We start from the raw sequence: 60,948 nt of genomic DNA on the forward strand, positions 1-60,948 counted from the left end.
GCCCCACTTGACCACCAGCGTGTACTCCCCCTTGTCCTTGAGCAGGTAGGAGACACTGTAGAGCCGACTGCCCATGTGCTTCACCAGGATCTCTTCACAGGGCGTCCGGGGGCCATGTACCCCCACCAGCAGCATGTTGTTGCCTGGGGGAGGAAGGGGCCTCAGTCCCACACTCCAAGTCCTCTATTTTCAGCGGCAACGACGCTGAGCCCCCTCATGTCCTGTATCCTCCCGACCCCCCCACCTGTTCCAGTGTGACAGCCCTTCCTAAAGAACTGCCAGCACCCCTGCTCCCCAGGCCAGCATAAGAAACTCCAGCTTTTCCCAGGTACTTTACTGAAGGGTAGAGAAGAGGGCAGAGAGGCCCAAATGGGAGTGGGCTCTAGAAGTGACAGCCACACCCCCAAAAGCATTGCCACCCCCTCACCCTCCTTCTGCTTTCCAGGCACCCACCTGCTTTGCTGCAGTCCACTGTGAAGCTGCTCTTCTGGCCCATGTAGGCCTTGCTCAGCCCCAGGCCCTTAGCCAGCACTTTGCTGGCATCAGTGGGACCTGGGCCTGGGGGGGCATGCTGCGGGGCACTGGCAGTCTTGGTCAGGGAATCGACAAACACTGATGACGTCTCGTGGAGGCTGTGGTTGCTGACGAGACGGGGACCTGCGGGGCAGAGCAGGTGGGCTAAGACATGGCTGCAGTGCCCAGCTCGGGGTTGGGCACCAGTAGTCTGATGCAAGGCTCACCTGTGACTTTGGCCTTGAAGGGGCTGCCCCCAATGTGGTAGGGACCACCATACTTGATGGAAATGAGGTAGCTGCCAGGTGCCATAGGAGTGTAGGTGACGCGGTAACCTTCAGGGCACTCCTGGCAATCCATCTTCACCTTGGAGGGCCCGTCGATGGTTACAGACAGGGCACCAGCTCCCGCATTGCTTGTGTTCACAATAAACTCAGCTGGGCTCCCTGGGGGTACAGGAAGTGAAGCAGAGCTGGCCTGGCCCATTTCCCCAGCCCCCAACCCCACTTCTCACCCCCAAGCATATAGTTCTGTCACTTCTATGTGCCTCCGGTTGTCACTGAGAGCTTAGAGGAGGGGCCCTAGCTGCTATGTCCACATAGGGGAGGCTGTACCCATTGACCTACCTGTGACACCGCCTTCCAGGCCGGCTCCATAGGCAGACACCAGGCCTGGGTCCCCTCCATGCCCAGGCTCCCCAACTCGGATCTTGAAGGGGCTTCCAGGGATGTGGGTACCATTGAACTTGACATCAATCAGGTAGACGCCATTCTCCCGTGGGATAAAGCGCACAGCGTACTTATCTGGGGAGCAGAGGTGCATGCTGTGGACCTGGGTCCCCTCCTCCCAAACCGAGCAAGTGGCATGTGAGAGGAGCTTCCCTTGCCCACCAGCATGGGTCCAGCAGGTCCACACAGCCCACTCAGCTTCTTCCATGGACTGTGCTTAGCACCCACACCCCACAGCACAGACCTCCTAAAACCTGAGGGGTGAAGCTTTAAACAAACACCCAAGCAGCCGCTATCGGGGCTTATTTGGACTGAAATCTTTTACAAGCACAACACACGCCTCACTGCGTCTTTAGAGAGGTTACCGTTAACACCACATTCCCTGCATGGTCACGGTCTCAGAGGTAGGCAGGAACTTGCTGGAAGTCCCGCAGCTGGGAAGGGGCAGGACTAAACTGTGAGACTATTGAAAACTTCACCCAGCAGCTCCTCTCCCCCTCTCCCCCCCCCCCAGGCCTGTCTGTAAGTGCCATGCCCTGGCTAAAGGGCCAGGCAGCCAGCCCCTCGGCTGGCCTTGAGATCTCTTGCTCAGGATTGCACCGTATTGCCCACAGAAGGCTGTCTCCATCCCAGCAGTCATGGCTGCTGAGCCAGATCCCCAAGGGTGTGGGTCACGAGAAGTGGCAGGGTTGCTTGGATGAGGGAGCCCAGGTATGTGGGCCCTGTCTCGGCTGCTGACAGAATCTGTACCTTCCTTGCGTTCTCTTGGCCTGCTTCCAGCCAGCTGGGCAAGCCCACTGCTCGCAGCGGGGCCGAGGCAAATGGCTGGGAGGCAGGGTAGGGACAGGGCCTCACCTTGGTCGATCTCTGTGACATAGCACTCCTCCAGGGCTCCCGAGGGGCTGTGCACCTTGGCATCGATTGCCCCCTTGGCCCCATTCAGGCTGACTGCAAAAGAGGCTGGCTGGTTGACCTTTAGCCCTGACTCCTGGAAGCACAGCAGACATGGTTAGACAGGGCAGCTGGGGTGAGAAGGGCAGGCCCCAGAAGCACGAGGCCCACAGGTTTGCACTTACCCATCTGGCGTCCAATTTGGTTTAAAGAGGGAGAGCCATTGATTCTCAAGGGGAAGCAAGCCACAGGCACACGCCCCCACCCCCAGACCCATGCTCTGCAATCACACACCTGGGCAGCAGGAAGGGAGGGCGGCCCCGCCCATAGGCAGCACTCAGCCTTCTAGGCTGTCCCTCTTTAAACCTCAGCCCTGGTGCTCAAGGGGCACAGGCTTCTGTTCAAAGCCTTTAGACCTGAGACACGAGAAAAACTCCACGCGGCGGGCAGGGGTGCTTCCTGCCAACCCCAAGCGTGGGCTGCACCCGGTCAGAGCAGAGGCCCAGCACCCTAGGTGGGGTGGGTAGGTCACTCGTCACAGGGCTGAGAGGCCTGCTCTGTGCGGTGGCTCTGGTCTGGCCGGGCCCAGGAGCCCCAGGTGGGCGGTTTCTCTCGGTGCCTCACCTGAAGACTAGAAACAGTAAGGCGGCGGGCGTCGCCAGACGGAGAAGCCACAGGCACCACGAATGGGCTGTCAGGGATGTGCTCCTCGTTGAACTTGACTGAGACCTCGTAGTCACCTGGGCAGGGAGAGAGCACAGAAGGTACGTTGGGAGGCCCCTACTTGTCAGGGTTCTAGCCTCCCACCTCTTACAAACAGCCTGGGTGGCCCTGGGTTCTCAAGATGGAGGGTGGGAGCTGGGCAGGGCTATCTGCATAGACCCAAGCCAACACCTACATGGAGGGGTCACCTCCCGACCCCAGCCAGGCCCTTAGTACCTGGCTCCTGGACAACATAGGCCACGCCACAGGAGCCATCCTTGCGGTCCTCGAAGGTGATCTCAGCCTTGCTGGGGCCCTCAACAGCAATGGCCAGGCCCCCAGCACCAGCTTCCCTGGTCCAAATGCTGAACTCAGCTGTGGGAAAGCAGTGTGTCCTCATGGAGGGCTACAACCCCTGGCCTCGGCGCCCTCCAAGCACGGCTGATCTTCCCCCACCTCCCATCCAGCTCAGAGCAAGAGCCTGGCAGGAAACAGGCCTACCTGGTACTCCAGCTTCAGCCCTCTCCAGGCCAGGGCCCCCGGCACGGACCTTGTGGGCTCCTCCTTCCCCTAGGGGCCCTACAGTGAACTGGAAGGGGCTCCCAGGCACATGCTGGCCCTTGTACTTGACGCTGACCGTGTGCATGCCCATCTCGGCAGGCACAAAGCGGATGCAGTACGTATGGTTCTCCCCTTCCACAATTTCCGCTTCATGGGTCTTGCCTGATGGGCTGGTCACTTGAGCTGTCATGTCCTGGATACTAATTTCTGTAGGTAGGGGACAGCCTGGTGAGCAGGAGCTCCAGGACCCACCCTTCTGCTTGGGATCCCGGTAACCTTCCCTGGTTCCCTATAGCTCCTACCAGGGATCTTTAGGCTGAGGTCACAATGACTGCCAACATTAGCCACCGAAGGGGCCCGTCGCCTGCGTGTGATGCTCTCTTTCACTCGGCCCTCGCCTGTCACCTTCACAGAGAATGGACTGCCTGCAGGAAGAAAGCACAGCCCACAGCCCACACAGGTTACATTCCGGCCCTGGGGTGTGGCAAAAAGGGTGCTTTACCAAGGGAGAGGTGTGAGTGCTGCACTCACCAGGCACGTGTTGGTCAGCAAACTTGATGTTGATGATATAGTTTCCAGGCTCCGTGGGACAGTAGGTGACCCTGCATGTGCCATCCTCCAGGTCCTCTGTGTTGATGTCCACCTTGCTGGGACCCTCGATGGACAGGCTGAGCCCGCCATAGCCTGCGGGAGGGATACCCTGAGCCAGGGAGCGAAGCACAGTGGTCTCACCTTGGCTGGCATGCCACCACTGCTTACCTGCATCTCGAGTGTCAATGATAAACTCTGCGGGCTCAAAGGTGTGGCCTTCGTGGAGGCCCTGGCCTGAGACACGCACGCGGCTGGCATCCCCGATCTCTGACTGGCTGATCACCACCGGGATGGGGCTGCTGGCCACATGCTGGCCACCCTTCTTCACATGCACAAGGTGCTCCCCTGTCTCCTTGGGCACGAACGAGATCCCTGGGCACAGGGCAGGGCTGTCAGCCAGGGAAAGACATACCTCCCACCCGACCCTTCCTCCTATCCACAAGGCCCTGCCCCTCAGCCTCTTACCCACATGGCCATTGCGCAGCCGCTTCAACAGGCAGGGTTCCTCCCGGCCCGAGGGCGGGACGACAGTGGCCGTCAGTAGGCTCAGGTCCGTCTCAGAGATATTGATGGGGATGTCAGCAGCAGAGCCCACCTTCAGGTGGGACATGCGCATCGAGTCATCACCTGGCAGGGGACAGTCACAGTGTGTCCAGGCCCGGAAGGAGACTGCACCCACCCTTCCACGTGCCTTCTGCTGTCAGTCTTCCCGGTGGTACCCACCTGTGACCCTGGCTGTGAAGGGGCTGCCTGGGATGTGCTGCTCATTGTACTTCACTAGGATGCTGTAGTCTCCGGGCAGCACAGGCAGGTAGGAGACGCTACACGTGCCATCCTGGTTGTCAGTGCAGCTGATTTCTGCTTTGGAGGGGCCTTCGATGGCAAGGGACAAGCCCCCTGGGGAGAATCGTGGGTGAGGGTGGGAACTGTGCCCAGGGACACTGCACTGACGATGAAGAGCCCCAATGGGCAAGCAGGGGCTGGGGTGGCAGAGCAGGAAGCCCCATTTGGAGAGTCTCTCACAGCACACAGGCAGGTCAAGATTAGAGTGGCTACTCACCCTCTCCTGCATCCTTGGTGTTGACAGTGAAGACAGCAGGCTTGTTCACTACCCCGTGGGTGAGGCCAGGCCCGTAGGCAGTGACGTGGCCGCAATTGACGTAATCCACATAGAACTGCAGGGGGCTTCCTGAAGCAGGAAGAGAGGCCACGTGGGATGGGGACCTTGTGTTGCCCCCAAGTTCTCCCCTCAGCCCCAGGCCTCTATGAGGCAGGGGTGGCATGCTGGGGGGACATACCTGGGATGTGCATGTTATCGTAGCGGATGTCCATCTCGTGTAAGCCGGCTTCACTGGGTGCATAGCGCACAGTCACAGTGCCGTCCTTGTTGTCAGTGATGGCCGGCTGTGCCACCTTGCCTGAGGGCATCCGCACCTCCCCTGCAGGGAGCAGAGCCAGCGTCAGCACAACCCACTGTCAGACCCTGGCCCCTGCGGCTACCATGCTCCTTCCTGCCCCCACTCACCGGTGATCTCGCCCTTCTTGATGGTGAAGGGGATGACGAGGTCGAAGGGCCTCAGGCTGGTCACATCCAGCCCATTGACGCCCACCAGGGGTCTCTCTGGGGCCTGCAGCGGAGACAGAGGGCCCCAGTGAGGGGGCTGCAAGAGGGGAGAGAGTCCCAAACAGGAGGATCTGGGGTACCTCCTCACACGTGCCAGGATGGAGCCTGGGCCTTATGGGATACCCAGCTGGCCAGCCCCCAAATGTCCCCTAGGGCGGGGCAAGCTGAGGGGATGTGGGCCAGGCCATACCCAGGTCTGCTGGCCACCTTGGGCGTAGGTGTACGGTGGGGCCAGCTGCTGAGGCCGCAATGGGGGCTGTGCCGTGGGCTGGTCTCCAGCCAGAGCCTGCAGAGCAACACACAAGAGCTGAAGACTCTGTCATCACAGAGGAAGCCCAGGGGGACAGAACAGGCCCCACACCCAGACCCCTGACCCCTGGCCCCTCCTGACCGTCACTTGGAAGGGGCTGTTGGGCACATGCTCGCCGCCAAAGCGCACACAGATGACGTATTTGCCCGGCTGGGGGGCCGTGTAGAAGATGTCAAAGGTACCATCCTCATTCTCTACCACGTCCACGTCTACCTCGGAGCCATCCGGCGTGCACACAGTGCAGGTCACCTTCCCTTTGCCCGCTGCCTTGGTGTCCACCGTGATCACGGTCTCCTCCCCGATTTGGATGGTGGGGCCGATGCCAGCACCTGGTGGGGCAGGGCGGGTCCCCAAAGGGGGGCCAGTGTGTGAACTCGGTGCTCAGGCCACTCCCATCCGCCTGCTGCCCGCCCAGGCCTTTTACTGCCACCACCAAGCACAGCCAGGCCTCCCGCCCCCGCCCCCCAAGCTGGGATGGTGAGTAGTTTCTCAGAAGGCAGGAAAGGTTCCCCTGAGCCACCTCAAGCCAGGGAGTCAAGTCTTGGGGGTTGCCCCCACATGGGAAAGGCCTGACAGGTGGCACCCAGGTGTCTGGGACGAAGGAAGGGCCTGGAGGCCCATAAGGCCGCTGTTGCCCTCAGGGCACACGTGTTTGCTGCCATCTCCCCTGCCAACTCAGCCTCAGCCAGTGCCGTGGACCACGCTGACCAATGCTAGCACTCTGGCTGGGCCCACAGCTGCCTTCACCCCTGTGGCCTGGCCCTGGCCCCCAGTGCTGTGTGCAGACGCGGTGAGGCGGAGTCCTGCTGCAGTGTGGGGGTGGTGATACTTGCCTCCCGCCCCCCAGGCCTGAAAAAGTGAAACTGAAGTTTCCTGACAACTGAGAATGCTTGCTCAACCGGAGGCTTGTGGTGAGGGGCGGCGGGGCTCGGCCTGGAGCAGGCAGGGAGCTGGGAGCGGGGAAGCAGGGAGGCAGCGGGGTTAGCACCCTACCAGCACAGCGCACAGGCAGTGGCAGCACCCAGAGGGAAGGAGGACAGGACGCCCAAGCCACAGCCACCGCTGCTAGGATGCAAGGGCAGAGCAGCTGAGCAGCCTCCAGGGCCCCAGAGTGCCCAAGGAAAGGGGAGGGACAGTGACGTTACTGTAATCTGGGCTCAGCCGTGGAGGCTCAGGGGGTTATGGGCTGTGAGGCCTGGCAGCAAGAGGCAGGCTGGCCCCGCCAGGCAAGCCACCAAGAGCACAGAACTCACTCCAGGGCTGAGTTCAAGGGGCTTCCCCAGTCAGCCTGCCACTGAGCTCCGCTATGGCCGAGCGCCCCTGCTGCACTAGGCTCCATGCAGACCTTCCACAGCTCTCCTGAGCTCTAGACCTGGCCACCTGCTGCCCACCCTACCCTGGAAGGCCTCACCTCACACCCATCCACACCTGTCCTCCCCGGCTGGGAACCTAGACCCACCATCTAGCTAGTGGTCTGGGCCCCAACTTCACGGTTACCCCACTTTTCCCACCCAGCCCATCAGCAGGCCTTGGCTGCTCCACCCTCAAAATACACACTCACTGTGGCACCCCCTTGTCAAGCCATGTTACCACCAGCCTGGCTCAAGCCATCCCTCTGGCTGGTCTAAAAGTGACTTCAGCTTCCCAGCTGGGCTCTCTGTCTCTGTTCTGCACACAGCGGCCAGGTAAATGGAGGCCACTCCCTCCACCAAGGCTTGACCCTGCCTCTGGTCCCCAAGGCCCTGTCCCCCGCCTTAGGCGCACATGCCTGTCATCTCAGATCCCAAGTCCTGCTCTCCACAGCCATTGAGCCACTGCTGTGAAACCCTAGCTACCCCAACTCTTGCCCTGGCCGCCTCACCCAAGTTCTAGGCCTGTCGCCTCCAGAGCCTCCTAAGTACTTGTTGCCTCTTATTGGGATCCCTGGCTGGGGCTGGCTCTCCCCTCCCACACCTGAGTAGGAAAACCTCCATGCCTGCTTGGGGACCCTCTGAATAACGTCACTGCTGGGGGAATCGAGGGAGGGAAGGAGGCGGGGAGGGCAGGTGGGCCACTGAGTGCACTTTGGGGCTCTGAGGCTGGGCCAGGCCCCGCCATGCTGGCCGCCCAAGCAGTCAACGCTGGTGCTTCTGCACTACCAGCCAGCCCCACCCGCTCATGCAGGCTGCACCTCCCCCAGCCCGGGACGCAGAGGCCCCTGGGAGGTGGGGATAAGGGTCTGTGGATCCGGCTAGGGCCAGGGACTCCCACTGGTCAGGGGAGACCCTTTGTCCGCTCAGCCCATGCAGGAGCCCTTGACACAGAAGGAGGAAGCGAGAAGGAAGGGCCTGCTGCCCGCCTCCGGGGCTTCCCCGGGGTGCCAAGATCCCCAGACCCCAGAGCCCCCGGTGGGGTGCCTCTCAGGATGCACCTCACCCCAAAGCTCTCAGCTGCAACCCAACTTCTCAGATGGGGAAACGGAGGCCCAGAGAGGGGGAGGGCCGGAGCACTCATGCTCAGCTCCGGAGGCCTCCCTGGGCCCTAACCCTCCAGCCCCCCTCTGTCCCTGCCAAGAGCTGCAGCTGGAACTGTCCTGGGAATCAGCATGGAAGAGGAAAGGAAGCTGCCCTCTGGGCAGGAGGGGCATTGGGAGTGGCCCCAGCAAGCAGCTTACCTAGCCCGTGACCTCCGATTGACACTGAGGTGAGAGGGCAGAGAGCAAGGAGAAAGGTCAGGTGAGTCACTCAAGGGGGCGGCCCCCACTCCCACACGCTGCCCCAAGCAGCGAGCCCTTGCACACAGGCACACCCAAGCCCCGTGCTGAGCGCCGTGGCCGATGGCGGGCTGGCTCACCTGTGACTGTGCACTTGCTGGCATCCCCGGTGGGCACAGCACGGACGCGGTACGGGGAGAAGGGGATCTCATCACCACCATACTTGATAAGGATGGTGTAGCGGCCTGTCACATCTGGTACATAGGCCACCGTGTACGTGCCGTCATGGTTATCTTGGATATGCGTCTTCTTAGGCTTGCCCTCAGGGTCCTGTGGGCAGAGCACAGGGGAGGTGGTTGGCCCAAGTCTAGCCAGGCCCAAGATTACCTCGGGCCCTCTCCAAGGAGTGTCAAGCACTGCTGTTGCAGGGATAGCCTCCAAATCACTCGTCTGCCATGGCCCAAAACAGCTACCTGCATCCAGCATTGTCCTTTACTTCCCCATGAGCAAGGTCCAGAAAGGAAGTCCCCAAATGCCCAATGTTCCCTGTCCCCACATGACAAAAGATAGGGCCAGGGAGCTTGGCACCCATCCTGCTTTATCCCCATAAGTACCTCTCAGCTGCCATCCTCTGCCCCACGGCCTGCCCCAGCACTAGGACTACCCTGGAAGATCTCAGGCGCCTATACTTATACCTGGCCCACAAGAATGTTACAACTGGGCAAGCTGAGGAATGAAGGGTTTTCGTAATGTTCTCAAAGTCAGCAGTGAGTGAGTGCGTGCATGTGTGAGTAGGGAAGCCTGTGCCTGTCACCACCATCCTAGGGGCAGGAGACCTGCCCTTGCTGGGATGGCTCCCAAGCGAGACGTGTACTGCCCCAGCTGCATGAATCATATTGCACGGTGCTCTGGCCTGAGCCCCTCCCCTCCCTTCCCTTCCCTGTGCCTGGATCGGCAATTCAGCTGGGTCAGGTAGCCGCCGAGACAGCCAGCTTACCGTGATCTGGACAGCCAGCAGGCCCTCCCCTGCGTCCTTCGCATCAATGGTGAACTCCACAGGCAGGCTGGCGGGCACGCCAGTGGTGTTGAGCCCGGGGCCACTGGCCTTCACCTTGCTGGCATCATGTGTAGGCAGCACCTTGACCTTAAAGGGGCTGTTTGTTGGGCCAGAGTTTGTGAGTGGTTAGGAATGTTCTCGCTGCCCAGCCTGCCTCCCCGCTTCACCAGGCAATGGGCTGCATCTTACCTGCGGGGCACCTCCTCTTCCCCGTACAGCACAGAGATGCTGTAGGGCCCCTCACGGCTGGGCACATAGTTGACGGTCTGGGTGCCATCGGCATTGTCCACCACATCCACTGGCTCTACGAGGCCTGGCCCCAGTCCCAAAGACAGAGTCTCAGCCCGTCCCCTGGGCCCTCAGCCCCACCTCACTGGATGGTCAAGGCTCAGCTATGCACTCAGCCCCTACCCCAGGCCTCGACCTCATTTTTCTATTATCGGCCCATCCCCAGAAATGGCCCTGAGCCCTTGTGACACCAGACTCTCATCTGGGTGACATCTTGGACCCTGGTGCTATCTTCCTCTGCCACATCTGCTCAGTGTTGAAGTCCTGTCTGTTCTACATCCTTCTCTTCCCATCACTCGAGGCTCTTCCATCAATTGCCTGCACATCTGCTCCAACCTCTGAGTGCTCGGCCTCGACTTTCCTTCCCCAGCCCCTCAAAGAGGACCGTGCCTTCCCACCCCTCAGCCCCCAGGTATGTGGACACTCACCTTTGGGCCCCTGCACTTTGACCTGTAGCGGGGCCACACCAGCCTTGCTTGTGTCCACCTGGAAGGACTGAGGGAGGTTGGCGCGGACCATGCCTGGACTCAGGCCAGGGCCAGAGCACTTGACCTTGGACGCGTCCGTCACATCATGCACAGGAACCTTGAAAGGACTGCCTAGGTAGGGGGCAGAGGGATGGCAGCCGTGTGAAGCAGAGTAGAGGGCGAGTGGGTAGGCCCAGCCCGGCCCCAGCTGACCTGCCTCCTCACCTGGCACTTGGTGGCCGCCGTAGGTGACATTAAGGCTGTAGGTACCAGCCTCATAGGGGATGTACTCGACTGAGCAGCTGCCATCCTTGTTATCCATGCAGGACATCTTGGCCTCAGAGGGGCCCTCTACAGCCAGGCCGAGGCCCCCGGTGCCAGCTCCCCTGGTCCAAACAGCCAGCCAGTTATTCCCTGGGGTTCCAAGGCCATTGTGGCCCCTGCCTCCCCTCCCAGGAACTTGCTCACCTGGTCTCCACAGTAAACTTGTTGGGCTTGTTGGTGGTACCACTTTGGATGCCTGGCCCATGAACGCGCACTCGGGAGGGGTCACACCCCTCAGTCACAGGCACCTGGAAGGGGCTGCTGGGCACAGGGCTGCCGTCATAGGTCACATCCACAGAATGGAGTCCTGGACAAAGGCAGGCCAGGTAAGGAGGAGCCCAGTCTGCCCTGTCCCCGTCCCCCATCCCTTGGGAGCCCCATGACATACCTTCCTCATAAGGCGTGTACTCCACTTTGTACATGCCGTCACCGCAGTCCTGCACGAAGGTCTCCGTCAGGTTGCCTGAGGGATTGGCCACACGAGCCTTGACGTGTGGTCCTCCCGTTTTCGTCAGAGCCCGGGCATCCACGCTGAACTCAGTGGTGGCCTCTCGGAAGACACCTGCAGGGGGCAATGGGGAAGAGGCATGGGGCTCCAGGGGCTCTGGGGGCCCTGGGTATCCCCTGCCCTTGTCCCACAGTGGGAGTCTCACCTTGTCCTTCGATCCCAGGCCCATAGCACTGGACACCTGATGTGTCTACTGCAGGCTCCACCTGCAGTTTGCTGGGGAAGTTGGGCACAGGCTGGCCACCGTATTTGATGGTGACGGTGTAGGCCCCGGGGCAAAGGGGAATGTAGGTTATGGTATGTGTGCCATCGCCATGGTCCTGGATGTGCACCTCGGCTGGCAGCCCCGCCTCAGAGCGGATCTCGATGGTCAGCTCTGCGCTGCCTGCACTCGAGCAGTCCACATGGAACTGGCCTGCTTCACCAGCAGTGGCCCGCTCCAGACCAGGGCCCGAGCACTTGACCTTGGACGCATCAAAGCAGGGAACCACGTGGGCCTTGAATGGGGAGCCGGGAATGTGGGTGTCAGCGAAGAGAATGTTGATGTTGTAATCCCCAGGCTCAGTGGGCACGTAGGACACGGAGCATGTACCGTCCCCATTGTCCAGGCACTCCAGCTGGGCCTCACAGGGACCCTCCACTGTCAGGCCCAAGCCACCTGTGCCGGCACCCTTGGTGTCGATGGTGAAGCGGGCAGGGGAGCCTGCACTGCCCCCCTGCAGCCCTGGCCCAAATGCTTTCACCTGGGGAGAAGAGGCAGGTCAGGAGCTGAAGCCACACCACCTCCCTGACCTTTGACCCTAGACCCACAGCCTGACCTTCCATCTACCTCCTCTTATTCTGGCTTCCCTCCCCCACCAGATAGGGGGCACAAGCAGGCCTGGAGATGAGGTAGACCCCACACTTCAATTACCTTACTAGGCTTGGTGGGGGGTACTGCTTCCAGAGGAAAGGGGCTGCCGGGCACAGGCACACCATCATAGGTCACCTCAACCTCATAGGGCCCCTCTTCTCGGGGTACAAAGCGCACGACGCTGTTGTCAGCCCCCAGGCCCGGCTCCACCTTGCAGGGCACTGATGCACCTGACGGGCCCACGATCTTGGATGCCACTTTGCCTTGGCCACCAGCACCCTTCGACTTGACTGTGAACTCCTGGTCTTTGCCAACATCCACCTCTGTTGAGATCACAAAAGGAGGAAGAGAACTGTGACACCTAGCTGAGGTCACCCGTGGGGCATCCTCAGTGACCATGACAAGGGCCAAATACTTACTCTCTCCCAGGCCAGACACCTTGATCTTGCTGAGGTCCAGGCTTGGAGATACCCCCACAGAGAAGGGGCTCTTTGGGATGGGATCGCCTCCATAAGTGACGTTGACACCCACTGGGCCCTGGGAGTGGTGCACAAGGGCAGAGTCATGAGTCATGACCCTGGTCTCCCTGCCCTGCGGCTTCCCCACTTAGGCATCGGGCGTGGCAGTCAGAGAGACACTGGTTTTCCTGCCCCATCCCCAGCCTTCCATGCCCACTGTCTCCCAGATGGGAAATAAGAGTGGGTCGGAAGCCCCCTGAAGCGGCCCACGGCTTGAGGAGGCCGACGGGCTCGGTGGAAGCAGTGGAGGGACACAGCTGTGGGGGGGGCAATGTAACTACCTGCTGCACAGGAGTGTACTTGACTGTGTAGGTATTATCATGGTGGTCGACGATGTCCACATCACGCGCTGCATCCCCCTTGGCCAGTCCTGAGAACTGGACGTCCAGTTTGCCTTTGCCAGCAGCTTTGGCATTGACTGTGAAGTGGGTGGGTTTGCCAAGCTCCACACCTGAGGAAACATGGCGACCCTGTAAGGGCACTTTGCCCACCTGCCTTGAGATCCCCCCATCTGTCCACAGGATGGTCATCCTCACCGGTGCGGCTGAGGCCAGGGCCCTCGGCCTTCACCTTGCTGGCATCATGGGAGGGCTCCACCTTGACCCGGATGGGGCTGGTGGGTGTGGCCTGCAATGGGCGGGAGGAGAGGGACTAAGAGGAGAGCAGCACCCCAGTACCTAGCAGGGTTAGGGGCCGGGAGCGGCAGTACCCACCTGGTCAGCAAAGAGGACCATGATAGTGTAGCTGCCCGCCCCACGGGGTGTGTACTTGACTGTGAAGGTGTCGTTGTCATTTCGGATGATGTCAAAGTCAATGTCGGCCTCAGCAGGGCCCACCACGCCAGGGGCGCACTTGATACCGATGCTGACATCGCCTGGAGCAGGGGAGGGCATGGAGGCTGGGACCTCGTGTGGAAGTCTCACCCACTTGTCCACCCACCCAAGGTAGGGCCTTACCCTGGCCGGCCTCCGTACAGTCCACAGTGAAGTAGGTGGGCTCATGAGCCTTGAGTCCTGTCTTGGCCACTCCTGGGCCATACACCTTAACCTTGTTTGGGTGGCTGCCGGCTCCCACGTTCACCTGCACAGGAGAGGGGTAAGGGTAAGGGCATGACCAGCCTTGAGGAGAGGCAGAGGTCCCTTCACCCACTGCTGGCTGGTATGCAAAACGGTGTAAGCACCTTGGGAAGTGCTCTGGTTCCTCAAATGAGTAAACAGAAAGTGACCATATATGATGCTGCGATTCCGCTTAGGTATCTATCTACCTAGAGAAATGAAATCACTCGTCTGCACACTTGTACCCAATGTTCATAGTGGCACTATTCATAATGGCCAAAAGGTAAAAAAATATCCCAAAGGTCCATCAACAAATGACTAGATAAAGAATGCGTGGTCTATCCATATAACAGAGTATCATTGAGCCACGAAAAGGCAGTATGATTCATGCTACCATGTAGAAGAATCATAATGAAAACGTTACGTTGAGTGAAAGCAGCCAGACACAAAAGGCCAGATATTGCATGATTCCATCTCTAGCAAATGACTAGGACAGGCAAGCCCACAGCCAGGAAACAGATTAGTGGTTGCTTAGGGCTGGGGGAGGGGGATTTGAGGGGTAGAGGAGTTTCTATTTGGGATGATGAAAATGATATAATTTTCAATGGTGGTGACAGCTGCACAACTCTGAATGGACTCAAAATCACCAAGCTGTACCCTTGGAATGGATGAGCTGTGAGTCAAGTTTTATCTACTAGAGCTGGATAAAAACAGAAGAGGTGCCCAGGGAGACGAGCTAAAGGCCTATTCAAGGCCCGTAGAGAGCTGGCTCACCCGGAAGGGGCTGTTGGGGATGCTGACACCTCCCCAAGACACCATGGCTGTGTGCTTCACGGGTTTCCTGGGCACGTAGGAGCAGCTGTAAGTGCCATTGCCGTTGTCCTTGACTGTTGCCTCCACGGGGCAACCCTCGTTGTCCTGGAAAGCAAGCAGCCAACTAAACTGGTCAGTGCCTGGGCCTGGGTACCTGCCCACCCCACTCCCCGCCATAGGTGGGCATCCCACCTGCACTTGAACCCGGAGAGGGGCCTTCCCGCCGTGCTTGGCATCCACCGTGAACTCTGCTGGCTTGTTGACGGCTACACCCGTCTTCTCCAATCCAGGCCCACGTGCCTTCACCTGATGGGAGGCCATCCAGATGTCAGGGGACCAAGTGCAGGCCACCAAGGACGTAGAGTGGCAGGAACATACTACTGGGGATACCAGCCCAGCCCAGCTCCCAAGCAGAAGCAAAGCAGGGTCAAGAGCAAGGCCAGCAGCAGCACGTGCCCTTTACCCTGTCTGGGTGGAAGTCCTGCGGTGCCTCACGGATGTCAGCCATGAAGGGGCTGAGGCGGATATCCTCGCTATTACACAGCACGTGCACAGCATACTCGCCAGCCTCCTGAGGCCAGTAGCGCACGTCACAGGAGCCATCACCCTTGTCGTCACACTCAATCTTGGCCTGCGACGGGCCTTCCACTGAAAAGCCTGACAACAGCCAACAGCTCCATCAGTGCTCTGGAGCCTGGCAGTGGGGTGGCCCTTGCTACCACCTGCCCCCAGGTACCCACCCTGCAGCCGCCAACTTACCCAGTGTGCCTACGTCATCCCCAATGGCCTCCACCACGAAGTCCGCTGACTTGCCAACGACACCACCCTCCAGCCCAGGGCCCCAGGCCCGCACCTTCTGATTGCCACACTCGGTACCCACCTTCACCTCGAAGGGACTGCAGAGAAAGAGCCACACAGGAGAGTGCTAAGAGACGCTGCCCTAGTGGGGCACCACCCAGAGCCCAGCATGGGGGAGAAGTGTGCCACTTGGGCTCTGAGCGCTCTGCCCAGGCCTCACCTGCGCCCAATGTTCTGGCCGCCCCACGTGATGGTGACAGTGTATGTGCCAGGGACCATTGGGTAATACTCGAAGCCATAGACGCCATCTCCCAGGTCCTTCTGCTTCACACGCTCCTCGCCCTCTGCCAGAGAAAAAGGCGGGCCTCAGGCCTGTCCAGCAAGGCCCTGGGGCTACCACTGCCCACCCCAGCTGCAGGCCAACTTACTGGGACCCTTCACGGTGACCTTCAACTCCCCACTGCCTGCGCCCTTTGTGTACACCTTGAAGTCAGCAGTCTCCTTCACCCGCACGCCCTTAGGCTGCAGGCCCCGGCCAACGGCACGGCAGGCGCCTGGGTTACATGCTGCAGACAGAGAGCTGGCTAAGGTGCTGGGAGCTGGCACTGGGTGACCCCTCCCTTGCCTCCCACAGGGCAAGGTTTTCAGGACAGGGGCAGGGGTGCTCATGCTCAGACTTGACCCCAAAGGATAGTGATACAAGAAAGAACGGGAAGGGACCGTGACCCCAGGACCTGTGGCCAAGGACAGGATGTGGTAGCCTCCTCCCACCTGCTCCACACACCAGCCCCCCACCCCGGCCCAACCCTCCCCTCCCAGAGGAAGACAGATCCAAGTACCGTTGACCCCATGGGCAGAGCAGAGAGCAGCAGGTTTCTAGACAGCTGGAGCGAGCTCTTCCGAAGATGAAAGCGTGAAGAGAGAGAGAGATGGAGAGGGGCGAGAGGAGGAGGAAGGGCCCCCGCAGGGGAGCAAAGAGAGCGCACCCAGACAGTGGAAGCAGAGACCCAGGGTGGGAGGGGGCTGGAGTGGGACCCGCCTTGGCTGCCCCTCCCACGGGAGGCTCCAGCAGGGGGGTAGCCCGGACCAGCCTACCTTGCCCAACGGTGACAGTGAAGGGGCTTCGAGGGATGGGCACACCAGCAAAAGTGACGTGCACCGTGTGGACACCTTCCATGGTGGGCTGATAGCTGCAGCGATATGTGCTGTCACCCCGGGCCTCCAGCTGAGGCTCCACAGTGCCCTTCTGTCCTGCAGGGTCCTGGATCATGACCTCTACCTCACCTGTGCCAGCTCCTGCCGCAAAGTACAAGGGCTTAGCTCCTAGAACCTCCAGGTTGCTCCCAGGCCCCAGTGGTTCTCCCCTGAGACCTGCCTGACTCAGCAGCCTCCCCTCACCTGCCGTGAAGATCTCAAAGTAGGTGGTCTTGTTGGCAATGTTGCCGCTGGGCTCCAGGCCGGGGCCCTGGGCAGTCACTTTGCTGGCATCACCCTGGGACTTGTCCACATACACTTCAAAGGGGCTCTTGGCAATATGCTGGCCGGCAAAGAGCACGGTGACCTGTTTCCAGGAGGGACAGGTTATGAGGGGCAGGCCCTGTAGCCACTGCCCCTGCCACCTGACTCCCCACGGGCTGAGAGCTCACCTTGTGAGTCCCCGTCACCTCAGGGACATACCAAACAGAGAAGGTACGGTTCTTGTCGTTATTGGCGGTTACCTTTGCCTGTGTGGGAAGGAGCCCATGAGCCTTTGCTAAGAACATCTCCCCCAAATGGAGGCGCCATAGCGCCCCACCCTGCCCTGCCTGCCAGCGGCCCTACCTCCTCCTGGTGTCCAGCTGGGTCCTCCACATACACCAGCACCTCTCCCTGGCCGGCACTTCTGGTCTCCACAGTAAACTCTGCCCGCTTCTTCACCATATTGCCCGTGGGCTCAATGCCTGCCAGGGAAGAGTGAGGAAGCCACGGACCAGCTGTTAGGGCCGTTGCCTTATCCCTCCACCCCACCACCCTTCGGCAGCATTAACTTCTGCGGGCTCAGCACCCCTCCCTGCCATACCCTTCAGAATGCTCTAAACTGGGTGAGTCAGTTCAGCATGAACCCCAGTACACAGAGGCTGGCCTTGAGCCCCAGCTGCACTCTTGCTGTGAGACAGGCCCAGGCCTGTTTTCTGGAACGCTCACTTGGATTTGCCTGGGCCCTTGCTCCTGCGTGATACCCCGGCTGGGTTTTGTCTCCATTTACAGTAAAGTGGCTGGGTCCTCCCTCCTTGAACACGCTCCACTCTGGGCTGATGGCTAGTCACAAATAGCCGGTTTCTACCAGCCCTGACCCATTCCTATCTGACTCTCAGGAAGCATTTGATAACCCAGCCCCCACGTGTCTCAAGACTTCCCAGGACCTCCAAATTTAAAAAGGACACTGCCCCAGGGAAGTCAGTGCACAGGACAACCCCAGCCCAGCTCCCTCACCTGGCCCATAGGCTCGGGCTTTCTTTGGATTCAGTTTGGGCCGCAGGGGAGCCCCTGGCTTTAGCTTGGCCTTGGGGAACTGGGACAGGTAGGTCATGACGGAGTGTTCATCGACGTTGGGGTCCACGATCTCCTCAGGGGTGATCACCTGTGACAGGCAGAAGATAGGAGCCATTTGGCTTCCAAGCCTCAGGTTCCTCTCCCCATGGGGACTGTGGCCCCTGGACGGCCCTAGGCGTCCAGGCAGGGTCGTACCTGAGGGATACCCAGCCAGTCATCGGCCTGTTGCATGGCTTCCCGAGCATTATTCACAGGCTTGCTGGCGTCCCAGGAGTCCCAGTCAGGACACAGACCTGCGGTACAAAGAAGGCTGAGTCTGGGGGCTGCCAGACTACCTTGCAGGCCGTCCCCTCTGCCCCACCCAAAGATGGCCCTAGCCCCAGCCCCCACTCCCACACTCCCTCACCTGGGGCACAGCTATCAACAAGGGCGCCTAGGGCCCTGCCGCTCTGCCAGTCCCGACTGAAGTTGGTGATGGGCAGCTGTGGCAGCTTGTTCTGGATCCAGCCCAGGAGCCTCTGCTTGGGCGTCTGCTTCTTGGCTTCCTCGTCCTCCTCCTCATCCCACATGGGCATGGAGATGGAGTAGTGCAGGATCAGGGTCCAGATGAGGCCCAAGATCAGCTTCAGGTTTCCATCCACAATGGCCTTGCTGTCTGTGAGGTAAGGAGTGGTGGTGTCAGGCAGCAGGGGGCTGACCCAAGTGTCCCTGTGCACACACACATGTACGCACATGGGCCTGTTGGGGGCACACACACAGTGTGTCAGGTGGCTCCCAGGAAGTGGGCAGTGTGGCTGCACAGGGGACCCCAGGGAGGGAGGCCCCCTGCAGGGCGGGGTAGGTTGTGGATTCTTCTCAGGACCCCTGAAGGGGTGCAGGTGGTTTCAGAAGTGAAGGTGAATTTTGGGGGGAGATGGGACACCTAGAGACACAAAGTGACAATGCAGCGAAATGAGGGGGTGTCGCCAGAAGCCCTGGGGCCCCAGAGGAAGGACTGACGATAGCCAAAGGCTGCATACAGGGCCAGGAAGGCCTCTGGAGTGAGCAGAATGAATGCTTTGCAGCTACCCAAGCAGGGGCCCACCACCCAACTCCAGGGGTCTCCAGGGAATAGGCAGGAGGAACAGCCTGGCCCCTGGCAGGGGAAGGGAGGGGAAGCTGGGGCTGAGGAAGAGGAAGAGGAAGGTTGGTGTGTGGGGTAGTTGGGAAATACAACTGCTGCCCCAGGGTAGGTGGGTGGGTGGCATGAGCTAAGGGAAGTGGAGACATTGGGCAAGGACCCTTTGGGTGGAGGGTGTGAGCCCCACCCCATTCCCACTTCCTTACTGTCACCGCCACTCCCCTAAAGAGCCAAACTGGGAGTTGGGCAGTCCTGGTACAGGGGAGGGTCTGGGGGCCCAATGGAACTGCAGATTGGGCCACATGGTCCTGACTCACTAGGGCCCAGCAGGGATGGACTGCCAGCCAGGATGATGGGCAGGACACATTCTGGAGGGCCCCCTCACCCAACACAAGCAGGAGGGCAGAGCCGTGAGCCTGGCTCAGGCGCTCAGGGCCTAGCTCGAGAACTGGGATAGCAGAAGCCATGGGTGGGGTCCCCGAGTCCCGCTGCCTCAGCAGAGCCCAGCCAGCCACTGCCCGCCCTCCTTGCCACCTAACGGGCTGCTGGGCTAAGGGCGGGCGGCCACCAAGCTAACCACAGGGGAAGTGGTTAGGGCGGGGACCCTGCACCCCATCACCATGACAACCCCTCTGGGTTCTGGGCTCCACCCAAGGCCCTTCTGGGTCTCAGCCTCAAGGGATGGGGGGGCTGGGTTGGGGCTCTGCGAACAGGCAGGCTTTCTTAGAGCTCATTTTTGAAATCCCTACTGTCTCCACCCCACCTCCAAATCAAGAGAAAATACTTGTCTAGTGAGTCAACTTGGGGGTGGGGAAAAGGGGACGGATACCACCAAAAGGGCCATCAATGGCAGGAAGCCTCTGAATCTAGCGGGCAGCACCTCGAGTACCAGTTGAGCTACTCAAAGCAAAGTGGCCTCCCAGACTGCTGTTGGTCCTGGTCCCACACACTGCCTTGCACTGTCCCCAAATGATGGAAGGGTGAAGTGGGGGCTTCAGGTGAGGGGTGACTGGATAGTTCAGAGAAGACCAAGGGCTCAGGGCCAACCGGGGCTTCCCACCAGGCCACCATCCCGAGTCCTCAGTCTATCACAAGAGCCCTCAGGAGGGCTGAGGCCTGCTGTGACCCACAAGGGGACACACAGGGACAAGCTAATCAGCGCTGGTGGGTCAAGCTGGGCCCACCCCCTGGTCCATAGGAGGCAGGCCTAGGACCTCCCTCCCCACCCCCCTCACAAGAGGGCGGGAAGGACTGGGCTGGGTTGGGAGACTGCCTGGTTGGATGGCCCCGCCCCATCCCACCCCCTTTCCCCAGCCCCTGGGCCAGCCTGCCCCCTCCCTCCCTTAATCACTGCTGCTTTCCAACATTTTTTTGCCTTATATGGCAAAGCTCTGGGAACTAGGCCTGCTCCAGCCAGCTCACAAAAGAAGGGAGGAGGGAGGAGACCCCCCCCCAGACAGCTGGGGTGTGGCCCGCCTCCCCACATCCGGTTGCCCCCCCTCACCCAAGGCTCAGAGATGACTCAGCTTGGCTAGACTGAGGCTGGGACTGGGGGGTGGGCCTCAGCCTCCACAAGCATTCCAAAGAAAGAGGTGAGGCTCTTGAGACCTGCCCTCTGGAGTGGTTGGGGGCACCTGAATCTTGGTCTCTCACTTTCTCATGCCAGGGCCAGAGGGACAACTGGAAAGCCGCTCTCAATTCTGAGGAAAGCTCATGCACCTTCTTCTCTCCCTGTTGTACACTCTCCCCAAGGCACCCGTTTTGGTGCCTATCCCTGCGTGGGTTCCATCTTAAGAACCAGGGATGCTACAGTAGGCCCAGTCAATGCCAGCATCACCAACCCAGTGACACGGACACTGGGCTGGCAGTGAGCCCAGCACACGCTGGAATACCTCCCAACCAACTCCTGCATTCTAGATTTAGGAAAGCAAGTCCCACATGGAAGCAAGAGTTTGGCCCAAAATCAACAGTAACTTGGTGTCTTAGTAGACTACAAACCAGCTCCCTTCACTGGCTGACACTCAGACTCATCTCAGGTGGTGTTTTGCTAGCCATGCTCCTCTCTGGCCCTCTAAGTTCCCCAGGGGGAGATCTAAACTGGGGGTTGGAGCCATCTCCAATGGAAGGGGAGCATCTTCCAGAGCCCTTAAAAGCTTAAAGCCCTAAACAATGGGATCACAAGCTCCAGCTCCCTTGTTTAGGAACCACAGAGACGCCTGAAGGCCAGAAGGCTCTCTACAAACTTCTGTATGGGGTGGAGAATGCGGGCCTCCCACTCCACAGGGATGGGGCGCTGGGCGCAGGGCCAGAGCCTGGCCAGTGCCCACCCTTCAGGCCCTCTGCCACCGCGGGCAAAGCGGTGGGGGCGCGGCCTGCGGAGGATGTGAGCTCAGCCTGGGCTTGGGCCAGCCGTGTGGAGGGCGGGGGGCGCGTAGCGGTCCGTACACCCGCCTGGCCGCTCTGCCAGCGCGCCTTTGTTCTCGGGCCCGCGCGGAGCCAGGCGGCCTGGGGGACCCCGGGGCAGCGCTGGGGCTCAGGGGGGTGGCTGGGAGGGGTCTACCGGGGGAGATGGGGGGACGCGCGGAGCCCCCGCCCTCGCCCTCCCGGCGCCACGGGGCGGCACGCGCCCTCACCGATGGACACGAGCTTGATGCTCTCGCGGTCCAGGAACTCGAGCGCCACCGACACGTTCTCAAGCTGCATCTGGCGGAAGGTGGGCCTCTGGTTGTGCTTGCGGTGCATCTTCTTCTGGCTGAGCACCTCGAGGAGTGCAATAAGCCGCAGCCCGTCGCTCAGGTCCGTCTGCAGGTTGGCGATGCGTTTGCTCACGCATTTTAGGTGCTCGTTGCACCAGCGTGTAAATGTGTTCTGCTGGATCTTCTTCCACGGTGCATCCTCCGCCAGGTCCTTCTCCGTGGCCGGCATCTCGGCGTCTCGCGTGTCTGCGCCGCCACCCGGAGCCACGCCCGCCGCGCTCTGGCCCGCCCGGGAGTGGGAGCTACTCATTTTGAGGCGCGAGGAGCCGAGGGGCGGTGCTGCAGCCTAGGCGAGGGGACGGCCCTTTAATTAAAGTCGCAGGCACTTCGGAGCGCGTGGAGCGATGCAGACAGCCGAGGTTGAGCTGCGAAGGAAGCGAGCCCTTTAAATGCGGGCAGGGGCGGGGCTATGGTGGGGCGGGGTTGTGGGGTGGGGTTTCAGGGCGGGGGGGGGGGGCGCCCCGCCCCACCCGTTGGAATGCTCCCCAAAGCCCCCCTGCCCACTCGGTTTTGACCCGACCCCCGGGCTCTGGGGACAATCATTGGGCATTGAAGGGGTCAAGGACAAAACCAAGCCCCGCAGCCTCACGCCAGCGCTGCAGAAAATGCTGCAGCAAGGAAACGCTGAGCAGCATCTGGCGCTGGACCACTTGGTCTTCCAGTGAGCACGCCATACAAGGGACTTTCCTTCCCCAAGGCCCCTGCGTGGGGTGGCGTGGCTCACCCTCCCTGAGTCACGGGGGCTCCGCCCAGAACCCACAGGCCCCCGCCACTCCCGCTCCCCCTGGGCTCCAGCGCCTGGGGTTCCCCGGCCACACCCCAGCCGGCCGCCCCAGCAGCAGCGGGAAGGGGCCGGATCCTAAGGGCGAGCCCTTGGACAGTGCTGCTACGAGGTCTTTGAGCGCGTGCGCCACACTAGGGAAGCGGCCCCCCGCAGAGCCCGGACCCTAGGCCAACCTTCAGGCTGATCCCTAGACCTCCTGCCCCAGGACAGCCTTTCTGCTCTGCTTGGCCCTGGCCTGTGCACCTGCATCCTCCGGTCCCCACCGCTTCCCCTCCTCCCTGCTCCACCCAGGAGGAAATGGGGCACTGGGCCAGGCCGCCGCCAGCACTCCAGGAGCAAGCAGCCTTGGCAGGGGCTGGCCCGTGCCAATGGGCACTGGCAGAGAGCGCCCTGTGATGCATGCAGAGACAGCGAGTGTCCGCCTGGGGTTGCGGTCCACCTGGGACACTGGGGGTTTCCTCTCCTGTCTGAATGGCCCCTGAGCACAGCGTGACCCAGGAGATGGCCAGGCGTGGTCCCTTCCAGACCCAGAGTGGCCTGTTCGGGTGTTCCAGTAAGACTTGGCAGGCTCTGAGCCCCTGGGTCTGGGTGGGCTGCAGTGCCTTGGCAGTGCAGAGTACCTCCCCACCAGGACCGGAAGGCCAGAGGACCGAGGGGGTAAACCACAGAAGGCTGCCAAGGCCTGCTGAAAAACCTGGACTGTGTCCAGAGGGCAACAGGGAACTATTCGCTCAAAATTAATTTTCTGGTAGATAACTCTGGAGACAGTGGGGAGGCTGCTGTAGGGAAATGGAGACCAGCAAGAGGCCTGTTGGGGACACACTGACACCCTCCAATCAAGAGAAGCCAGCCTAACCACGGCTTCATCCCCAGAGTGGAATCACTCCTCCCAGTTCTGTGTACCTCCCCTTTCCAGGATGCTCCTTTCTTTAAGTCTCTGTCCCTCCTGCTTGATTCTTAGATTGAGCTGCAGACTAGTAGCAATTAAGTTATCATCTGCTAAAGACCAGTGGGACAGAAAGCCCTGGTTCAGCCAGCATGTCATGTCCAAATATGGCTGGTTGACTCGTGCATGACTCAGGGTCAGCATTACCCACGGTGGTCCCAGATAGCATCTCCCCTGCCCTCCAGCACACTCGCTTCAGGCTGCCTGTCACCCCACTGTTTTTTCCTCACCAATGGTGGTGGTAGGGACTCCAAATAACACTTTCCAATCTGAAGCCCACCTGTGTACTCTCCCTTCTCCTGACCACTTTCAACCATACCTGCACAAAACTCCGTACCACAGTGTCTAGGAACTGGGGAGGAGGTGGGAAGGAGAGCTGTGAAGGGGAAACCAGGATGGACCCCTCTCTGCCAGGCCCCATTCCAGATGGGCTGAGTTGTCCTTCTGCTCCCCCTGCCCAACTGGAAAGCATGTTCCCCAGGACAGCATTACATCAAGAATTGATTTTCTTTTTATAATACTAAGTGCCATCCCACTGGGTCATCGGTGTTCATTAATCTTCAGAGAGCAGGGAAACTGAGTCAGTAACTGACCAGTAGTCAACTCCAGCAGAAAGGGAGACAGAGCTGGGTGTCCTGGATTCCAGCCCTAGGCTTCCCCTATTTGGGGGAGACAAGTGATAGGGGTGTAGAGGGCTCTTGTCCCTAGGGGACATAGCATTACCACCAGATGGCGCCCCATCCCAAAGCCCCCAGATCAGGCAGTCTATCCTTGGAAGCTTAAATCCAGCTCTTTCATATTTTCCCTTATTTGGAGTAGATTCTTGGATGTTAAACATACCCCGCCCCCCACCCCACCACCGGCCCTCAGACCCCAGGCCAGACCCTCCCACAGGGGCACGTCAGCTGGTGAAGAAAGCCTCAAAATGGCACAGTGAGAAGAGACCTGGGCTGCCAAGGCAAGTCCAGGTGTGGCAGGTGAGGACACTCATTTCCTGAGCTCCCACCTTGACCATGCAGCCTGGAGCACATGCAGGTGGGCCGGCCAACGGACTTCGCCTACTTTTCCTGGAGCCGGGTAGCATGCGAATCTGGGCACATTGCAGCTCACATCCTGGCTGGTGGTGAACATCCAGCTCAGAGCCAACCTGGGACAGGGCCCAGGGCTCAGCCCAGGAATCTAGCCTGTCCAAGGAGACGCTGCTTCCTGTGCCTGGCCACAGCCCTGCCCTGGCCCCCATGGAGTAGAGCAGCCCCAGAACCAGCTCCCCTGTGCCCAAGGCAGCTGATGCCAAGGACTGGTGCCAGCGAAGAACCCAACACTGGCTGCAAAGTGTCCTTCCAGGTAGCCACTCACCCTCAGCTCATACTATATCCTGCTCCAAAGACAGTCCTTCCCAGTCAGTCAGTGGCCAGCTCATGAGCATCCATGCGAGCCCATATCCTGCCAAAAGCTCAGACACCCTCTCTCAGGAATCCCCCATGGCCTAGGGCTCCCACTCTCCTGGGTACAGACACAGCTTCACAGGTACACTAGGGAAGGGAACCCCTGGACACAGCACTTCCAGGAGCAGGAGGCTCCTCCACTGCGCTCACGCACCCCAGCTGCACCGGGCTTGGGCCTGCGTGCCCGCCGGCGCCTACATTCTCGGGACTTCTCCGCTCGCCTTCGCCACCCCCGCCCCGGGTCCGCGAGTAGCGTGGTGACCGTCTCGCGCGGACCCGGGCCACGGAGGCCTGCCTCACCTGCTGTCCCTGTGGGCGGCCCGCAACCGCAGGGTGGCGCCCCGCTCGCCTTTGCGCCCGCGCCCGGCGCCTCTGGGCTCCGCTGGCGTCCGCTGCGCGCCGCGCGCCTCCACGCGAATGGGCCGCCGCTGCCCGCCTTCTTGTTGGCCGCACCCCCGCCCCGCGCCCGCCCCGCGCCCGCCCCGCGCCCGCCCCGCGCCCTGCTGGGCGAAAAAGCCTTAATTGGTAAAATCGCCCAGTGGCCGGGGGGCGGGGGCGCGCCGTGAGCTCAGGAGCCCCGGCTGCTTGGTGACGCTCCCACCCTCCACCCCCCACCCCTGATGAGCTCACCACCCGGTGAAGGCTGCCGGGGTGATGGGGGGAGGTTCGCCTCAAGTGCCCGTGGGGTCTGCAAGGCTCACGTCTCAACCCAGCTGGAAAGGCCACCTCCTCCAGGGAGCCACCCACAGTCACTGCCCCTGCCTTTGCCCCAAGCCTGGGCTGGCCAGTCAAATCAGATTCTGCCCTCTGGGGTGGTGGGGACAACAGATCTTTGCAGGTGTGTTTCACTGAACACTTACCACCCGCAAGGCCCCAGTGGGGCAGGGAGCTGAGCCCACAGTGATGAACAAGCAGCCTGGCTGCCACTGATTTGGCCCCTGCCTGGTGCCAGGCCTGGGAGGGGGCAGCAGAACAGTGCTGAATTCCTAGGAGCACAATCAGATGCAGTCCCAAAGCCTGAGAGTATACAGTGAGGTGCAGCCAAAGAGCCAAGTGTTTGTGAGCTGGGTGGCACAGCCATGCCCTGGCACTGCCAGGTTCCCTCTTCCTCTTCTGCCCATTTCCTGGTAGCTTCAGATTCAGCTCAAATGTCACTTCCGAGGAAGGCCACATGAAGCATATGCATGCGCACACGCAAACACAAATAATTAAACATTTCACAAAACAAGACTCTCCCTTAGTACCTGCAAAGCTCTTTAATATTTTCCATTCTACTCTACTTCATTAAAAGAGAGGAAGGAAGGGAGAGGGCGAGAGAGGGAGGAAGGAAGGAAGGAAGGAAGGAAGGAAGGAAGGAAGGAAGGAAGGAAGGAAGGAAAGAAAAATGGAAGGAAGAAGCTTGGTCACACCTGCTAAAAGAATTTGGCGATCTACAGTTTAACAGTAACAGGAAGGCGCTGATCACCCTCCAAGCCTCCCTACATCCACTCCCGCCTTTACTAGTGGTAGCTCTGCTTTGACCTTTCCACCTTGACCCATGGTGGGATCTCCTAGCAGTGTCAGGATTTCCAACTTTCACTGCTCCCTCTGGTGGGACCCGCCCACCACAGCTGAAGAGGGTGGTGGGTTACCATCACTTGATAGAGGAGCGACCTGAGTTCAGGTCAATAAGGTGGCTGTGCTGGAGCTCATGGCCAAGGCCATCCTTTAAGGAGGGAAACTCCCCTACCACAGGCATTGCCAGGTGTACAAGAGCTGGGGGACACAAAGGAGGCAGGCCACGTGGCTGGACCTCAGGACCCCCCACCTCCATTTGAATCCTCTCTTCACACTACTGCCTCTCTCCCCCTCCGCACACACCCCTGAAATACACACAGCTCTTGGTCTCTCATTCTTCCAGGTATAGGAGAAACGAAGGTTTGTACAGCACCAACTGTTCCCTGGTGACGACCGTCATAAATGAACGACTTTTCCTCCTTGTGTTGGAGGTTTTGGAAAACCACTAGAATCAGCTCTATTGCTGCTGCCAAGGCAGCTGACTCTCCAACTGGCCGTGCCAATGGCTCCCAGATAAACCGATGGTTCTAGGGTTGGAACACGCGGCATTCTTTGAGAGACTTTAGGTCAGCTAACTATTCAGTGATTTATGTTGATTGTGACAATCATCCACACATACATTTTCACAATAATCATCATCTTATGACTTTTGTTACTACCTGAGCAATGTTTCAAAGCATTCACATACCAGGTAAAACCCAAAGGATCTCTAACATCCTTGAAGAGAAGTTTAGTACTAAAGTATAAGAAGATTCTGATCTTACAGAAAACATTAATAACTCAGTGAACAATCATGTTCTTGGACACGGATGCTGAGAAATATATTCAGGTTAATATTCTTTTTCCTTATAACTTTCAATCTGGCTGGGATTGCAAGTTATACAATACAGGGCTTAGAAGCCATCCCCCTCCGTCCTTAAAGGAGAAACTATCTTACTCTTGATTTGGACTTGGCGGCTTCCTAGCCCTTTCTACCCTGGCTGCAGTACCACAGAAACTCAGTTTCTTTAACTCTGCCCACTCTTCACAAGGAGACTCCCCTGGAGGCCTCAGATTTTCCCCAAAGCCCCTCTGAGGACTTGGAACCACTGCTGTGCCAGATTGTCCAGATTATTGACCTGAGGATCTGGTACTGGCTGAGGGAACAGTCCATGAATGAATTGCAGCACTCAGGGCCCTTGGACAAGTATCCTCCCTCTCTGGCCCCCCAATTCCTCCTCTTTGTGATGGGGGTGCTGCAGAGGGACTCTAAGCTCTGATGGTCAAGGGTTCATCTTGGTTCCTGGTGGTCTGGGATGGGTCTGTGCTGCAGTGGGGCTGGTCGTGGGTGCCAGGTAGCCATGGGGTGAACGCAGGGGACCATCACAGTTCAGCCTCCTGGTGCCATCCATGGTGGGACCTCATATTGGGACAACTGGGGTGGGACATAAAAAGCAGAGTGAGTGCCGAGGCAGGTGCCGGGGAGGGGGTGTTCCTTGGGGAGAAGGCAAACCTAGAATTCCTTGACCTCATAAGGAAACAGCTTAGATGCGTACAGGGAGGGGTGGCATGGGGGAGGACTGAGCCGCTGGGACATGGGCCAGCATTGCAGAAGAAGGCTTGGAGAGGTGCTGGGGAATCCGATCTTGCCAAAACTCAAAATTCCATGAGGCAGCCTCGAGTGGCCCAGACCCCAGTGCCATTTCCCTCCCTGCTCTGAAGCAATGCATGCACGTGTCTGTGACCTACACACTTCCTCCTCCTATTTCAGGGTACAGAGCAGACCTCACCTTTCCTCTAAAAACCCAGCCAACAGCAATCCTTCTGAGAGTCTTTGTGTGTTCCCAAACCAGGGCCCCACCTCCTCACCACTCCCTGGATGGCTGCCTCTTCTCTACCCCATAATCAAACCTCCATGGAGAACTGGTCTGTGACCCTCACCAGCTGGCTCAGCCAGCCTGGGTCTGAACCAGAGCCCTCCTTACTTCTGCTTTCCCTATCACGAGCTATCATCTATGAGACCAGGGATAGCACCTCATCTCCCCATTCTCCCAGTTCTGGGCCTGCCCAGGGAGGGGCATCTCAGCTGGCCACACACTCCATTGGCTATCTTTGTTTACAACATGTCACCTCCTTTCCAATCTCCACTGGACAGCTCTTTACTGACCAAGGCCCTTACCAACTCCTAGTGACCATCCAGGCTCTTCAGCAGGCCTTGGCAGCCTTCTGTGATTTGCCCCCCACAGTCCTCTGGCCCTCCGGTCCTGGTGGGGAGGTACTCTGCACTGCCAAGGCACTGCAGCCCATCCAGATCCAGGGGCTCAGAGCCTTCCAAGTCTTCCTGGAACCCCTGAGCAGGCCACTCTGGATCTGGAAGGGACCACGCCTGGCCATCTCCTGGGTCACGCTGTGCTCAGGGGCCATTCAGACAGGAGAAGAAACCCCCAGTGTCCCAGGTGGACCGCAACCCCAGGGGAACACTCGCTGTCTCTGCATGCATCACAGGGCGCTCTCTGCCAGTGTCCATTGGCACGGGCCGGCCCCTGCCAAGGCTGCTTGCTCCTGGAGTGCTGGCGGCGGCCTGGCCCAGTGCCCCATTTCCTCCTGGGTGGAGCAGGTGGGGGGGGGAAGCTGTGGGGACCGACAGTGCAGGTGCACAGGCCAGGGCCAAGCAGAGCAGAAAGGCCGTCCTGGGGCAGGAGGTCTGAGGGTCGGCCTCAGGGTTGTCATAGGTTCCGGGCTCTGCGGGGGCCGCTTCCCTAGTGTGGCGCACGCGCTCAAAGAGCTGGCAGCAGCGCCTGGCCAGGGACCCGCGCCGTCCAAGGGCTCGCCCTTAGGATCGGGCCCCTTCCCGCTGCTGCCGGGGCGGCCGGGGAACACCAAACGTTGGAGCCCTGGAGGTTGGGGGGTGGGGGCTGTACGGGCTTGAAGGGACCGGGCGGAGCCCACGTAACTTAAGGAGGGCGAGCCACTCCAAGCACAGCGGCCCCGCCCCGCTCCCACGTCCTGGCCGGTTCCTGCCAGTTCCACTCGCACAGTCGTGTCCCTCCTCGCTTCACGCCCGAACTCGCCAGCCGGTGACGTTTGGACTCGCCGGCCCCGCCCCGCTTCCCTGTCAACGCGAGTCTATGCTGTTTGCCCTCGCGTGCAGGCCCCGCCCCTCTCTCTCGCCTAGCCCAAACGCCACAGCCTGTGACGCATGGCTCGTCGACCCCGCCCCTTCCCCTGGCCGTGCAGCCCCGCCCGCTCCCACCATCCGACAGGTCAGCTCTGCTATGGCTCCCGCTCAAGCCCCGCCTCTCTTTCTCCACTAGCCAATCCTGCCTGTTTGTGACGTCTAGGCGCACCAGCCCCGCCCCGCCCACTCCCACGGCAGGACCGGTCTCCGCCGGCTGCTTCCCAGTGGCCTGGCTCCGCCCCGCCCTGCGCGCGCAGCCCGCAGAACCCGCGACTGTGACGCCAGCGTGACGCAGGCGTGACGCGAGTGCAGCCGCTCCCGAGGCTTTCGTGTTACGCCGGCCGCGCTCCGAGGCAGCTGGGCCTGTGTTGCTAGGCCGGGGTCGCCCCCAGGCCTTCGCCGTCCGCCATGGACGACTACGCGGTCCTGTCGGACGCTGAGTTGGCCGCCGTGCTGCGCCAGTACAACATCCCGCACGGGCCTGTCGTGGGTACGCGGTGGCGGGCGGGCCCCCTCCCCGCGCTAGGCCCTGCGCCCCCCCACCCCTCCCCAGACTCCCGCCCGCGCTTCGCGCCCCCTCCTGGGACTCCTTCCTCGGGCTCTCTGCCTGCGCCCCTTACCGCCCCGCACCCTGTGTCTGGCCAGGCTCCACTCGCAAGCTCTACGAAAAGAAAATCTTCGAGTACGAGACCCAGAGGCGGAGGCTCTCGCCCCCGAACTCGTCCTCATCCTCTTTCTCCTATCGGTTCTCCGGTGAGGCCCCCGCCTCAGAGCCCCACATGGCCACCTGTGGGGACAGGGTTTGGGCTGTGGGGAGGATGGGGTCTCGAGGGTGTGGCAGGGGCGCTCGTAGGGAGGGACATGGCGAAAAGGGAGAGTGGGGCAAATGGTTCTGCGTCCCCTCCTCCTCCAATTTAGACTCAGATTCAGCATCTGTGGACTCCGATATGTACGATCTGCCCAAGAAAGAGGATGCCTTACTTTACCAGAGCAAGGGTAAGGCAGCAGTGGGCCCTGACGTCATTCCACTTCCTCAGGGATCCTAGTGTCAGAGAGAACCTGAGACTTCAACCCCCACCGCCCCTCAGCAGCCCTGGAGGGGAGAAACAGTGTCACAGGCCCCAAATGGGATTCAAATTAGGGCCATTGGGCCAGGCAGGGGACACCGCTTCCCCCTCTGCTACCACTGTCCCCCCCTCCCAAGGCTATAATGATGACTACTATGAGGAGAGTTACTTGAGCACCAAGACTTACGGGGAGCCTGAGTTTATGGGCCCATCCAAGGGTTTCCGCCAGCACTCAGCATCACTTTCAGATTCGGACACCTTTCACCATCAGGTGAGTTAGCTGTGGGGCACCCTCTATTTGGGTACAACCTCGGGGGGCATAGCTGGGTTTGGATACATCAAGGAGGCCACTGGGTGCAAATGGTGGCTCTCAAGCCTCCAGGGAGAGGTGGGTCAGTAGACACCTGATTGTCAGGGCCCTCCTTTGGGGAGCTGTCAGAACTGTTTGACGAGAGCACATGGGACATGCTCTGTACCCTGATCTGGGATCTGGGTTTGAGCTCTTCCTGATAATCTTGGGGCAGAAAGTAGGGTGCAACCACCCAAGACAGTCACTGAGCAAGTGGCAAGGACCCACGGACATAAGGCCAGGAATTCCGAAGGGTTCTGGAAGGGGGCAGAGCCCTGGTCTTTCAGCAACGATCAGACGAGGCTGGCCAGGGAACTTTGGACTGAGGTATGACAGGGCCACCCTGACCCTGCCAGTCATGCTCCTCACCCTGATTCTTTAGGTGCGTGATGACAACCTTTTCTGTTCTGAAGAGGAGGGCAAAGACAGGTGAGTAGTGGAACGGGCCAGGGGTCGGGGCTGATTCTGGGCCCAAGCCCTCCTGGCCCATCTGCTCCCCTCTTTGCCTCAGGGAACGCCCCGTGTATGGCCGAGACGGCACCTACCAGAACATCGCACACTATCGCCCTGTTTCCAACATCTCCAGAAGCTCCCTAGGCTTGTCCTATTACCCCACATCCTCTTCCTCCTCTCTGGTGTCCTCTTCTTCTTCCTCCCCCTTGTGGCTCACCCGCCGTGCCATCCGTCCGGAAAAGCAGGCCCATGGGGCTGGCCTGGGCCAGGACCGTCAGGTCCCACTCTGGGGCCTGCTGCTCCTGTTCCTGTTCTTTGCTGCCTTCCTACTCTTCATGTATTACTTCATGCAGGCGGAGGATGGCAACCCCTTCTGGACCCAACCCTGAGGGTCTGGCTAGCTTTGGCCAGGTCCTCTCAGAAGTCCTGGTCAACTGCTTTAGGAGGGTTTGCTGGGGGAGGGGGGTTTTCTGTGTGTCCTAGCTTGGGGGTGCTGGGCCTGGCCTGGGGCAGTGCTTGCTCCCCCTGCCTTGTCCTGCCTTGTCCTGCCTTGTCCTGACAGGAAGGTAAGCCGGCTCAGGTCCTCTGCAGCATGGTGGGCCTGGGCGGACCTTCCTCTGGAGCCTCCTGGGCCTGCTTGCCTCTGACCCTTAGGACCCAGGAGAGCAAGACCCTGCTCCTGGAGAGAACATAGTTGTTGTCATCGCATGCCTCCTGTTTGTTGTCACCTTGTTGGGATTAACCAAAGGCCACCCTCACTTTGTTTTCGTGGACACAATAAAAAGACCATTTGTTTTTAATGCGTGGACTCTTCCTGCTGGGGGAAAGGGTTGGGCTCTGCCCTGGGTCGCTAGGCTCACCACCTGGCTTAGTTGGTTCTCCCTTTTTGCTTTGGGCTTGGAATCAGGATCACATGTCACCCACAGACCTGTTTGGGATTTGCTTGTGGGGTCCACTCCCGGACTCATTACTCAGACCTCATAACTAGTTATGAAAATAACTATCAGCATGGGGTCTGGAAAGCCCACTTGGAAATGCAGGTGAGGGTACACGCACAGTGCTGGCTTGGGACGTTTTAAGCATAGAGAGCTGATGCTAAACCCGGTGTCGAAGGGCTGCATGTGTTCGGTGGGCCATTTCTCCTGGAAGCTGCTTGTTTAATGCTATGGGGAAAAGCTCCCAGTATTCTGAAATGCCCTATCACGCTGGGTAACCCAATCCCTCAGCTGACTACTCTCACTCATCTCCAGGTTTCCCACTGTGTGTATTGTGTAATCGTCACATTTTACACAGATTTTAAAGTGGATGCTAAGGAAACCCAAAGTAGAATGGCATGTAAGGCAGTGCATCCTGTTGGTATGCTGCCAGAGGGTGGTGGGAAAGCTTGGAATCGCTGGCATCTGCTCCACGCAGGCAGGTGGGAAGCAGAGGTGAGGCCAGGGCTTCCCAGACAGGTGGGGTCCTGGCATCAATTCCTCTCACCTCTGACTGGTGGTAGGACTCAGCCAGCCCAGGCCTCTCACCTGGTACAGTGCCCAGGCAGCGCCAGCACGTGCACGCACGGCTTCCTGAGCCTTCAGGACTCTCCACTGTACATGACCACACAGCAAGCTCAGGTTAGGGCAGGGACTGGGACCCACCTACCCCACAGCTCCCGGGATTTCTTTTTGCTGCATCCTGGTCTCTCCCCACGTTTTTTGTGTATTTTCCTAAAAGTAACACAGGCTATTTGTGCATTTAAAATACACAAAAGAATGAAAAAAATGAATTGCGTCTATTTTTCTCACCACTTCCACAGCCTTAGCCTCTTCTTTGCTGTAAGCCTCTCCCACCTGGCTCCACCCGCAGTGCACAGCCACCTGTGGCGTGGACGCCCCAGGCCCCAGGCCTCTGCCCCTCACCCTCCCAGTGCAAGGGCTGGGACGTGGATGCGCCACGGTTGGTGGTAGCAGGGCCAGAGGATGCTGCTCCGTGAGCGACAATAGAGCCTGATGAACAGATCACTGAGCCTGTATGTGGGGAGGGGCAGGTCTCCAGTGCACCAGGACCCTGGAGGGTCAGTGACACAGCTTGTTTCAGCAACCGGTCCCAAATCAAATATGTTAGGAGGGACCCCCCCACACACAAGCACTACCTGGGGCTGCTGTTGGGGGAGACAGCTGGAGCCCACTGAACCCCACGTGGGGCCTGGGGAAGTGGCAAGGTTAACATGCCCAACATGAAGTAGCTGAGGTGGAGAGAAAGGACAGCAAGAGAGGAAGGGGAGCTGGGCTTGGGGCATCCCAAGGAAGGGAAGAGAGATGACATGGCTTCTGGAAGGAACGGCCCTCTCTAAGTCACTGGTCTTCCATCTGTTGCAGGAAAGGAGGCTAGGTAGGTGTGCTTGGCAATCACTGTTGTGTCTGGCATGAGAAAAGCGAGGAAAGAGGGGGTGCCCATGTGACACAGTCTCCCCCATTCCATTCATTTATTCCCCAAGGACAACCATGTCCATTCATCACTGCGTGCCAGACGGAGGATGCCTGGGGCTCCAAGCCGAGGGGATCTGAACCTGCTGCTCCAGGGATCTGAGACCCCTAGCTCCGAGTCTACATAGCTCCCAAGGGCTTGGGGCCACCCCCAAGATGCCCCCTCAGACTCTGTGGGACCCTGAGTGCTCGTGCATTCTTCCGGTGGTCCCAAGGGCTCTGCGCACCCCCAGAGTTCTGGAGCCCCATAAGGGCACCTGAGTGCTCCCAAGTGCTCTGGATGCCCCAGTCCAAAGGCTTTTGAGGGCTCCATGTGCCTCCAACTGAAACCCAGGCTTTTAGGTATCCACCTAGTGTTTTCCAGGGCTCGGGGACTACCTCTTTAAGAGCTTGAAGCACCCCCTTCCAAAGCCCCCTGGGACTCTGGGGTCTCCCCGTATAGCAACAGAGGGCTCCAGGACTCTCACTCCTCAGGACTCGGGTCCATCATGTCCTACCCCCTTTCCTTCCCTACGGGCTCCTCTCCAGCAATGCTGGGGACACAGCAAGGGCCCCAGGCTCCTCTATCACTGGGGGAGCCACCTGAGCTGGGCCCTGCTGGGGAATGTGACAGAGCAGAGTAGGCAGCATGGGTGGCAGTGGGGGAAGGCAGCTGAACTACGTCCCTGAGGGTGACAAGGGAGGAGTGCCCTGTGAGTGTAGCAAACACTAGACACCAGGTGCCATGCTCCTCACCCCAGCCCTCGACCACGAACTGCCTACGGTTCCAGGGGAAGCAGCAGACAGCACTAAGAAGGCCCAGAGGTATCCCTGCCTTGACACCCCATGCTGTGCCACAGCCAGCTGCTCAAGCTAGAGAGGGTTCATACAGGGCCAGCTGGGTCCCCACACCCAGCAGGCATCACCCAAGAGAACAGCTGAAGAGGTGCACATCCTGTGACTCCATGAGGATGGACCAGATGGGGACCCAAGGGCATTAAAGGACTGGAAAGTGGACCGGACCCTCACTGCTCCTGCACCTGAGGCTGGACTGCTGCCCAGGGCTCTGGGTGGCCAGTCTTGGGAGATACCTCACCCCAGAGGAGGCAGGACACAGCTGAAGAAAGTCAGGTCCCCTGCCTGGCCCACCACTTCTCTCCTACTGTGTCATCACATGCCGGGAGTGGAGGGAGGCACATGCACTCTGGAGGCTTCCAGAAGCTGCCCAGCGGGAGAGGGGGCAGGAGGAGGTGGAGACAAGCCCAGACAGGTCCGGCCCTGGGAGCCACCCCCTTCTCCCCTCGGCCCACTGGGCACCCAGGACTCTACACGCACAGGGCACCCCGCCCTCCCGAATCACCGGGGGCCTCCTGCGTCCACTGTGGGCTGCCCCTCCAAGAGGAGACTGTCCTGCCTCTCTCCCCCAAGGCCCTGCCTGGTGGGGCCTGCAAGGAGGCAGCCCCCGAGCTGAGCCAAGCTAACCAGGAGTCCCTGCGCCTCCGCCAACACCACATATGCCCAGGCACGACGCGACACGTGGGGCAGCAATGGTGGAAGATGTCAAGCTGAGGGGAACGGCCTCTGGGTCGCTCCCTGGACAGAGGTTACTGGACAGGCGGGAGAAGGAGGGGGTGAGACGGGGGTGCCGTCCCTGTGAGGGGCTCCATGGAGGACCTGCAGTGGCACCAGGAAGACGAGCACCCAGCTGGCCCCCATCCTGCTGGGGACAAATGGCCTGGGAGCCGGCCTCCCCACTGAGCAAATCCCAAAGGACACCCGAGGAGGACACGGGGAGGTGCAAGGCGTGGGCCATCCGCTGGCCTCACACACAGGGTGCTGAGGGCTGGCCACCCGCCCAGAGCCAGCAGGGTGGTTGCCCAGGTCACCAGGCGCACTCCACCACACCGAGCCCTGCTCGCCATTAGGTCCAGGAGCAGAGGAGGGGTCCCAGGCACATGACCTCCCCAAGCTGGCCCCGTCTCACCTACTAAGCCGGGGAGGGATTGTCTGGTCAACCCCGTTGGGCACAACCCACCCATCCTGCAGGTCCTGTGTGGTCTGAGTCCAGGCAGGGCAGGGGGAGGGCAGGGGGAGGCAGGGGAAGGGCCGAGCTGACCACTGCTACCCCACACTGAGTCTCCACCCCTGCCCAGCACACGGGTGCACGTGACTCTCCCTGCTGCCTTTCCCCCAGGAGGCTGGGAGAAACCCAGGGGGAGAAAGGGGGGCGGCTCCTCAGGGTAGGGTTGCACCACCCCACCCCACCGCAGACAGTGAGGAAGTCCCATCACATCAACCACGAGAACTTTAGTCTGTCTGGAGACCCTTGGGGTTTCCACAGGGTTCCCCAGCACGAGCAGACTCACTCCACTACAGGGCTTGGGGAAGGGGTGCTTAGGCCCCGCTCCCGGGGAGCCCGATGGAGCCAAGGGCTGAGGAGGGGGCAGCCACTAGCTCAGGGTCAGTGAGCATGAGGGGTGAGGGTGTCGGCATTGGGGACCGAATGTGCACTTGGCGCTCTGCGACTCACGATAGTCGCATCCCACCTCAGGGCCCCGGGCCCAAAGAGCTGGGGACAGGTCCTCAGAGGCCAGGGACAGTACTGGACACCAGCCTCCTCGTCCAGCCCAAGGCATCCCCAGGGAGGGCGTTCCCTGGAAGGACACTGTGACACTCGGAGGTCAGGCTGGCTTCAGCCACTTCCGGGACCCGCTATGGGTGTCACGGCAGGTCCCATGAGACCAGGGAGGCCACAGCCAGGGCGGCAGGGCTGAGGAAACCCAAGAGCAGTGGGTGGGGTAGAGGTTGCCCTTGGGTCAGCACAAGTGCTGAAGACAAGCCGGGCAGACACATCCCATGCTCACTGGGAAAACAGCCAGGTCCTCGGGCAGAGAGGGGGAAGGCCAAGGACGGGCACTGAGAGTGGGTGGGACAGGGTCTGGCGGGTGCTGTGACTGTGCCCATCCTGGAGCAGGCCCCTGAGAGCACATGCCCAGGCGGGGCAACTGGCAGCTGGGTGAGGATGGACACAGTGGCCGTGCAGCCCTCTACACACTTTGTGACCAGGTGGCCCCGAGGGAAGACTGCAAGGTAAGCGGGCCCTCCTCACGGTGCCTCCCACCCAGCGTCGAGGGACGGGAAGGGGTTCAGCCTAGGCACAGGCCAGGGGTACCAGGACAGTGACGACGGTGGTCAGTAGCTCAGCAGTGTGGGGCTGCACTGGGCCCACGCGTCTCCAGAGGAGCCCCAGGACCATGGGGCCCGACACCCTGGCTGAGGCGTGTTCCCGGGAACCATGACCGGGATCCCGGAGGCCAGGCCAGCAAGCACCACCTCAGTCTCTGCTTCTGCTCCTGGCAAGCAGAACCCAGCTTCCCAGAAACTCGCTGTCCTTGGGTTCAAGAAGCGCACGCAGCCTCACACGGTACCAGGAGCCGTCCCCAAGGGCCTCAGTGTTGCCCGGCAGCGAGAGCCAACAGGAAAAGCACTCACCGCCCACAGAACCTGTGTGACGAATTGAGCGGCACCCAGCTTGGCATTGGGAAACCACCTCTGAGCCCCAGCCAGGAAGGATGGGGCGGGCATGTCTCCAGGGAAACCACATGCCAAGGGCCTCCTTCAGCCTCAGTGGGAGCTCCTTATCCCCAGGCTGCCCCCCCCCCGCCCCCTCAGCCACCAGAGCCCAGCCCAGGGCTACCTGATACCCTCGCTGAAGAAAAGGGGCTTGTCGGCCTGCACCTGCAGTGTGACCCACCGCAGGGGAGGGCAGGGCGGAGAGGAGGGACCTTGCCTGTGTGCTGAGGGAGGCCAGCCCTGCCCCTGGGGAAGGAGAGCAAATGGGGGGCAGCACTGAGCCCCTGGCAGGGGACATTGGCTGTCGGGGAGCGACCTGCAGCCCAGGCCTGGGTGAGGCCCGACAGGGCGCTGGCAAGGGCTGCTGTGATGAGAAGGAACTTGCTGTCCGCTGTGCCCTGGGCTGCACGACGAGCTGACACCGCCACCAGGGCTGCGAACGCCCTTGCAAAGGGCAGAGAGCACACACCCTGGGCTCTGTGGGTCACACCTGCCTGGTCGCGCATTCTTCTTTCTTCCTCTGGCTTTTGTGTTTTGTCTACAACCCTATGAAGACAAAGAGCCGCTCTCTGCCCTTACAAACACAGGGCTGCCCGTCTTGCTCCCAGGGCCAGACTTGCCACTGCCACTCAGACAAAGGACACGGGGCCTGTCTTGGGGGGCATGTGCAGGACCCGGAGTCCTCGCTCTGGACACCGAAGCTCAGGGCAAGGTCAGTCCTCCGAGCCTTCTCGCTCACCACGAATCAAACACCCTACATGCTGGTGGGTGGTGTTGTCCCCTCCAGCACTGTTCTGCGGTTGTCCTGTGTGTGTGAACCCCGAAATACGGCACAGGTGAGGGAGGGTCCCTGAGACATGAAGTGACCTAAAGTCTGTGGCTTGCATCTTGAGGCTGCTCTCCCTTCGTTCCTCTCTCTGCCCTGGCTCTGGGGAAGCCCGGCCCTGAGCAGCTCTATGACAAGCCCCGTGGGGAGGCACTGAGGCCCCTGCCACAGCCACGCGGACGGTCTTGGGAGCAGAGCCTCTCCCCACAGGCAGACCAGATGGCTGCAGCCCAGCTGATGCCCTGTCTGCAGCCTGTGACACCCTGAGCCAGAACTCCCACACCGCGCCCTCTACCATCCCGTCCTTCAGACACCGGGAGATCACAACTGTTAGTCGCGTTAAGGTGCTATGTTTGGGGCACTCTGTTACGCAGCAACGGGAAACCAATACACGGTTTTAAATGCTGAAGGCCACTCTAAAGGCCACTCTAAGTAAGTCTGAAACGAACAAACCGACGGGAAACCCCAGAAGCCATTAGGAAAAGCCTGGAACGTCTGATGACATGAAAACTAAACTCATCTGCCTGACCAAACACAAACCACAAAGTCAAGAGACAAGTGACAAAGTGGGGGAAAATTGTGGCAAGATGTGACTCAGGGCTCCTGTCCTTAACATATAGAGTGCTTGAACCAGTCCACAGGGAACAGCCCGCTGACCCGACAGGAAAAGGGGGCCGAGGAGAGGATCACAGAAAACGAAAGCCAAGGGCTACTCCACAGTCAGTTCCCACAGCCAGAACATGCTCAGTTGCCGGGGTCCCGGGGTCCCGGGGTCCCGGGGACAAATGGGGTCAGGGACGGGCTTTGCACTTGGCCTGACGCTGCAAGTAGACGACAGGTCACCATGGAGCCTAACACAGACCAACCACCGACCACTGCAAAGAGTGGCCAAAGCGGGCGGGTCGTGGTGCAGGGCAGAGAGCAGGTCTCCGCAGCGTCACTCAGGAGCTAGGAGATGCTCCTGGTGAGGAACGTTCAGCAGCCAAGGCAGAGGCTTCCTGCCAGCTGGAGGGCCTGCCACACCCACAGACCAGACAAGGGCAGTTCCCAGGCAGGCAACCTCCTTTCTGGTCTCTATGTGCCCCAAAATCCTTTTTATCAAGTCAAAGGGCCCACATTCCTTGCCCATCCCCGGGCTGGGCGTGCGGGTCTTTCCTCTGCCTCATCGGAGAGCTATTTCCACCCCCACTCCCAGGCACACATCTGATCTCCGCCCCTCTCTCCTACAAGTCCAGATGTTACCAGCTCCAGTCTGGGAACTGCTGAGCACCTGCAGAAACCCGACACCGGTCCCTGCCTGGGCTGGGACAGCGCCCTCCAGTGCACCCAGGCAGGAAATGGTGACTGCCGCTCAACAGGAAGCCCATGATCTCTGGAGGCTAGCACCCTCCTGGTATTTCTCAGACCTGCGGGGACCCTGTAAAGGAGTCAGCCCCAGGTTGGGCAGGGGGCGCGCACCTAGGAGCTTCAGGCCTCCAAAGCAGTGCTTCTCACAGTGGGGTCCCTGGACCAGCAGCATCAGCATCCCCAGGGAGGGAGATTGTTCAAGAGTCGCAAATTCTCAGGCCCCACCTCGGATCTGCAAGATCAGAGACTGGGGGTGGTGTGGGTGGGCCAGCACCCTGGGTTTGAACAAGCCCTCAAGTGTTCTCACCACCACCACCACCACCCCGCACCCTACAGTGTGAGAACCACAGGGATCTGTTGTTCCGGATCACACCCACTTCTAGAGAAGCCCTGAGCTTTCTCTGCAGGGCTCACCTTGACCTTCCCAGGTGAGAGGCTGGCCGGTACAGCTGATAGCCGCCACCTCGGGTGGTCCTGGAGAAAAACAGGCGCGGTGGAGCAGGATTCCCTCCCTGGTGGGTCACCCCCCGTCCAGTGACCCTGGGGAGACTTGGTTACTTCCTGCCGTCCCCACCTCCGGAATTGTGGACAGACGAGTCTGGGGGACAGCACATTCCGGAGTGACTGGCCTCTGCTCTGCCCACCTCGCCCTGGATACTACGCTCGTGTATTTGTGTGTATGTAAAATGCACGCTGCACAGAGAACCGTCCAGACACATTGAGGAGGTGCTGAAACACAGTGGCGCGGGAGGAGAAAGTGTGTGCATGTCCGCATTCTGCGCCCTGGGAGCTCAGAGCACGGCTTCTGAGGCCAGTACCAGGCGGGGCCGCAGACATGCGACCGCGCCCTTTACCATCTGGGTGGGGTCCCTGGCCTCCGTACCCCCTCACCAGGCCCCTTGGGACACCAATACACTGTCCCTGGTGGGGAAGTCCTGCCAAGAGTGGCGAGAGGCGCACCCGACAGAGTCCCCACAGTCTCCGGGAGCCTGGACTCGGTGGTGGCTTTTTCCCAGGGAGAGGGCGCAGATGCCCGCGTCTCAGGAACAGGGACCCGGTCTCCTCCTTGATCGCCCTCGCGCTCTTGCCCTCACCTCCTCGCTGCAAGCCCACGGAAGCTCCGCCCCACGGGACCGTGGCCACCGCCTTCCTGCCCACCGTTTCCGGGTGGCTCTGGCTATTACCAATCTCAGCTCTAGACGAGACCCGCCCTCAAAGCCGCCCGACGAAGCCCAGCCCCTCGGTGCTGACGGACACTTCTTCTGCCCAATCCAAACTAGCCGGTGTCCCGCGCGCCCCTCTCGGTCCTGCCTCCCTGAGTTCCTTTCCCAGCGGTCCCGTCCGTTTGACGGTGGACAGCGGGCTGCGGGCACAATAGAGGTTCCCGCGCGGAGTGTAGGACCTGCTCATGCAGAGCCGTGCTAGTCGTCCTGCCTGTACACGCTGAGCCCTGCTTGTAGGCTTTTGGTGTGAACTTGTATTTTGAAGTAATTAAGTCACATGCAGTTTCACTGAAACGTACAAGAAGCTGGGCCCCCTCGCGCAGCCCCCCTAACGTCAGCATCTTGTACATCTAGTGCAATCGCACAGCTGGAAATGGCGCTGGTGCCGTCCGAGAGCTGCTCCGGCTTTCATCTGTGTGTCTATAGGCGCGCACGCTTGGGCGTGTAACTGTGCACTTTCATCACGCGTATAGATTCAAGTGACCACCACTGCCGTCAATGTCCAGCCTGTTCCCTCACGAGAATCTCTCCCATTAAGTTTTCGTAGCCTCATCCCCTCCCCTCCTTCTGCCAACTCATGGCGACCATATTTTATTCTCATCCCCACATTTTTGTCATTTGAAGACGGTACCCAAATGGAACGATGCCGTATGCAACCTCGGGTGAGCTTTTTTCACTCACACGATGCCCTTGAGAGCCACCCAAGCTGTTGCCTGTATGGACAGTTAGTTCTTCCTTTATGTGGCTGGCTATAGTCCTTGGTGCGGATCAACCGGCGTTGGTTCAAGCAGTCACCCACTGAAGGATGCATTGCTTGTTCCCATTTTAGGCTTCCACAAATAAACCTGCTGTGAACATTCGTGCACAGGTTTTCTTGTCATCCCAACTTTCCATTTCTTTGGCATAAATGCCCAAGAGTGCAATGGCTGGGTCCCATGGAGGTGGATGTTTAGCTTTAAAAGAAACAGCCGTGTTGCCTTCCACAGCGGCTGTACCATTGTGCATTACCACCCTGCACACATTTAAAGCACGTAATTGAAATTTTACAAAGCAACATTATTCTAAGCAAGATTGTTAACAACTTTGGTTCTCTTCTAACCACATTTTTCTATGCAATCACCAACACAGTTATTCACACACTTTTAAAATCATACCCCTTACACATTTTGTGATTGTTTTACTTAGCCATACATCTTGGAGTTCCTTCCATGTCAGTACACAAATGTCTAGCTCACGTCTTCTCTGGCTGCTTGGTACTTGATAGAATTCATGTAGTATAATTTACATAATGAACACCCAATTGATGTACTTTCACATTTTCTTTTTTTGCTATTTAAATTAATACTGCAACTACCAGCTTTGAACATGTGTCAATCTCCATCTAGGATAATTATGTCTAGGCAGAATTGCCAGGTCAAAACCTATGGGCATTTAACATGTTAAGACACTGTACATGTCTCCCCAAAAGACCCTACTTGTCGCACACTAGGGCTCTTAGTCCTTTCTTACATACGATGCAAACATTTTCCCTCAGTCTGTCTCTTAAGAAACTAGGCTTGCTTGTTTGGGCTGTCAAGGAGTTATACTTTTTGGGCCTGCCTGGTGGCTCAGGCTGTTAGGGCTCCATGCTCCTAATGCCGAAGGCTGCCGGTTCGATTCCCACATGGGCCAGTGGGCTCTCAACCACAAGGTTGCCAGTTCGATTCCTTGACTCCCACAGGGGATGGTGGGCAGCGCCCCCTGCAACTAAAATTGAACATGGCACCTTGAGCTGAGCTGCCGCTGAGCTCCAGAATGGCTCAGTTGGTTGGAATGCGTCCTCTCAACCACAAGGTTGCCGGTTCGACTCCCGCAAGGGATGGTGGGCTTTGCCCCTGCAACTAGCAACGGCAACTGGACCTGGCCTTGAGCTGCGCCCTCCACAACTAAGATCGAAAGGACAACAACTTGAAGCTGAACGGCACCCTCCACAACTAAGATTGAAAAGACAACAACTTGTCTTGGAAAAAAGTCCTAGAAGTACACACTGTTCCCCAATAAAGTCCTGTTCCCCTTCCCCAACAACAACAACAAAATAAAATAAAAAAAAAAATAAAAAAAGAAGTTATACTTTTTGTATGACCAAATTTATTAAACTCTCAATTGGTGATTCTGGGATGATTCTAGAGGCCTCCTCCCTTGTGGGAGGAGAGTGAGAAGAGTCGGGTTGGAATTTCTGAGTCCTGGTTACCAATTGCTTGTTGACCCTGGCTGGTCCATCACTGTGGCCAGGGGCATTGGTGTCCCGACCCAGTGCTGCCTGGGCCTGGATTGGGGACGGTGGCTCTCAGACACCCAGTCCCTGCCCTCCAGAGATGGCAGTCTATGTTTAAATACACAGGTGGCCCGCAGGTAAGGGAGGGAAATCCCTGGGGCAACAGAGCAAATGAAATCAGAGGGGTGATGGGGGGGCATAGCTGGGGCCCAGTTAGGAGCTCAGAGTTAATGCGCCTCACAGGGTGAGAGACCAGAACTGAGCTTCCACATAAAACCAGTGCTCTTGGAGGGTCACGTCCCTGGTGAAAAGAAAGGACAGGGATATAAAAAGAAGTGGGTTCATCCCAGCCTGGGTCTGAGTGAAGGGGCCAAGAAACCCCCATCCCACAGCATCAATGAGCAGGGCCTGCTTTTACGCGGGCAGAGCGGCTTTGGCAAACACCTGGCTGAGAGAGGACCTGCCCCTCATCCTGGCAGAACAAACCCACCTTCCCTGGAAGGGGCCCCTCCCTCCAGGCTTCCCACCCTGGCCTTCCTGAGGCCGTGCTGACGATGGGTCAACGATCTCAAATTGAAAACACTGCCCACCTTCATGGAGACTCTGCATGGAGACTCCGTCAGAGAGGAGTGGTCCTGTCAGTGTTCCCAGGGCATAACTATCAGAGGCTACTTAACACGATTTTTGCTGATGCTGTCTGTGAGTGTGTGCTACTTGCTGGACTCATCCATCCCATCCTCATGGAAGCCCTAGGAGGTTGGTAGCAGTGTTATCCCCATTCTCCAGGGAGGAAACCACACAGAAGGATGGAGTAGCTGGTTCTGAATCACTAGCTAGCAAGTGACATGGGGATGATTGTTACTTCCTGCTGTCCCTACCTCCAGAAGCGTGGACAGACACCTGTAGCAGACAGCACATACCTGGGTGACTGGTCCCAGCCTTCCCCACCTCTCCGTGGACACTAAGGGTGCGTGCGCGTGCCGTGCGTGCGTGCGTGTGTGTGTAATCCATGCTTTACGGAGAATTGTGCAGATATACTCAGGAGGCGGTGGAACACACTGGGCCGGGCAAGGAGTGTGTGTTGGGGAGGGCACATTCTGGGCCCTAGGAGTGTGGAGCAAAGCGTCTTAGGCCAGGACAGTCGGGGCCCGCGACTGTTTAACAGCGCCCTGTGCCATTTCGGTGGGGTCGCAGCCCTCCTTCCCACTTTCTCCAGGTCACCATTGGGAACACAACTGTTTTTTTCTTCTCAGCTTGGTGCGGGTGGGTGTAGTGGGTCGAATGGTGCTTATGGGGTGTCCTGGGCCCTGGATCTCAGGGGGAGGCTTCTCCTCCATCTGTCTCCCACAGAAGGCCGCAGACCACCCCCGGCCGGCACAGGTCCCAGCTCAGGTCTCTGGGAAATGCAGAAGAGGAGCTTGCCTCACAGCAAAGCCAGCTGCGGGCTCTTTGGTTAGGACGGGGGATGGGGGCATGGTTTGCAGGGCTCCCGTTCTGGCCTCCCGATCGACAGAGGAACGCAGGCGGAGGCTCCAGCATGGCGCGTTCCCTCCGGGCCCTGGAGCCTAGAGGGAGGCACGGAGAGCGTGTTCCTGGCCCTGCGCCTCCTCCAGAACTCGCACACGGCCGCTGTGAGCCCTTGGGAGTACTTCCCTTCTTTCAATTCTGGGAACATACGTCTTTCATAGTTACAGCAAAGCCTCGGGCAGAATTCTACACCCAAGAGGGCTAGTCGGAAGCGCACTTCTCCTGTGAATGTGGCCAGACGCCATTTGCCAGCTGACTGCCGCTGTCGGGTGCTCAGCCTCTTCCCCGTTCTGCGCATGTGTGCAGCCACGCCCGCACGCAGGCGCAGAACGGCACTGTGTCTATGGTCTGGAAGTCTGGCAGAGCGTCTACCCGCCCTCGCCTCGACTCTATGGTTCCTACGCACGAAGATAGGCCGGCTATATAAGGCATACGCAGGCGTGGAAGCGCCTCTTTTTCTTTCGGTGCGGTGAGTAGTCATGTTTCCGGATTCGTCCGGTACCCTTGCCATTTCTCTCTCCTGGTTTGAAGCTTATCTTCGTCTTGTATTCCGACTTTGTCTGTTTCCTTGCAGCCACTGAAGATCCTGGTGTCGCCATGGGCCGCCGCCCCGCCCGATGGTAAGTGCCGAATCCATGCAATTTCGCATCTGGGAAAAGGGAGGGAGAACTACCTTTGTCCACTGAAAGCAACTGCGGGGTGGGGCCTTCCTAGTACGATTTTCCTGTTTTGGGATTAGACTCCACGTTTTCCCCATTACCTTCCGGGTTGTTTTAGGTCTTTGTTTATGTCGTGCGTTTCTTTCCCTTAAAACTTAATATTGCTCTTTGAGCGCTCCCATTGGTGCATTGACCCTGGACTGCATATGCTGCGCCACTTTCAGGGTGGAAGTGACATCCACCTTGCATTCCGCTCTCTGTCCTAGAAATTCGACGCCTTTTCAGGCTCACTGTCTTCTCCCGGCCTTTGTGTGCCATGTCTGTTATTTCCGGGCTACGTGCTGTGCCCGTAGGCTCAGATGTCTCGGGTGGCCTATAGGTGGCGCCGGGAGCCCTTCACGTGGCTAGGAGGCGAAATGCCACGTGCCCCCCAAAGTCTTTAGATGGACACTATGAACTGTGCCATTTGGCAAATTTGTAGTGCGCAGTACCTTGAAGTGAGAGATGTTTTTTAACTGGGAAAGTCTGTTTCAACGTGTTGGCTTTATAGGAAGTTGAAAACCCAGTAAGGCACCAAGGAAGGTTTTTGCCTTTGTTTCTAACATGGTTATCCTATAACTTTTGGCCACTTAGATCTGTTTTGCTTTAGAGCCAATTTACAGGAATGGAGGCAGCTTACAGATTGATGAGTTTGGTACCCCCCCTTCCTTTTCCCAGCTCTCCTTTGGTCTTACTTGGAGGGAGCGCTTAAAGTGCTTATTGTCAAGTTCACTTGTGAACCCCTGCAAACCTGGGTTTTTTCCCCCTTCTGCAGTTACCGTTATTGTAAGAACAAGCCGTATCCAAAGTCTCGCTTCTGTCGAGGTGTCCCTGGTGAGTAGTGAAAGAGCTCCCCAACTGCTTTGGCTGCACTGACTCAGTTGCCTGTGGCACCGCACACACAACTTACCCAAGCTTTTTTCAGATGCCAAGATCCGCATCTTTGACCTGGGGCGGAAGAAGGCAAAAGTGGATGAGTTCCCACTCTGTGGCCACATGGTGTCAGATGAATATGAACAGCTCTCTTCCGAAGGTGGGGTGCAGGGCTCCTTGTTAATGACACATATTTCTTTGTGCGCTTCCCCGGCTAAATCTAGTACTCCCTGTACTGGAATTACCAGTTCATTAATCATGAGTGTATTTATGAAACTCAACTCAGGCAATCCAGGTGTCTCCTGAGAGCCAGGGAGGGCCATGGTAAGTGCTTCTGTGCCGTCCTGTCTCACTCTGCTGCTTTTTGTCCCCCACCTAGCTCTGGAGGCTGCCCGTATTTGTGCCAACAAGTACATGGTGAAAAGCTGTGGCAAAGACGGCTTTCACATCCGAGTTCGGCTCCACCCCTTCCACGTCATCCGCATCAACAAGATGTTGTCCTGTGCTGGGGCTGACAGGTGAGCTGGGTCCTGGGGTTCAGGTATTTTCCAATAAGTTGAGAGAGTCTCTATGTTGGGCTCAGTTTTTGTATCAGGGCAAAGAGGTGGTGGCTCCACATAAAGACTTCGGCTACCCATAGCAAGCCAGGCCAGTGACTGGCAGGATTTTAGTGGACATTTCATCTTCCCACCACTGCATAGATGAACAGAACTGATTCCCAGAAACAAACACAAAAGGGCATTGTAACTAAATCTTAGCCTGTGGGTGGCAGGTGGCGAGAGGTCCTTCTGAGGAGTAGCTTTGATCCTGATGGCAGCCATCTGTCAGCAAGGAGGTTGCTGGGGCAGGGCAGTTGCACGTTGGAGGGCTTTTCAGATGAACCCAGTGTCCCCTTGCAAGGATCCTGGGTAGTCTAATCTCTTTTGGGGCTTGCAGCTAATTAAGCCGACCGTGCTCTTTTCCCCATGGGGGCCCGGTGTGCAATGGCTGCAAACAGCAGCAATCCTAGGTAGTGTAAGCAGCCTGTTGCTTGTATAGGTTGCTTTAAGGGACCTTGGAGACATCCTTTTCTGGTGGATACTCATGTCTGACCTCATGCTGTCCCCAATCTAGACTCCAGACAGGTATGCGGGGTGCCTTTGGAAAGCCCCAGGGCACAGTGGCCAGGGTCCACATTGGCCAAGTCATCATGTCCATCCGCACCAAGCTGCAGAACAAGGAGCATGTGATTGAGGCTCTACGCAGGGCCAAGTTCAAGTTTCCTGGCCGTCAGAAGGTAAGTTGTGCTGCAGCTTTGGTTCCTGCCTTTCCTTGCCCCCGTCATCATCTTGACTCAATTCTTTTCTTTCCACAGATCCACATCTCCAAGAAGTGGGGCTTTACTAAGTTTAATGCGGACGAGTTTGAAGACATGGTGGCTAAAAAGCGGCTCATCCCAGATGGCTGTGGGGTCAAATACATCCCTAATCGTGGCCCCCTGGACAAATGGCGGGCCCTACACTCATGAGTCTTGGCAGTGCCTCCTCTTTACACCCACCAATAAAAACTATTTCCTGTCTCTTTGCATCTGCATTTGTGGGGGGGGGGGCCCTCTAGGAACCCCAGAGTCACTGTCCTTTTCCAAAAAAGTCTGACAATTTAGGGCCAGTGAGCAAGCAAACCCAGAACGGCCTCCTAGTTGCCTGGTTAGGATGCTGACGTGGGCCTGTCTGGATCAGAGGCTGCAGGTTCAAAAGTCAAGGTCATGGTCAGTTTATAGAGTGCTGCCTTAATACAGTACCCTGCCCTGAGTGATGAAAAGGGATTTGTCCTAAGGCTACCCTTGGTCTGCTGTGGAAGCTTTCCCCATGGGTCCTACACCCGCAGCATCACTACAAATGGGGAGAGATGAACCCCCCCCATGGTCACAGCTGTTTTACCCAGCCCTTAGTAGACTGCATCATCCACTTAAACCCTCCGAAGTGACCCATGGAGCTTCGAGACCTTAGGGCAAATTGTAGCCTCTCTCGGTCTGAGTATTCTGGTGTGTTGACTGGCTGTCACCCCAGTTGTGTGCCTGGGGCTGCTCCCGCAAGAGCAGTGTTAGGTCGCAGGGATGTCTGGGGAAGCAGGAAGAGGACGCCCTGAGTGCCTTTAGGTGGGATGGCTTGAGGCTCTGCACCTGGGAGAAGAGTGCAGGATGCTCAGCCTTGACTGCACGCAGCACATCCTGGAGTCCCCACTGCCCTCAAGACACCTCTGGCTTTGTAATTAGCCACTTGTAAAGTTTAAAATTTATTTTTTATTTCAAGGAGATGGTTCTAAACCATAAATAAGACTAGCTGCACTTGAACCTGATGTCCCGCTGTGGTTACTGAGCTCTGTTCTCTGGAAAATGGAGCTGGGGAAGGAAGGGTCCCATGACAACACCCTCAACAGGGTCATGGTTAATGTCTGTCCTCTACCCCCTTGCCCTGTGCCTTCACCGCTGTTCTGGTTACATGATGGCTGCTTCGTCTATTTTTCTGGGCACCTGTAGCCTTGGTAACCAAGCCTCCCTGGGGGTGTGCCATGTGGATGCCTGTGTGGACTAATGGAAGGCACAGTGGTTGTGACCACAGGCACCAGGGCTGTATGTAGCTATTTTCAGTCATTGAGTTACAAATGAGCTTAAATGTGTTTCTGATTGTTCAGTAGTGTGTGTGTGTGTGTAACTTCATTTTTGTTATCTACTGGGCTTTTCACATTGATTCACAAGAATCCTGTGTACAATAAAGATGATCTCTTAACACATCTATGGACATGTAATGTCCCTCCAATCGAGCTTTTCGTTCTCAGCCTGCAGGCTGAGAAGTTTCCTACTCGAAATCTTTTCTACTGTTGTAATTCCCTTTTCTGAGCCCTGCAGTTTAGCCACGATCACCACCTCCAGAGACCCCTTCCCCTCTCCCAGCCCTGGAGCCTGCCCTGTCCTCTCTCCTAACACTACCTGCGAGAAGAGGGCCATGGCTCCAGCCTTAGGGCCCTTGCCTTCCTCTTCCGCATTCTGATGCCAGGCACAGGCCCAAGTAAAGAACACAAGCCGAAGCAAAGGCCGAGGGCTGCAGTCCAATAGGGGCAGGGTTGGGCTGGGCAGGGCAGGATGGGGCTGGGGGTGGGGGACGGATGGAATTGAAGCCCCTCAGGCTTGGCTTCCGCACCCAGGGGAGTATGGGCAGGGGAGGCCAGGGTTGGAGTCCTGAACGCAGGGTAGTCGTCACACCTGTGGGCACCAGGCACGGGTGGGGACTGGAGGTCGGGTTCAGGCCACCAGGCCCAGCTCAGGAGGCAGGAGTGGCAGCAGCAGCGACGGCAGCAACAGGGCGGCCAGGCTGAGGGGTTGGATCTTGTGTGCTGCGCGGCTCAGCTCCACCTCCACAGGGTAGTGGTCACTGATGTTGAGGGCCTGGGGGTGGGACACAACGTCAGTGTCGGGGCTCGGACTTCCCTGCAACCCCGTTCCTGCCTCACGCCTTTACCTCCTCCTCAGTGAGCCCGTAGATCCTGGGGAAGTTGAAGGTGGCTGCAGTGTGCAGCAGGCTCTGACAGCGTTCCCCGTGCAGCACTATTCGGTCATAGGCACAGTGGGTGCTGGCCCTCACCGTGGTGTCCTCCCCATCGGCAATCACCCAGTGGAAGCCTGCCTGAGTCCTCAGCTGCAGCTCACCCAGGCGCTTTTTGGTCAGCGAAGCGCAGTCAGCATTGAAGTCCCCAAGCAGGATCACGTCCTGGAGAGGGGGCCAGCTGTTGGGACTGACCAACCTGCCATGCGGTCCCCATCTCTCCTGTGTAATCTGCCCAGCCCTACCTTGCTCTGCCAGTGCTGGGAGACATTCAGAAACACGTCATACAGGGCGTTCAGCTCCTTCTCCACAGCCTTCGGAGTGGTGTGCAGAGGGACCAACACCAGTCTGGGAAGGACTGCACGTCCCCAGGGAGGGAGGGCTCCCACTTACTCCTGGCCCTTCTCCACCCAGCCTCCTCCGGGTGACCAAGCCCCCAGTAGAGCCAGCCAGACCCCCCAGCTCCCACATAGCAGGACCACACTTCTCCTACCCTTGCTGGGCAAAGTGAACTGGGCCACAAAGGGCTCCCGGGCAAAGAGGTCATCCTTGTCTTGGAACACGTAGAAATCCAGGACCTGCGTCTTGTGTGACCTGGGGGACCAAGGGATGGGAAGCAGTGGCCTCACATCACTGATTTTGGTTTGCAGGTGCCAACATCAGAGCTGGCACTCAGGAAGGGGGCCCTCCACCAGCAGCTGTTTTGTGTGGGCATAGCCTTCCTAGCCTTTTTTTCTAGAATGTTTTTTCATTGAGATAGGATACACATACTATAATATTCACCTGCTTAAATGCACACGTCAGTGGTGTTCGGTACATTCATAAAGTTGTACGACCGTCACCACAATCAATTCTAGAATATTCTTATCATCCCGAAAAGAAGCCTTGTACCCATTAGCAGTCACTTCCCATTCTCCTCCCCTCTCAACCCCTGGCAGCCACTGACCTATTTTCTGTCTCTGTAGATTTGCCTATTCTGGACATATCATGTGAATGTAATCAAATAATATGTGGTCTGTATTTGGCTTCTTTCCCTTAGCATAGATTTCCAAGGTTCACCCATGATGTAGCATGGGTCAGGATTGCATTCCTTCTTATGGCTGAATAACATTCCGTTGAATGGAGAGACCCCCTTTTATTTATCCATTTATCAGCTGATGGACACGGGTTGTTTCCACTTTGGGGTGGAACATTCCTGTGTGCACATGTTTCTGTTTCTCTGTTATTTTGGAGGAATTCTAGACATTATATAATTTCATCTGCATAGAGAAACAGGTCTCCGTCCTTACCATCCCCTTTGCCCTCTCGATTCTGACCCCAATGGGCTCCCTTCCAGGCTGTCCTCCCAGGGACTTAGTGCTGTCTCCAGAAACCATATCCACCCAAGGCCCATGACGGGCCCCCGTTGAGCTTCTTCCCAGAAGCTGCAGCCAGCCACTCCCAAAGAGGGGGCCAGACTTGCCCTGAGCCCTAGTGGCTTCCCCAGGAGAGAGGCAGAGGGGCTCCGCCTGTGTGTGTGGAGAAGGAAGGCCTCCTGCTATAGGGACATGCGAGCAGCAAAGCTGGCAAGGGTAGAGGAGAGGTGGATCTCAATAAAACCATTGAGAAAAAGTGCGATGAGAAGGTGAGGGCTGCCCCAGGAGGAAGGGGCCTGTAGCCCTCAGGAATTCCAAACCATCTCACAGTGGGTCAAGTGCCAAGTCCGCCCTGGCCACCATCCGTGCTTACCGGTAGATGTACACGTACTTCTCCATGTATGTGCTACGCCCCAGCAGAGGGCTGCTCAGGGAGCTGTAGGGCCCAGAGCCATCAAATCTGCCAGGAAAGGGGAGCCCAAGGTCAGGGGCCGTGAGGCTCGAAGGGCCCCCGATTAGACCCACAGAACCCGCCTCACCGATTGAGTTCTCGAACCAGGAGGGAGATGGCACTGTCAGAAGGGTCTACCACCTCCTGCAGCACCATGATGTCACAGCGAGCCAGGATCTGCGGGACACCAGGAAGGCTGGCCCCACTCAGTGCCAGCCACCCCAGGACGGGGGTAGAGTCCTTGAGGAACTGGCACTGACGTGGGCAAGGGTGTCATGGTGTGCTGGCTGCAGCCCACAGAGAGCAGTGGGACTAGAAAAGGCCTGGGAGAAGACTGTCATCTGAACCCCCAGTGCACCCATCTTACAGAGGAAGAGACTCAGGCTAACGACAGGCAAGGAACGTGCTCCATGTAGGGCACCCATGTCTCTTGATGTCTCCTTTTCTCTGGGACATGTCCCTGGTTAGGTAGGGCTGGGGGCTTTGGCTCCTGGTCCTCAGAGGCACAGCGACCCTACAGTGATGAACTTACCCGAACTAAGGTGTCCAATACATGCTCCCTAGCCACCTTGGCAAGCCTCAGCCGCTGGGCGTTGAAGGCGCAGATGCGGAAGGCCTCAGCCCCGCCAGCCAGGAGCAGGAGCAGAAGCGTGGCTGGGCAGTGCATGGCTGGCTGTGTGCGGGCTGCTGGCACCCTCCGGAGGAATCCAAGTCACCCCAGGATGTGGTGTCAGTTGGGCACAGTTCTGGTTTCAGAAGGACATGGTGTTATGGGACAGAGAGGTCATGCTCATCCTGCTACCCAGCATCAGCCTCCCAGAATTGCCAGCATCGCAGATTTCCTGCCTTTCTCCTTGTAGACACCTTCTGACACTGACACATACGGCTCGACCTCATTCTTTTAATTGTGGTAAACTACACATAGCGTAGAATTTACCATCTGAACCATTTTTAAGTGTACAGTTCAGCAGCATTAAGTGCATTCACACTGTCATGCAACCATCCCCACTGTTCATCCCCAGAACTTATCATCTTCCCAGACTGAAATCTGTCCCCATTAGACACTAACCCCTCACCCCCAACCTCTGGCACCAAGCACCCTACTTTCTGTCTCTACTCGTTTGACTCCTCCAGGAACCTCACAGAATGGAATCATACAGTATTTGTCCTTTTGTGACTGGCTTATTTCACTAAGCATAATGTCCCCAAGCTTCATCCATGTTGTAGCGTGTGTCTGAATTTCCTTCTTTTTAAAGACTGAATAATATTGCACTGTATGGAGAGACCACGTTTTGTCCATCCATTCCTCTGTCCATGGACACTTGGGTTGCTTCCACCTTTTGGTTACTGTCAGTAATGCTGCTATGAACATGAATGTACAAGTACGAGGTTCCTTTTTAGATACACACCCAGAAGTGGAATTGCTGGGTCATATGCTAACGCTATGTTTAATTTATTGAGGAACCGCCAAACTGTTTTCCACAGCAGCTGCACCAACTTACATTCCCACCAGCAGTACACAAGGGTTCAACCTCAGGGTTGATCTCCTTTTCGCCACCATTAGCAAGTCGGAGGACCATCCTTGGGCATATCTGTCTCCCCACTTGTGAGATGTTATCTTTAAGACAAACTCCCCAGAGTGGAATTGCTGGGTTCAAGGGTGTATGCCTTATAATTATCTCAGATACGCCAAATCACCCCACTGCAGTGTGTGATGGAGCCCCTTTCCCACGCCCCGCCACCACTGGCGAGCCCTTCTTGTTCATCTTACCAACTGGAGATCCTTCTTCCTGAGTGTCTCTCTCAGTTTACCTTTGTCTCAGACTCACCCAAACTTTGCTCTGTCTCTTGGGCTCAGCCCCTTGATCCATTCCCTGTTCACGGGGCTCTCATTCAGTGACATCAGTCCTTCTACTTCTGTCTGCCTGCTCTTCTCTGCCATCTTGTCACCTTCCCCCTCAGGCTCACTTGCTGCCTCTCTCAGGCTCTACCTGCCTCTGTCTTCCACTCTCTCTTGTCTGTTCATCTGTCATTACATCTCTGTACACCTCCTTCACTCTCCTGGCTATGCCCAATGCCTGTTTCTCCCTGGTCACCTGCTCTGTCACTCATGCTATTTTGGGTCTCTGCCCTGGTGCCTATTTTGGGATGTATGTGGGCATTTCGGCAACCCTGGGCTGGCAAGGGCAGGCTTGGAGGCTCTAGGGCCAGGGGTCCCCACGAGGATGGAGGGCAAGAAGAACCAGAGAGTGACTGTTCCAGGACTCAGCCCAAAGCTCAGCCCGGGGGCCCAACACCAAGCCTTGGCCCCAGTCCTGGCGTTCCCTTCCCTTCCCTTCTCACTCCCCACTCCCACCTTGGGGGTGAATTTCCTCCCTCCCTCTGCCCAGAGGACTCCCATACCTGCGCAGACCAGCTTGTCTGCAGGCCTGTTTCGGCTGTAAGCACATCGCCACACCCCACAGAATCGCTGCGCCTACCTTGCAGAGGCCGGAGAAGAGACTGTCGGAAGAGGAAGAGACTGTCTTCCCAACCCACCACGTCCAGGCCAGGCCCGCGGCCCCACCCTTCCTGGCAGGCAGGCTCAGCCCCTGTCTCCGCCCCGGCTGTGGCAAGTAGGGTGGGCGCCTTGCCAGGGAACAACCAACACGCCAGCCCACTTTCCCACCAGACCCAACCTTCCCCGGGCCTGTGTGGGACTGGGCGGGGGAGGAGGCCCCGGGCTGCAGGCAGATGTCAGACCCGTGAGTCACAGAGAGCGATCGAGCGGCAGCAACTCCTTAATGAGTGGTTGCCTGTGCCAAGGGCGCCGGGCTAGGAAGAGCTGGCGCCCCAGTGCAAACCCCGAGCTGTGTTCTCCTGGGCCCGCAGCTCAACGCCGCCCTGGGACACCTCCAGGCAGCATCTTGTTGGAAAAGACACAAAAACTGGAGCTCGCGCCTGACATGGGGGAGCCCTATGGAGAGCCTGGGCACCCCGAGGACAAGGGCCTTCTCTCCATGTCCTGGGGCAGGCTCCAGCGTGGCTGCACACTCCTGAGCTCTCTGGAGACTCAAAGTGAGTGACAGTCCGTGCAGGAACTAGCCACGGTGGTGGAAATCAACGACAGACTGAGGAACTGTCCCCAAGAGAAGGGGACTAGAGAGCTGGCAGCTCAGTACCGCGTGGGGTCCTGCACTGTCGCTGTTGGGATAACTGGGGAACTCCAGTGGGGTCTGAGAGTGGCAGGTGGGTCCTCACTTGATGGTTGCAGTGCGGTCATCAGGACAATGTCGCCGGTACCAGGGCCTATGCGCTAATGGATTCGGGGTGGTGATGAGCACGTTGGGAAAAATATTTTAATCAGTAAAATTATGCTTTAAAAATAAAAAATAGACTTCTTAAGAGGTACAGAGCTTTCTTTTGGGGGTGATGAACGTACTTTGGAACTAGTTAGAGGTGGTGGTTGACAACACTGCAAATATATTAAATGATATAGAAATACTATAATACATATATATTTCCTGTTATATGTATATATGGAACATATATTATATACATATTATATATTACATGATATATCACGTTACATATTACTTACATATATCCATATAGCACAATTCTGTAATATTGTAATTATGTAAAGTTACATAATGTAATATGTATAACATATAACATGTTATGTACATAAAATGTATACTATAAAATGTTATAAAATAGTTAATTCTGTTATATGAATTTTGCCTCAATAAAAATAAAGGGGTAAAACTAAAATAAACGTGCTCTGCCAGCCCAGACTTTGAGTGGTGTCGGGTAATCGCGCTGTGCAATCCAGGTCAACTGCGGAGACTTTTCTGGGAACTAATTGGGACAAAAGGGACGCGTAGCTGGCGGGCGGCCTTGAACCCGGACTTCAACTTGGACGGGCGGGGCCGAGCGGGGCTGGGCGGGCCCGGGCGGGGGCCCGCGGATCGCGGGACCGCCCCCGCTGCCGTCAAGCGGCTCGAGCTCGTTTTGCGACAGGCGGCCGGGGAGCGATGCGCCGTCGCGGGCTCGCTTTCCGGCGGGTTCGCTGGGTGCACCGTTGCAGTTTCCTATTCCTCGCGCTCCCCACTGCCACCCCGTTCCTGACCCCGGTAGTGGTTTGTCTGTGGCGAGAGAGTTGGGCCGCGCCCGTCTCTGTCCTGCCCCACGAGGTGACCTTGGTCGAGTCCCCTGTCCCGCCGAGCCGCGGGGCCCATCTGTGGCACGGGCCGGTTAGGGACACGGACCTAGAGCGGACCCACGGGCTGCCCCGTGGCAGGGGAACCGCCGGGCCGCCAGGGGCGGTGTCGGGGGGGTGATGCCCCTACACGTGAAATGGCCGTTCCCCGCTGTGCCGCCGCTCACCTGGACCCTGGCCAGCAGCGTCGTCATGGGCCTGGTGGGCACCTACAGCTGCTTCTGGACCAGTGAGTGGGCTTGTCTGGGGGGAGCCCTGGGCCCCAGGGGAGAAGGAGGCCAAGACTCCCCCCCTTTTCTCTCCCCCCAGAGTACATGAACCACCTCACCGTCCACAACAAGGAGGTGCTCTATGAGCTTATCGAGAACCGAGGCCCAGCCACCCCCCTCATCACCGTCTCCAATCACCAGTCCTGCATGGATGACCCTCATCTCTGGGGTACCCTGACCAATGTTCTGGGCACAGGGAGGCAGGGAGAGAACCTGGGAAGGGGCCAAACAGAAGCAGAGCAAACTCACTTCTCACTGGGCACTACAATTTCTGGGGGGTCCTGCCCCAGCGGTGAAAGTTTCATTTGTGGTTCCTTCGGCATCCTCTTAGCGAAGGTGATTTGGAGAGGGCCTCAGAAATTTGGAAAGAATGAGGAAATGAGGAAAAGGCTTCATGGCGAGGTTTGACAGCTTCTTTACTCTGATGCAGCAGGCCTGTGGAACCTTCCGTTCTCAACCATTGAAGGTCCCACAGAGTCTTGGGAACAAATCTAAGGACCTGTCAAGGAAACTCTGGGCTGGGGCTGGAAGACCTGTATCCTGACTCCAGGTTTGCCCCAGGCTGCGTTTGTATCCTTCCGCCGGCCTTGTTTGGGAGCTAGGTTCCCCACCTAGAAGTTCCTGCTCTACTGACTTCACAGGGAATTGCTTGGCACCAGTAACCTGGGCGGTTGGGTAGAGGGGTGCCCAGGGCATTCGCTGCTGAGTGTAGGAGGTCATACTACGCTAGAGCTCATGGGGAACCACCTGGTCAAATCGGAGCCCTTCAGGACTCGCCCTGGCCACTGCGCAGAGAATGGTCTGTGGGGTGCCACAGGCAGATCCCAGGAGGCCAGGAAGGAGGCTGTAGAGCCATCCAGTGGCCTAGACTAGGGTGTTGGTGGTGACATTGGAGAGAGTGGTGCAGAAAAATAGGCAGTGTCAAAATATATTGGGGAGGTAGGCAGACCAGACAGACATGGTGACTAATAAGATTTGGGGAGTGTGAGAGAGCAAGGATCCAGGGAGAACATGGGGGGGGGGGTCCAGCCCAAGGGTCTGGAAGATGCCATTTTGGGCCACAGTGACCTGGTAGTGCTGCTGCCCTTGACCTTCATTCCCTGAAATGGGCTGACAGAAAAAGGTGCTCCTTAGGGACAAGGGAAGTTGGGGCATGAAGCCTTTCCTCTCCTTCTCTAGGGATCCTGAAACTCCGCCACATCTGGAACCTGAAGTTGATGCGTTGGTGAGGAGGAATGGACCCCTCCCAGTGGGCCTGGCAGGCCTTACCCGTCTCTGCCCAGATTTGCCCTCCTCCTGCTCTGCCCAGGAGGCGGTGTCCAGCAGTCCAGGCAGGGCATGGGGGTGGGGCCCCGCAGGCCGTCCTGTGCCTCCATTGCGCACTGCTGATGTCATGCATCATGCTGTGGGAAGGGTTGGGAAGCAGGGTGCAGGGGAGGCAAGAATGACTGCGTCTGTCCCCACTCCAGGACCCCAGCGGCTGCAGACATCTGTTTCACCAAGGAGCTCTACTCCCACTTTTTCAGCTTGGGCAAGTGCGTGCCTGTATGCCGAGGTGAGCTGCTCTTCCAGGCGGGGCTGGTGGGCCAGTGGGTGCAGGGAGGTGCTTCTGCAGGCTTCTCTGGCTTCCCTTGGGGCAGGGAGCCAGATGGCCAGTGCCTCTGGCTTGGCAGCTCTGGAAGTGGAGGGACCGAGGTGGGACAGGCAGCCTGGGAGTAAGTGGAGTTAGGGCCTGCTGCCCCACTAGCATGAGTTCAGCTCCGTTGCGTGGCAGCAGAGGTGGCACTGGCTGCTGGAGGAATGATGGCTTCTTGGAGAGGGCTCGATTCTCTGCCTGCGGATTGTGCAAACCTGGAGCTCTGGCATTAGAAGTCAAGGTGGCATTATCCACAGCCCCTTCTCTGGAGGATGTTACTGAGAGACTCACTGATGGCAGTGTGGTGTCATGGGTCTGTGATGGCGGTGGCATATGCCGCAGGCTGCAGGGTTTGGGAGAACAAACATGCTCTTGGGTTGAGGTATGTGACATTGAATGACTCCTCAGTACCTCTCAAGAGCCTCAGAAAGTAGGGGCCAGTTTTGGTTCCCATTGAGCTCGGAGGGATTGGGCAACTGGCCCAAGGTCACAGGGCGAGAGGTGGCAAAGCCAGGATTCGAATCCAGGTTGCTCTTTCTTTTGGGGAAGTAGAATTTTTCCAGGCAGAGTATGAAAGGAAAAGCATTCTGGACACGGGAAGCATGTGTCAGGCACTGGAGAGGCAAGGGATAAAGGTAGAAAAATGTAGGTTGCAGGCCAAATGTGAGGGTTCTGGAATAACCTGTGGATGGCTCAGTGGGGAAGAGGACATTCCTGAGCTGTTGCTTCATCCCCAGGGACAGGGAAGAATGGGGACTGATGGGGACAGGACTTTTCTCGGCAGGAGACGGCGTCTACCAGAAGGGAATGGACTTCATTTTGGAGAAGCTTAACCACGGGGACTGGGTGCACATCTTCCCAGAAGGTCAGTGGAGCTGACCGCAAGACTATGGGCTGATACAACACCCCCAAGAATAGGGGCGGAACCCCCCAGGCCCTCTCCACAGCCTCACCTCTGTCCCGTCTCTCTGGACAGGGAAAGTGAACATGAGCTCCGAGTTCCTGCGCTTCAAGTGGGGTAAGGCTGCTGGCCCTCTCTGGCTCGGTTGGACCACGGCACATGGGGCAGATGGGTGTGTTGGTAGCATCAGCAAAGGGACAGATGCCTAGACGGGCTGGCCCAGGGGAGCCGGTTGTAACGGGGAGGGCAAGGCTGGCCCTGCAGCTCCACCTGCACCGTGCACTTTCCCTCTCACTGGGGCAGGAATCGGGCGCCTGATTGCAGAGTGTCATCTCAATCCCATCATCCTGCCGCTGTGGCATGTCGGTGAGCCTCCCTGCGGCCTAACCCGCGGTCTGGGGTGGGGGGCAAGGATGGAGCTTCTCTAGGCGGTATGGGGGGGTTGCACTGGGTGGCAGGAACAGGGTGCCTGGCACGAGGGCTGGGGTTGCCCTCCACCCGCCAGCTTCCCAGCCTTCTGTCCACTGCTGCAGGAATGAACGACGTCCTTCCTAACAGCCCCCCCTACTTCCCTCGCTTCGGACAGGTGGGTAGGGGTTGCTGACCTTTGTCTGTCTGTCTGCCTCTGCCTGCCTCTGCCTCTCTCTCTTCCCCATGTCTCCCACTCAGCGTCACTGAGGCCAGATTCAGGAGGAGATGGTCTTGAGCCTACAGGGGGGGAACCAAGTGGGACATAGAGAGGGACTTCCTGGCATCAAGGCTGGTAGCAGGAGAGCACAGGAAATCACGGGTGGGCCCTGGGGTTGGCACAGGACGGGACATCTAGAGCATGGACCCTAGGGCTGGGATGGCCCCTGGATGGCAGTGAGCCTCGTTTTAAAGAGGGGAGTGACCTGAGGGAGCGCATAGCAAGTTAGAGGCAGGACTTCTGGCTTCTGGCTCCCTGGGGTGTTGGCCGAGGGCTGTGAGCATTTCCCGTCACCTCAGCTCCCCTGATCTCCGCACAGAAAATCACCGTGCTGATCGGGAAGCCCTTCAGTACCCTGCCTGTGCTCGAGCGGCTCCGGGCAGAAAATAAGTCAGCTGTGAGTTTCCCCGGGCTGCCCCCTGGCTGGCCTTGGCCCCTCCCAGTGCCCTCAGCCTCCCAGGGACCCTGGGTGATGCTCCTTAAAGGCTGCAGGCCAGCCCCAGTCCTTCCTCTCAGGTGGAGATGCGGAAAGCCCTGACTGACTTCATTCAGGAGGAATTCCAGCACCTGAAGACCCAGGCGGAGCAGCTCCACAACCACCTGCAGCCTGGGAGATAGGCCTGCCCCGCCCAGACCCTGCAGGGCTGCCTCAGGGCCCTGGGAGAGGTCCCCTGAAGCTTGAGGAAATGGCAGCTCCAGGACCTACAGCCCAGCTGCCAGGCTCCCAGGGCTGCCTTTGGGGTCTCCCCACACACACAGCTGCGGCTGGGGAATGGACTGATGCTTTGAGCTCAGATACGGTTTTTTAGACAGATTTGTTCATAACCCTTAAAGGGTGCCCTCTCCTAGTTGGTGAGCATTCAAGCTCCTCTGTGGTTCTTCAGTTGAATGAAGGGTCACAGCTGCTCTTCCAAGGGCTGATGTCTGGAGGGAGGGTAGTGGAAAGGAGGTGGGTAGCTAGGCCAGAGCCTCAGGGAGGGTCCCACAGGCCCTTGGCCTGGCCTCCACCCACCTGCCCGGATTTGGGAGCTGCTCACCACGTCATCAGGGTGGCCTTTGGCCACGGCTTTCTTCTGCCCGAGCTTCCCACTGGCCTAGGAACCTTGGGCAAGGCCTGGCCCCGGGCTACAGGCAGAAGAGCAGCCCTTTACCGGAAGTGGAGCCCAGCGGAACAGAGGCTTCAGCAAGAGCCTGAGACCTGGCCACTTGCCCCATGCTGGGACCCCCTAAGTTCTCGTCCTTTCTGTTTCTCATCACTCGAGTCCCCTGGGGCTGGGTTCCATGTTTTATAAACAATAAAGCATCAGTGTTGTGCTGTTTTACCTCTGGCCTTTCCGTAGGGGTGGGGATGGGAGGTATCCCACTGGACAGGAAGGCTGGACACTTAGAGCCCTGGGTGCATCGAGAACACTTGAGCAGATGGGTGTCGAGCTCTCAGTGTGCACCAGTCACTAACTTCAGCCATTGTCTGTAATCCCCATGACAACCTTGCAAAAGTAGGAATTCATCTCATTTTGCAAAGGAGGCAAAGCAAAGCTAATGGACTTGCTTCAAACCCGAAGCTAGCAAAGTAGGAAGTTTAACCCTTCCCCGGCTGGTTCCCAGGATGTAGGAGGTCTCTGAGGGGCTCAGTGAGCCT

The 60,948-nt window shown here is 58.3% G+C and overlaps 5 protein-coding genes and 1 non-coding gene across 12 annotated transcripts in view; 4 read left to right on the plus strand and 2 right to left on the minus strand.

The window, feature by feature from the left end:
- FLNA (filamin A) overlaps positions 1–25,316 on the minus strand; it is a 25,671-nt gene extending 355 nt beyond the window's left edge. The window contains exons 1-48 of one of the 4 annotated variants that reach the window (XM_074324257.2): positions 25,177–25,316; positions 21,579–22,066; positions 18,232–18,480; positions 18,021–18,118; positions 17,766–17,913; positions 17,115–17,233; positions 16,940–17,017; positions 16,692–16,854; positions 16,389–16,589; positions 15,722–15,859; positions 15,514–15,637; positions 15,255–15,391; positions 14,959–15,152; positions 14,688–14,801; positions 14,457–14,600; positions 13,584–13,707; positions 13,341–13,501; positions 13,164–13,254; positions 12,909–13,078; positions 12,529–12,646; positions 12,170–12,432; positions 11,402–11,753; positions 11,137–11,310; positions 10,893–11,055; positions 10,650–10,810; positions 10,386–10,556; positions 9,859–9,982; positions 9,610–9,766; positions 8,753–8,942; positions 8,574–8,597; positions 6,002–6,249; positions 5,801–5,896; positions 5,512–5,614; positions 5,285–5,425; positions 5,047–5,175; positions 4,710–4,883; positions 4,452–4,613; positions 4,155–4,358; positions 3,927–4,079; positions 3,698–3,820; positions 3,336–3,602; positions 3,072–3,209; positions 2,757–2,872; positions 2,097–2,229; positions 1,140–1,316; positions 741–959; positions 454–657; positions 1–143 (exon numbers count right to left, since the gene is read on the minus strand). The exon at positions 1–143 is cut by the window's left edge and continues 355 nt beyond it. In XM_074324257.2, coding sequence (XP_074180358.1) covers positions 1–143; positions 454–657; positions 741–959; positions 1,140–1,316; positions 2,097–2,229; positions 2,757–2,872; positions 3,072–3,209; positions 3,336–3,602; positions 3,698–3,820; positions 3,927–4,079; positions 4,155–4,358; positions 4,452–4,613; positions 4,710–4,883; positions 5,047–5,175; positions 5,285–5,425; positions 5,512–5,614; positions 5,801–5,896; positions 6,002–6,249; positions 8,574–8,597; positions 8,753–8,942; positions 9,610–9,766; positions 9,859–9,982; positions 10,386–10,556; positions 10,650–10,810; positions 10,893–11,055; positions 11,137–11,310; positions 11,402–11,753; positions 12,170–12,432; positions 12,529–12,646; positions 12,909–13,078; positions 13,164–13,254; positions 13,341–13,501; positions 13,584–13,707; positions 14,457–14,600; positions 14,688–14,801; positions 14,959–15,152; positions 15,255–15,391; positions 15,514–15,637; positions 15,722–15,859; positions 16,389–16,589; positions 16,692–16,854; positions 16,940–17,017; positions 17,115–17,233; positions 17,766–17,913; positions 18,021–18,118; positions 18,232–18,480; positions 21,579–21,951 — 7,653 coding nt within the window. In that variant the 5' untranslated portion in view covers positions 21,952–22,066; positions 25,177–25,316. Of the gene's footprint in view, positions 144–453; positions 658–740; positions 960–1,139; positions 1,317–2,096; positions 2,230–2,756; positions 2,873–3,071; positions 3,210–3,335; positions 3,603–3,697; positions 3,821–3,926; positions 4,080–4,154; positions 4,359–4,451; positions 4,614–4,709; positions 4,884–5,046; positions 5,176–5,284; positions 5,426–5,511; positions 5,615–5,800; positions 5,897–6,001; positions 6,250–8,573; positions 8,598–8,752; positions 8,943–9,609; positions 9,767–9,858; positions 9,983–10,385; positions 10,557–10,649; positions 10,811–10,892; positions 11,056–11,136; positions 11,311–11,401; positions 12,000–12,169; positions 12,433–12,528; positions 12,647–12,908; positions 13,079–13,163; positions 13,255–13,340; positions 13,502–13,583; positions 13,708–14,456; positions 14,601–14,687; positions 14,802–14,958; positions 15,153–15,254; positions 15,392–15,513; positions 15,638–15,721; positions 15,860–16,388; positions 16,590–16,691; positions 16,855–16,939; positions 17,018–17,114; positions 17,234–17,765; positions 17,914–18,020; positions 18,119–18,231; positions 18,481–21,578; positions 22,067–25,176 lie in introns of all 4 variants that reach the window. The other 3 variants (XM_074324254.2, XM_074324258.2, XM_074324255.2) reach the window with 3 other exon arrangements.
- Positions 25,317–29,867: 4,551 nt separating this feature from the next.
- On the plus strand, positions 29,868–32,259 carry EMD (emerin). The gene is made up of 6 exons (XM_074323689.2): positions 29,868–30,080; positions 30,236–30,343; positions 30,509–30,586; positions 30,795–30,928; positions 31,389–31,435; positions 31,518–32,259. The coding sequence occupies exons 1-6, from the start codon at positions 29,999–30,001 to the stop codon at positions 31,846–31,848; spliced, it is 780 nt and encodes a 259-aa protein (XP_074179790.1). The 5' UTR covers positions 29,868–29,998; the 3' UTR covers positions 31,849–32,259.
- A 12,859-nt stretch (positions 32,260–45,118) lies between these two features.
- RPL10 (ribosomal protein L10) lies at positions 45,119–47,785 on the plus strand. 2 transcript variants are annotated; one of them, XM_019719162.3, is made up of 6 exons: positions 45,122–45,276; positions 46,130–46,188; positions 46,280–46,387; positions 46,607–46,745; positions 47,341–47,503; positions 47,582–47,785. In XM_019719162.3, the coding sequence occupies exons 1-6, from the start codon at positions 45,254–45,256 to the stop codon at positions 47,732–47,734; spliced, it is 645 nt and encodes a 214-aa protein (XP_019574721.1). In that variant the 5' UTR covers positions 45,122–45,253; the 3' UTR covers positions 47,735–47,785. The 2 variants fall into 2 exon arrangements, with proteins under 2 accessions (XP_019574722.1, XP_019574721.1); XM_019719163.3 differs by lacking the exon at positions 47,582–47,785 and having other exon boundaries at positions 45,119–45,276; positions 47,352–47,503.
- Positions 47,158–47,293, plus strand: LOC141569780 (small nucleolar RNA SNORA70). The gene has a single exon (XR_012493576.1). It is a non-coding gene; the product is annotated as a small nucleolar RNA SNORA70 (small nucleolar RNA).
- Positions 47,786–48,493: 708 nt separating the features above from the next.
- On the minus strand, positions 48,494–54,230 carry DNASE1L1 (deoxyribonuclease 1 like 1). Of its 2 annotated transcripts, none has more exons than XM_019719161.3 (8): positions 54,095–54,230; positions 52,147–52,360; positions 51,703–51,791; positions 51,537–51,623; positions 50,302–50,402; positions 50,054–50,166; positions 49,725–49,973; positions 48,494–49,651 (listed from the first exon to the last, which is right to left on the minus strand). In XM_019719161.3, exons 2-8 carry the CDS (start codon positions 52,279–52,281, stop codon positions 49,508–49,510), a joined length of 918 nt encoding a protein of 305 aa, XP_019574720.3. In that variant the 5' UTR covers positions 52,282–52,360; positions 54,095–54,230; the 3' UTR covers positions 48,494–49,507. The 2 variants fall into 2 exon arrangements, with proteins under 2 accessions (XP_019574720.3, XP_019574719.3); XM_019719160.3 differs by having other exon boundaries at positions 54,018–54,155.
- A 1,407-nt stretch (positions 54,231–55,637) lies between these two features.
- On the plus strand, positions 55,638–60,631 carry TAFAZZIN (tafazzin, phospholipid-lysophospholipid transacylase). 2 transcript variants are annotated; one of them, XM_019719168.3, is made up of 10 exons: positions 55,638–56,044; positions 56,125–56,253; positions 57,264–57,309; positions 57,554–57,639; positions 58,505–58,585; positions 58,697–58,738; positions 58,925–58,987; positions 59,155–59,207; positions 59,629–59,706; positions 59,826–60,631. In XM_019719168.3, the coding sequence occupies exons 1-10, from the start codon at positions 55,936–55,938 to the stop codon at positions 59,925–59,927; spliced, it is 789 nt and encodes a 262-aa protein (XP_019574727.1). In that variant the 5' UTR covers positions 55,638–55,935; the 3' UTR covers positions 59,928–60,631. The 2 variants fall into 2 exon arrangements, with proteins under 2 accessions (XP_019574727.1, XP_088650934.1); XM_088794808.1 differs by having other exon boundaries at positions 55,638–56,016.
- The last annotated feature ends 317 nt before the right edge of the window (positions 60,632–60,948 follow it).

This window comes from Rhinolophus sinicus, chromosome 18, assembly GCF_057876585.1.
Source record: "Rhinolophus sinicus isolate RSI-liver-muscle chromosome 18, RSI-T2T, whole genome shotgun sequence".
In the NCBI taxonomy this organism is placed as follows: Eukaryota; Metazoa; Chordata; class Mammalia; order Chiroptera; family Rhinolophidae; genus Rhinolophus; species Rhinolophus sinicus.

What these genes read in the sequence shown, in the direction of transcription:
- EMD (XM_074323689.2), top strand. Translation starts at nt 29,999, where the DNA reads ATGGACGACTACGCGGTCCTGTCGGACGCTGAGTTGGCCGCCGTGCTG. An exon ending in CTTACTTTACCAGAGCAAGG is followed by an intron (nt 30,587 to 30,794) that starts GTAAGGCAGCAG and finishes CCCCCTCCCAAG; the next exon opens with GCTATAATGATGACTACTAT. An exon ending in GAAGAGGAGGGCAAAGACAG is followed by an intron (nt 31,436 to 31,517) that starts GTGAGTAGTGGA and finishes TCTTTGCCTCAG; the next exon opens with GGAACGCCCCGTGTATGGCC.
- RPL10 (XM_019719162.3), top strand. Translation starts at nt 45,254, where the DNA reads ATGGGCCGCCGCCCCGCCCGATG. An exon ending in TGAACAGCTCTCTTCCGAAG is followed by an intron (nt 46,388 to 46,606) that starts GTGGGGTGCAGG and finishes TCCCCCACCTAG; the next exon opens with CTCTGGAGGCTGCCCGTATT. An exon ending in AGTTTCCTGGCCGTCAGAAG is followed by an intron (nt 47,504 to 47,581) that starts GTAAGTTGTGCT and finishes TTCTTTCCACAG; the next exon opens with ATCCACATCTCCAAGAAGTG.
- DNASE1L1 (XM_019719161.3), bottom strand. Translation starts at nt 52,281, where the DNA reads ATGCACTGCCCAGCCACGCTTCTGCTCCTGCTCCTGGCTGGCGGGGCT. An exon ending in TATTGGACACCTTAGTTCGG is followed by an intron (nt 51,792 to 52,146) that starts GTAAGTTCATCA and finishes GGTGTCCCGCAG; the next exon opens with ATCCTGGCTCGCTGTGACAT. An exon ending in CTGGTTCGAGAACTCAATCG is followed by an intron (nt 51,624 to 51,702) that starts GTGAGGCGGGTT and finishes CTTTCCTGGCAG; the next exon opens with ATTTGATGGCTCTGGGCCCT.
- TAFAZZIN (XM_019719168.3), top strand. Translation starts at nt 55,936, where the DNA reads ATGCCCCTACACGTGAAATGGCCGTTCCCCGCTGTGCCGCCGCTCACC. An exon ending in AACCTGAAGTTGATGCGTTG is followed by an intron (nt 57,310 to 57,553) that starts GTGAGGAGGAAT and finishes TCCCCACTCCAG; the next exon opens with GACCCCAGCGGCTGCAGACA. An exon ending in GGTGCACATCTTCCCAGAAG is followed by an intron (nt 58,586 to 58,696) that starts GTCAGTGGAGCT and finishes CTCTCTGGACAG; the next exon opens with GGAAAGTGAACATGAGCTCC.